Source organism: Erythrolamprus reginae, chromosome 1 (assembly GCF_031021105.1).
Source record: "Erythrolamprus reginae isolate rEryReg1 chromosome 1, rEryReg1.hap1, whole genome shotgun sequence".
NCBI classification, from domain to species: domain Eukaryota; kingdom Metazoa; phylum Chordata; class Lepidosauria; order Squamata; family Dipsadidae; genus Erythrolamprus; species Erythrolamprus reginae.
The window spans coordinates 244,061,076-244,132,027 of record NC_091950.1 but is presented as its reverse complement, the minus strand read 5'-3'; the positions used below and the strand labels follow the sequence as shown (position 1 = coordinate 244,132,027).

The 70,952-nt window shown below is 41.1% G+C and overlaps 4 protein-coding genes across 7 annotated transcripts in view; 2 read left to right on the top strand and 2 right to left on the bottom strand.

The window, feature by feature from the left end:
- Positions 1-16,932: 16,932 nt before the first annotated feature.
- On the bottom strand, positions 16,933-23,217 carry LOC139156727 (ER membrane protein complex subunit 4). Of its 2 annotated transcripts, none has more exons than XM_070732697.1 (6): positions 22,572-23,217; positions 20,708-20,799; positions 20,498-20,612; positions 19,572-19,725; positions 18,063-18,223; positions 16,933-17,244 (listed from the first exon to the last, which is right to left on the bottom strand). In XM_070732697.1, the coding sequence occupies exons 2-6, from the start codon at positions 20,791-20,793 to the stop codon at positions 17,209-17,211; spliced, it is 552 nt and encodes a 183-aa protein (XP_070588798.1). In that variant the 5' UTR covers positions 20,794-20,799; positions 22,572-23,217; the 3' UTR covers positions 16,933-17,208. The 2 variants fall into 2 exon arrangements, with proteins under 2 accessions (XP_070588798.1, XP_070588797.1); XM_070732696.1 differs by having other exon boundaries at positions 22,517-23,015.
- On the top strand, positions 22,808-43,285 carry LOC139156726 (GDNF-inducible zinc finger protein 1-like). The gene is made up of 7 exons (XM_070732695.1): positions 22,808-23,048; positions 25,793-27,040; positions 32,135-33,046; positions 36,208-36,302; positions 38,816-38,983; positions 40,272-40,429; positions 41,165-43,285. The coding sequence occupies exons 2-7, from the start codon at positions 25,794-25,796 to the stop codon at positions 41,399-41,401; spliced, it is 2,817 nt and encodes a 938-aa protein (XP_070588796.1). The 5' UTR covers positions 22,808-23,048; position 25,793; the 3' UTR covers positions 41,402-43,285.
- Positions 43,286-47,078: 3,793 nt separating this feature from the next.
- On the top strand, positions 47,079-62,826 carry GZF1 (GDNF inducible zinc finger protein 1). 2 transcript variants are annotated; one of them, XM_070732693.1, is made up of 6 exons: positions 47,079-47,160; positions 48,288-49,653; positions 54,378-54,472; positions 55,770-55,937; positions 58,640-58,797; positions 59,663-62,826. In XM_070732693.1, the coding sequence occupies exons 1-6, from the start codon at positions 47,094-47,096 to the stop codon at positions 60,017-60,019; spliced, it is 2,211 nt and encodes a 736-aa protein (XP_070588794.1). In that variant the 5' UTR covers positions 47,079-47,093; the 3' UTR covers positions 60,020-62,826. The 2 variants fall into 2 exon arrangements, with proteins under 2 accessions (XP_070588794.1, XP_070588795.1); XM_070732694.1 differs by lacking the exon at positions 47,079-47,160 and adding an exon at positions 47,376-47,452.
- Positions 62,827-70,385: 7,559 nt separating this feature from the next.
- Positions 70,386-70,952, bottom strand: part of LOC139156724 (beta-soluble NSF attachment protein) — a 33,746-nt gene continuing 33,179 nt past the window's right edge. For both annotated transcript variants that reach the window (XM_070732692.1, XM_070732691.1), the window contains one exon: positions 70,386-70,952. This exon is cut by the window's right edge and continues 1,195 nt beyond it. The gene's annotated coding sequence lies outside the window, so the exon portion shown is untranslated.

Genomic DNA, 70,952 nt, shown 5'->3' with positions numbered 1-70,952 from the left:
ACTGAAAGATCAATTCTGTGTATAAATTCACAGAAGAAACATTAGCTGGATGGAAGTGGAAAGAGAAGTAAGGTGATATTTCAAATCATAGTTGAGGGAAGAAAGAGAATTAAAAGACAAAATACTTATGTTAAACCTCTAGAACAGGGGTCCCCAAACTTTTTACACCGGGGGCCAGTTCACTGTCCCTCGGACTGTTGGAGGGCCAGACTATAAAAAAAACCCTATGAACAAACCCCTATGCACACTGCACATACCTTATTTAAAGTAAAAAACAAAATGGGAACGTACTATTTAGGGGGGGGAAGAAGTCTGAAATTCATATATGTTTATGTTTTGTTTTTAATTTTCTTTTGTTAACATCTGATTGCCTATACAAGGTTTTCTTGGCTTATAGAAAAATGTATAAAGAAAGAAGGAAGCACTTTGGCATAATGGTTAATAAGTTAGAAATATAATTGGTGTTGTACTTTTTTGAGGAGGGAATTTAATTAACTGGATGACAAAATTAGAAAAAAAACTTTTGCAACTTTTTTGATGATTCATATTAGTTACTAACAAAATACCGCATTTTATTCATGGAAAATTAGATGTGCTCCTGTCACTCACCCGAGGGCCGGATAAATGGCCTCAGTGGGCCGCATGCGGCCCGTGGGCCATAGTTTGGGGACTGCTGCTCTAGAACAGTGTTTTTCAACCAGGGTTCCACAAGGGGCAGCCAACATTCCCAGCCATGCATTTCCACGCATTTTCAAAACATATCCATGATCTGGTGTCTATCCTTTTCTTTCTGAGATGGACACCCCCTGCACTAGGCTAAAATATAGCTGTTTAGTTTATAGGTAAATATATGTAAACTGAGACAACTGGGTTAAATTAATAAACCATAATTCAGTGAGCAATGAGCAAGCATTTTTTTGTGATTTCTAACTTAATTATGATCCTTTCCATAAATTTCGGCATACACCCTTACAGATCCCACCTTTCCTGCCTCTTCCATCCTTACTCATACCTTTCCTTCTCATACATAGAAACTTATTCACATATAGTTCTGCTTTTCATCTCTACAATTGTGTCTGTTGCAGTTTCTCATCATATTGCCTGCCTCAAATGACAAGAAGGGCCTACAATTATATGGCCTACTTTCAGGAGGGGAAAAAGACATATCTGAGGAGGACTTGAAGGATTTCATTCACGGTCATCAGCTAGAACTTAGAACCAGTTTTTAACAGTACACAACAAGCAGTAGCAACCCAGCTCATTACCTTCCACCTCAGGGGTGGGCAGCAGGCAGGACAGGGTGGAACGCAATTGCACCGGTGGAAATGAAGATATGTGCACAGCTCCAGCTGATCGGCGGCTGTCCCGTCCTGGTTTACTGGTCTCAGCTTGGCTCTCCTTTTTCCCCCTGCTGCTGCTGCTGCTGCATCTGCGCTCCTTGCTTTTTTCCTCTTTCCTCCTTCCTGGCCTCGGATGAGCTTCCATCTCTCCTGCACGGCTCCCCTGCAGCCTCACGCGGCCACCACTCGCCTGAGGTGCAAGTGTGGGTGGAAGTGGCGCTGGCAGCATTTATGCTTCTGGCAACACCCATCCGCTTAGCTACCCAGCCTGAGGTGGGGGGGCGACCCAGGAAGGAGAGCATGGGAAACGCGAAGCAAATTGTCATCCCAGCGAGCGACACTGGTAAAGTTGTAAGTCAAGGACTTAACAGTTCACTTGAACAATGATGATCGTTCAAGCCACTCCCACCTGGTCACATGGCCGGCAAGCCACTCGTACCCAGGCACATGACCATTAAGCCACACCCACAAAATAAGCCACACCCATAGTGTGGCAATAAAAATTTTGGCTGCCCATTACTTTTCCACCTGCAGTAGGAGGTGGAGCAATACTTAATAATACCTTCCTGGGACTGCTTTTCTGATCAATTTTCCTGCCATGGAATTATTAGGATTTGCTAGGGCAAAAGACGAGGTAGGAGACAAGAGGTCCCATCCAGGGGCAGTTTGCTATTACCGCCACTACCAGTGCTCTGTACATGCAACCTCAGTTGTCTTGTGTGCGTGCACCTGCTATGCACATGCACCCCCACTGTGTTTTTGCTTCTGCTCATGCTTAGGAAGCAAAAACGTGCTGAAATCTCACAATGCTGAAATCACCAAAATCTAATGCGCATGAGGGTCTCCTTGTGAGGTTTTACTTCTGTGCATGCACACAAAGCGACATATATGACAAATTGGAGAAAAAAGATGGTGGCGCCCATAGAACTAGCACCAGAATGGTTACATGCAAATTTCACAACCTGGTAGCTGCGACCGGTACATAATTGCCTACCACATCGATAGCAACCCACTACTGGTCTTATCCCATCTATGGTGAGAAAAACTTGGTTCTCTAAGCGGCTTACAGAGTCAGCCTATTGCCCCCAACAATCTGGGTCCTCATTTTACCAACCTTGGAAGGATGGAAGGCTGAGTCAACCTTGAGCCTACTGAGATACGACCTGCCAAACTGCTGGCAGCCGGGGATCAGCAGAAGTAGCTTGCAGTACTGCACTCTAACCACTCTGCCACCGAGGCTCTTACTAAACAATGGTTTTGGCCTTACAGAGCCATCCAGGGAGCCAGGCTGCCAGATTGCTGAAGATGTCGACTTCAAGGTAATGGTGGTTAGTGCTGATTTGGTTAGATTGGGTGGTTAGACTTATCTACAGCAAGACAAGCTTTGTTCCCAACCCGGTGATGGATGAGGCATATATTACTGAAGAAGGTAACAAATGCTACTTTGTGTGAAATCTACCCAGTTCATTTTTGGATTCCTTAGCCAAAGTTGAAATGGTGGCGAACTTTGCCTGTAATTAGCAAATCTGTTCCCAAGATACCAAGATGGGAGTGCCTGTGTTTCTATGGCTGGGCCACAGAAACAAGCTTGGGATCATATTGTAAAGGTATATGGAATGACCTTGGGAGGCAGGAGGAAGAGCTACAGCCAGGGGAACAGTCAGATAAGAGACAGTTCAGCCTGCAAAAGATTTATGGGCATGGCAAATTCCTCTATAGTTTCTTTAGCTGTAAAGGCCAAGGGGGATAAATATACTTTCAGACTTGCAAGATTCTGTTAATGTAACCTTATAATAAAGTAGCATTTGTTCTTCTGGGTGTGTTTCCTGCCTGGACTATCTCTCAAGACTGACATTTGTTACCTTAATACACCTTACCTGCAGGTAGTAAGTGGTGTTCCATTAATACACCTTACCTGCAGGAGCATTCTCCAGTTGTCAGAATTCGTATCTGGGCTAACAATGAAAAAATACCTGTCTTTTGATGCTGTGAGACTTTAGTCTCCATGCCCTGAGAACCAGCTCAAGTAATATCTGGGAGTTCATGGACCACCATACGTAGATGATCCTACTTTAGATCTTGTTTTCATGTCAGAGCAAATTATATGTGTTATGTAATTGTATTTTTATGGAAATTATACAATCCTGGCAGTTGAATGGGTAGGTGGAGACACAACCATCTGGGTTAAGGAGACAGACAGTCCCTCTTAATGAGAGGGGGAGCTACCAGCAGAAATAAACTGTGCTGTGATATGGAAAACCACTGTGACGATCTTGGAAAAGGAATATGATGGTCTAACAACCCTTATTTAAAGGGTTAAATAAGGTCCAGGAGGGAAGTGTTTTTAATAGGAAAGTGAACACAAGAACAAGGGGACACGATCTGAAGTTAGTTGGGGGAAAGATCAAAAGCAACATGAGAAAATATTATTTTACTGAAAGAGTAGTAGATCCTTGGAACAAACTTCCAGCAGACGTGGTAGATAAATCCACAGTAACTGAATTTAAACATGCTTGGGATAAACATATATCCATGCTAAGATAAAATACAGGAAATAGTATAAGGGCAGACTAGATGGATCATGAGGTCTTTTTCTGCCATCAGTCTTCTATGTTTCTAACAAAACGGGATTGGGGAAAGATGAAACATTTGGAAAAAAAAATTAAAACAAGAGCCATCTAATTCTTCTTTAGTAAAAGAGGCAGAAAAAGAAAACATGATCAGATTTTCAGGATTCTCTTCCTACGTTAGCCTATATCAGTGGTGGTGAACTTTTTTTCCCTTGGGTGGCGAAAGAGCATGCGCGCGCGCTATTGTGCAGGTGTGAGTGCCCAAATCCATAATTCAATGCCTGGAGAGAGCGAAAACAGCTTCTCCCGCCCTCCGAAGGTCCCCTGGAGGCTGAAAATGGCCTTTTTCACAACTTCTGGTGGGCCCAGTAGGCTCGTGTTTCACCCTCCCCAGGCTTCTTTGGAGTTGTGGGGAGGGTAAAAACGCCCTTCCCAATCCCCCAGGAGGCTCTCTAGAAGCCAAAACTCCCCTCCCAGAGCCTCTGTGCAAGCCAAAAATCAGCTGGTAGGCATACACATACATGTTGGAGCTGAGCTAGGGCAACAGCTCGCGTGCCAGCAGATATGGCTCTGTGTGCCATCTATGACACCCGTGCCATAGGTTCGCCATCACTGGCCTATATCAACAAAGTAGAGTTTATGCCACAATCAAAGCTATGGAATCTGTTTCGTAACCTGGTCTATTTTAAGATCCTGGCAGATATCCTTTCTGGCTCTTCCCCGGATCCAATAATCTCAAATATCCTTCTTTTAGAGAGAGTTGTTGGGTTGGGAGTGAACCAACAACTCTTCAAGTCCCTCAGCATCAGTAGTGGGTTGCATCCGGTATGGGCCACACTATAGTGTGGTAGTGGAAATGGAGATTTATTTTTATTTATTTTTATTTTGTCCAATACACAATGAGGGTTTTAGTGGGTATACAGTGATCCCCCGAGTTTCGCGATCCCGATCATTGCGAAAGGCTATATCGCGATTTTTCCACCCGATGATGTCACTCCCTTCCTTTCTCATCTTTCTTTCTCTCTCTCTTTCTCTATCTTGCTTCTTCCTCTCTCACACTCTCTTCCTCCCTCTCTCATCTCTTTCTTTCCTTCTCTCTTTCTCTATCTCTCCCCCTCTTGCTCTCGAGCGGCAAGCGAGCAGCCGAGCGGGCGGGCGAACGGGCAAGCGGCAAGCGAGCGGCCGGGCGAGCGGGTGACGGGCAAGCGGCAAGCGATCTTGGGGTTTCCCCTTTGCCTGGGCGGCGGGGAAGACCGGGGAAGGTTCCTTCGGCCGCCCAACAGCTGATCTGCTCCGCAGCGCGGCAGCAGCGAGGAGCCGAAGATGGGGTTTCCCCGTTGCCTGGGCAACGGGGAAACCCCATCTTCGGCTCCTCGCTGCTGCCGCGCTACGGAGCAGATCAGCTGTTGGGCGGCAGAAGGAATCTTCCCCGGTCTTCCCCGCCGCCCACACGCAAACTCCACCATCTGCGCATGTGCGGCCATGGAAAAAGGGGCGCATATGCGCAGATGGTGTTTTTACTTCCGCACCACTACATCCCGAAATATCGATTATTGCGAGGGGTCTTGGAACGGAACCCTCGCGATAATCGGGGGATCACTGTATATCTATATACACATAGTAAAATACATGATGAAGGTTATAGAGGAGATACTCATAGTAAAATATATCTAAGAAAGAATAGAAGAGAAGATATAGGAACATATCAATGGACATATCAATGAAAGAATAGAAGAAGAGATATAGGAATAGAAGAAAGGTATAGGAGATATAGGAGAGCAATAGGACAGGGGACGGAAGGCACTCTAGTGCACTTGTACTCACCCCTTACTGACCTCTTAGGAATCTGGATAGGTCAACTGTAGATAATCTAAGGGTAAAGTGTTGGGGGTTTGGGGATGACACTTTGGAGTCCGGTAATGAGTTCCACGCTTCGACAACTCGGTTACTGAAGTCATATTTTTTACAGTCAAGTTCGGAGCAGTTAATATTAAGTTTAAATCTGTTGTGTGCTCTTGTGTTGTTGTGGTTGAAGCTGAAGTAGTCGCCGACAGGCAGGACGTTGCAGCATATGATCTTGTGGGCAATACTTAGATCTTGTTTAAGGTGTCTTAGTTCTAGGCTTTCTAGGCCTCGACGCTTGCACATCCACGCGAGATTTGGCTTCTGCACAGGTGCCGGAAGTGAAATTTCATGCGAGGACACCCGCACATGATACCAATTTTCAGTGGAGGTTTTTTTGCTTCCTCGCATGCACGGAAGCAAAGAAATCACCGAAAATTGGCGAAATCTCTCACACGAGTGTCCTTGTGCAAGATTTCTACTCTGGCACATGCACAGAAGCTGAATCTCACGCTGACGGTGCACACCCGCCTGCCGGACATGCGAGCATCAATGCCGGTCTCCGGGACAGCACCGTGAGTGCTGAAAACGAGGAAACCCTACACTGCTCAGCATCCTAGAAAAATCAATTCTTATTCAGGCTAGTTTGGGAATTGAGATGCAACTGGTTGCTCTTCTGGTTGAATGCATTTGGACTTAGATGGGGGTAGTGTTGTCACTCGCCTGTCTTCTTGGAACTCTCAGCAGCTTTCCGCCATTGTGTCTTGCTGGGCCACTTGCGGGGATTGGAAACTATTCTGCAGTGGTTTTGTTCTTTTCTCAATGGGCAGTTTTGGTTCGCTCTGTTGAGGAATGACCTAGTGCAGTGTTTCCCAACCTTGGCAACTTGAAGATATTTGGACTTCAACTCCCAGAATTCCCCAGCCAGCAAATGCTGGCTGGGGAATTCTGGGAGTTGAAGTCCAAATATCTTCAAGCTGCCAAGGTTGGGAAACACTGACCTAGTGGACCTTGACTTGTGTGAAGCTACAGGATTGTACTCTTCCTTGTACTTTTCAATGCCTACATGAAACCATTGGGACTGGTCATCCAGCAATTTGAGTGCATCCATATAACACCTTTGCGCTGCGAGCTGCACTGGCTTCCTATTAGACTCCAGGCACAATTCAAGATGTTGGTTATTACCTATAAAGCCCTATATGGCTGAGGGCCAGGCTATTTATGGGACCGCCTCTTGCCGCATACCTCCCAAAGACCAATAAGAGTTCACAGAGTTGGCCTTCTCCGGGTCTCGTCGACTAAGCAATGCAGGTTGGCGGGACCACAGGGGAGGGCCTTCTCTGTGGCGGCCCTGGCTCTCTGGAACCAGCTTCCACCCGATGCTCGCACCGCCCCCACCCTGCTGGCCTTTCATTAGGCCACGAAGACCTGGCTTGGAGGCCATAAATTTTACATTCTAGATGGCCAATTTTATGAATGGCGTGCATGTGTATGACAGTGACTGTTTTCTAATCTTTATGGTGTTTCGTTTTACAATGTTTTGGTTTAGAAATGTTCGACTTCTTTTATCTTTGCATCTATTTTATTGTATTTTTATCATTGTTGTAAGCCATCCTGAGTCCTTCAGGATTGTGCGGCATAGAGGTCGAATAAATAAATAAATCCATGGTTGAAGAAGGGATGCCATCAATGTTTAGCCCGCTGCTTTGAGGCTGCCCAGTGTCTGGATGGAAGTCTCAGAGGTGCTTTTTCAAGTGGCAACTGGACTTTTTGGGTTTTCTTTGAAGACGTTTTGCTTCTCACCACGGGTGGGGCTGCTGCCCGGTGTTGTGGTTAGCTCTGGCCCAGCTCCTGCCCCAAGGACTGTGGATGTGGGGGAGACATCCACATGCTGCAGGCCTGTTTTGCCCCCGGTGGAATCTGCTGATGAAGACTCCTCTGACCAAGAAGACATGAGTGACAGGGAGGATGAGAGTGTGGCAGACAGCTCAGAAGGAGATCAATTATCTAGCTCCTCCTTGGATTCAGAACAAGAGTTAATTATACAGCCACGCATGCGGAGAGGGATGCATAAGCAACAACAACTGAGAGATTATTATCAAAGAAAATGAGGCCACCTGTGGTTGGGTGGGGCTGTGGTAATTAGTGAGGCTGCTATAAAGAGCAGCCTGTGGGTTTGGCCATTGTGGAGGATTATCTGATCGTTGTGTTTCGTGACTGCTTTACTGACTTTGACCTTTTGTGTGCTGATTTTTCCCCGCTTTGAAACTAAACCAGAGCAAAATGTGTTTCACTTTGTGAAAGAAAAAGGACTGTGAATTGCCTCACAGCTGCAAGCTAAGTATCACAGAACTGATAAGGGACTTGTACAAATTACCAGTTTGTTTGGAGACAAGTGCTCTTTGCTATCCCAAAAGAGGGCTTAGTTTAAGTGAATTTTCATTATAAAGAACATTGTTTTGAATTTTCAAACATGTGTGTGTCTGAAATTTGTACCTGTGAATTTTTGGGAGGATTCTACCAGAGAGCCCGACAGAACACCCGGATGGGGGGAAACGCAATGGAGCTCCACCCCAGAGAACCCAATTTGCACTGAAAGATGTTGAAAAAAATTCAGGGCATCCTGCATAAGCCACGCCCACAGTGTGGTAGTAAAAAGTTTGGTAGCCCTTCCCTGCTTCTCACCCAAGAACCTCTTCAGCTCTGATTGGATGGTGGGGAATGGGAGGATTTATCCTCCTTGCAAACAGCTGATGAGAATATCCACAGACATATCTGGATGGGGCGGAACAGGCTGACTCTGACCCCTGTAACAAGTTGTTATTTGTTCATTGGGGATCTTCAGAATTATCTCTGGACAGCAAGCACTACCTGTAAAAGAGTGAGTCTTAAGCAGAAGCTGTGGCTCCTCTACCGTGCCAGTTGCAGCCTTATCTATTGCAAGGAGATCTGGTACCTTATTCCCTCATTACCATCTGGATAGACTATTGCAATGAGTTCCACATAGGGCTGACTTTATCTTTAAATAGATTACAGACACAAATTCAACTGCCTCAGGCTTGGAATTGCAATGAATGAGCAACAGGACAGGATGAATTGCTTGCTGCTAAAAGACTTGCGATGCTGGAGCCAATCAAATTGCTATTTGTTGCAAGGGCACTACATTTCCTAGAGAGCAGTACCTTTCGTCAAGCTGAAGAAATTGACAGGTGACCGTTTCGATGTTGCTCTTTACCAGGATTGTAGTGTTTACATCCATACCCGCAAAGAATGGTTTTGGTGACATCTGGTGCTTCAACTGGGAAATACAGCTATCCTATTTTTTACTGTTGTTCCAATTATTCTTCCGGTTGGAATAACAGAAGAACAGAGTTGAAGGGACCTTGTAGGTCATCTAGTCCAACCCCTTGCCCAAGCAGGAGACAATGTGGAATGTGGAATGATTTTAACAGGAGACGTGACAAATTAAGTACATCCATTAAGTAAGTGGAATAGAGGTAGTCCTCCAGTTAGAAGAGTTGAATTAATGTCTGTTCAAAGTTACAACGGCACTGAAAAAAGAGAGTTATGACCATTTTTGGACACTTGCAGCCTTGTTAGCATCCTTATGATCATGTAATCAAAATTTAGATGCCTGGCAATTGGTTCATACTGATGATCATTGCTGTGTCCCAAGGCCATGTAATCACCTTTTGAGACTTTTTGATAAGCAAAATCAAAAGAGAGAGCCAGGGTGGCGCAGCAGGTAGAGTGCTGTACTGCAGGCCACTGAAGCTGACTGTAGATCTGAAGGTCAGCGGTTCAAATCTCATCACCGGCTTCAGGTTGACTCAGCCTTCCATCCTTCCGAGGTGGGTAAAATGAGGACCCGGATTGTGGGGGCAATAGTCTGGCTCTGTTAAAAAGTGCTATTGCTAACATGTTGTAAGCCGTCCTGAGTCTAAGGAGAAGGGCGGCATAAAAATCGAATAAATAAAATAAATAAATAAATAAAATCAATGGGGAAGCCAGATTCACTTAACAACCAGGTTACTAAATTGTCAACTGCAATGGTTCACTTAACAACTGTAGTGTGAAAGGTCGTAGAATGGGGCAAAGCCCACTTAATAAATGCCTGTCTTAAGAGAAATGTTGGGCCCAATTGATGTCATATGTCAAAGACACCTGTAATATAGCTTTATCCTACTCTGCTCAACAATTAGCTAGGGAATCCTAAGTCTGAAAGGATCTTAAAGTTCAAATCCATATTCATTTGACTATGTGCAAGATGTTCTGTGCATGGCCCTCAGAGCGAACGCGCCGATTCAAAAATCCCTTATTTCATGGTAAAATCAAACTCTTTATCGATAAAAGCACACACAGCAAAAAGCAGATTTCAACGGCAAGGAAAAAAGAGTTATTTCTCTCTCCGGAGCTACTGTAAGCATCAACAAAGTCTGGGAAAGGTGCCAAACAGAGACAGATTTTCAATGGACCAGGTAAGATTGCACTAAATCCAACCATTCAGAAGGATATAAACATACTATCTTTAGAAGAAGAAATCCTTTGTTTGATGGGTTTTCAAAGTAAAGGCGAAATTTAAGAGTAGAATCTGTTTTACAGATATATAATTTAAAAAATAAGTAACACATGAGAATTAAGTCTTCAAACAAACTTGAAGCGCTTTTAGCTGTATTTTTCATTCACAATATTTTCCAAAAGTGGATTTTTTCCCCTGCCAGATTAAGCTTTAGGTATTTGTCATGATAGGAGGTTGCCACATGGGGAAAAAAAATCCTTGCTAAAACTTGATCAGCTGTTGCCAGCAATTCCATAGCCTACTTGAAGCAAGAATTCAAGAACCACAAATGACATTCAAAATCCATAGCTGAAAAATGTGAAGAAAAAACTTAGGAACAAGATAGTCAGCGAAGTTTAGAGGGCCGGTTTAAGATACTTTCTAAAGAAAAGAAGAAAAAAGCTGTAGCAAAAAAGAAAGGGAGAGAAAATAAAGTAGAAAACGAGATATTAAATAAGCAGAGAAAATAAGTCTGTTTCTCAAAATTTGAAATGCAAGATGATGTTGAGTGGATAATTTAATGAATTTTAAAAATAGTAAAGGATAGTAAGGTATTGCCATCAGTGGACTATATTATCTTATATGTATTATTATATATTATCTCTTACTGATGGGATCCAGATAGGCTAAAAAAATATAGGAATATAAAGTTAAAGTGCATTATTTACCATAACTCTGCCTGAACCTATTGTAAGAACTACAGCAGTATTTTTTTTAAAACTTCACAACTTTAGGCTGTGTGGACTTCAACTTTCAGAATTCCCCATCTAGCATGCTGGGTGGGGAATTCTGGGAGTTAGTTCACATATATTAAGTTGTCAAGTTTGAAAAACACTGAACTACAGTGAGGGGGAGAGGCAACCAAGAGAATTAAGCAAAGAATTAAAACATAATTGTGGGGGCAATATGCTGGCTCTGTTAAAAAGTGCTATTGTTAACATGTTGTAAGCCGCCCTGAGTCTAAGGAGAAGGGTGGCATTAAAAAAAAATCTAATTAATTAATTAATTATTGTTATTGTTGTTATTATTATTATTATTATTATTATTATTATTATTATTATTATTATTATTATTATTTAGATTTGTATGCCGCCCCTCTCCTCAGACTCGGGGCAGCTCACAGCAGTAATAAAACAATATACACTAACAAATAATTAATTAATTAAATATACAGAGTATTAGTAAATCAGAGAACAGGTTCCACAAACAGTCTAATTGTGGCGAAATGAATAATTTGCCTCCTTTTTGGTGGCATAGGTGTCTGTTTTATGGCTCTCTATTTTTCTGTATCTAAGTGTAATTACTTATAAAAGATTATCATTGCTCAGATTAACCAAAACCAGAGATAGCAAAGTTTTAAAAACTTTATAAACAAATAAAAACAATTACATTTATATGAATTAGTTCTTCTACGTGCTCTCACATTTCCTGAAGCATCTCCAATGTTGCAATAGGACATCCTTGGTGATCCCTGAGTTTGGTTGTTTTCTTGCAGAAATTTCATTATGCAAACTAGGTAACATCATCACTGCGGGTCAGTGCTTCACTAGGACTGATGATGTTACTTAGTTTGGGTAACGAGATGTCTGCAAGAAATCAACCAAGTGGTTCAGAGAGCACCAAGGAGCGCTCATTTCAACCTTGAGTTACACATATTCCCCTTTATAGCCGCCCCGAGTCTACGGAGAGGGGCGGCATACAAATCAAATCAAATCAATCAAATCAAATCAAACCAATAATAATAAATAATAAATAATAAATAATAAATATAGATGGATGGATGGATGGATGGATAGATAGATAGATAGATAGATAGATAGATAGATAGATAGATAGATAGATAGATGGTGGAAATATATTTATGCATCTACATGGCATAAAAATGAATTCCTGGGGCTGAACTATTCATAGCTAAGATTTTAGTGACACCAATCATATGTATCACACTCAAATAAACTGATCTTTGGAGGGAGCTTTCTATGTGCACTTCCATTTTATAATATTCCTCTATCGAGTATCTGATATGAAGAGGTTGAGAGACCCCCATTCAGTTAGTAACGGCTATATAATTTCAGATGAGGGCTAAGCTGGGCCATGGGTTTCCTAGTCTCCTTCAGCAAGAATGATGATCAGACTGCCTAAACCTGGTTGTGTTTAAGGATCCATGACAATGGAGGTTGGATTGCTATGCACGGTTTCTATTCACAGTTTTGGTTAAACATTTTGTGCATGCCTATGTGTACATAGATGAAATCTGCATCGTTAAAAGTGTGGCTCTCACAATTTTATAAATCAAACTAAATAAATAGCAACTTCACTTTGAAAAGAATAAGAACTCTAATACGGTTACATAAGCATGAATGTTTTATGGGCTATCGCCAGTGAGAAATTACGGCATTCCGTTGCTTGGGCTGCTCGCCTGGGAACGGTCCCTGAATTTTCATTAAAACAGATGAAGCCTTATATTTTAACTAAACATATTCATGGCAAATTATTTAACAGCAGTTGGATTTCTCCCACCCACCCCCAGATGTAATTTATAGCGCAGATTGCATCTCCTCCGCCTGCATCTTGGTGCTCTTTAATTTTTGAGCACTTCTTTTGTCCTTGCTGTGCTTGAAAATGAGCAGATGTCAGGACTGGTTTCCACCTTGTAAATGAACTGAAATGGATTTTACATTTCCGTAAGCCTCCTGTGGCAAAGTAAAAGTTCTTTGTGTAAATCTCAGCATAACCTCATGTTGTCAGACAGGGTACATATATTCTGACAGCATCCATGTATTTTACTGGCTTCATCATGATGATAAAATATACGCACAAACAACAGATATTACTAGGGCGAGGCGAGATTGTTTTTCTTTTAAAAGAATGACAAAAAATACAAAAACTTTCAAGAAGTAATCCTGCTTTGTGCAACATCCAATCCATTTGGCCTGGCCTGCACTATTACCGTGAGGTAAATTACTCTTTAAGGATAATTAGTTGCTCTGATAAAGCTGTTATCCCCATCATCATTTTGAAGGGCTAATAACAATTATATTAATTAAGTAGGGGAACAAACTTTTGCTTTAAAATTTCAAAAGGAAAAAAATGTACCCAGTCTGATTCCTGATTTCTTCTTTGTTGGGGCCTTGTTTCATGTAATATCAGGCAAGAATTTTATTTTGTGAAGATTTTCAGCGGTGATAGTCTACTAATTAGGCAAAGAGAACAGATAAAAAGAAGCAGCATTGGTGTTCTCTGGTCTTAGAAATGTTTCTCTGAGATAATGCCTGAGGTGTATTGATGCTTGCTCAACGTTTGGAAGCATCACAGCAAATGCTGTTAATTCATTTATTAAACTAGAAGCTGTCCAGAAGCTTCCTGGACCTGTCACAGCCAGCATCTTCTGTTTACTTTTCTATGGAATTAATTGTCTTCTCTTAATTTTCAGTATAGTGCTCACGTAATAGATTATCCTTTTGCTTCTTTGTTGCTTTGTAATGTAATCTTTAGGCCAATGTTTTTCAACTATGCTGAGTGGGGAATTCTGAGAGACGAAGTCCCTTAAACTTGCCAAGGTTGAGAAATATTGTATGGCTTTAGGCAGTCAAAGCTAATGAATGTTTTTAGCACATTTCCAACAATTTTAGCACACTTCCTTTGTACAATCAAAGGAAATAATCTTATGAATTCTAAATTGATTGTGCTTGTTCAACAAGTTACATCAGAGCCAATTCAAAGCCAAATTATAAGTTTATTTATTTATTCATTCATTGATTAGATTTGTATGCTGCCCTTCTCCGAGGACTTTACTGTATGTTTTCTGAAGGAATCCCAATCTTTTTGGAGCGGTGGGCATATTTGACATTTTGATAGCATCTTATGGTCACTTTTATGAAATGGTTGCCATAGTGAGCATTCCCCCCCCCCAAAAAAAACCAATACCAGAAGTCAAATTGGTAAGTTTTTCAGCAATGCAGGCTACCTTTTGGGGGGGTACAGATAAGGGGTAGGTTCCTATTTACCTTGCTGCCGTTTGCTTCCTCACATGCCACACGCACAGTGCCAAAAAATCCAAGATGGCGACCACATGCACAGTGCCAGAAACTCAGTTTCTGCACATGCTCAGAAGAAATAAAAAATTAAAAAAATTAAAAAGATGGCAACAGCCATGGACGGGCACCAACTGAACTGGGTTGGTGATGTCATCGCACCAGTGGGTCGCTACCAGTTCAGGCAAACCAGGCCAAACTGGGAGGAACTCACCCTTGGTACAGATAGATGCAAAGCTCAAACTTAAAACTCAGCATAATATTTATTGATAAAAAATATTTCAGGGAATACATAACAATCAAAAATATTTTGGACGTTAGGATAAATGGAGGCTGTGCAGTGTTGAGTTCCTACTGGTGCAGCCCGGAGCTCTGCAACGGTAGGAGCATGGTGATGATGTAATTTTTGACATTTTTAAATTTATTTTATTTATTTATTAATCAAATTTGTATGCCGCCCCTCTCCGTAGAGGGTTTAGATAGCTTCTCTCATCGAAAAAAGCCCTTTCCATCCACCCTCACATTAATACCAACTTTTATTCTTCATCCGAAGCATAGCTGAGAAGCTACACAGCTGTATTTCGGCTTGTAATGTCATCCTGAGCATGTGCAGAAGTGAAATTGTGCAATGGGACCCATGTTCATGCGCAGATATGCACCAGTAGCGAAATTAAACTGAACCCACCCTTAAGGCTGTGTTTTATTTCACAACACACTAGTTTCACATGCATCTTTTAATTTAAAAAAATAAGGTGTTATTGGGGCAGTAGTGTCCACAGGTACCTAAATCTTATTATATTGTATAAGCCCTGATGCTATGGGTAAACAACGGTGTGTGTGCATGAAACCAACTGCACTTTATGCACAATGTTTATTCAACAAAGTTTACAATTCATTCCAAGTAAAATTCACAATTTATTCACGACTGATTCGGTAAACTGTGATCAAGTAATGTTGGGCATGAATTTCACCAATCAATGTTTAAAACTGTTTAGCTTCACCAGCTGGCTAAAATAATAAAACACAACATAGGCTATGTTCACAAAACATACTAAATCCAAATTTATAAGCCATAACAGCTAGGGTCTCATAGCTTGCTAGCCATGTGGCTTTTTCATAATCCATGATTTAATGTATCTTCTCAACATCGCCCAGTCATCACTGCAGTGATATAAAGCCTGTTCTTATTATTTTAGAACCATGGTTGGATGATTCTGGATGAACTAAATCAGTAATAGGGTAAAATAATATACTGAGGAGAGCAGGTCTTTTTATTATAAAGTCTTTTCAATGTTTCTGTATTATTAATTAAAAGAGCCATGGTGCTGCAGTGGTTAGAATACAGTTGACTCAGCCTTCCATCCTTCTAAGGTTGTAAAATGAAGACTCAGACATGATAGCAGAGTTCCAATATCTCAGAGGTTGCCACAAAGAAGAGGGAGTCAGCCTATTCTCCAAAGCACCGGAGGATAGAACAAGAACCAATGGGTGGAAACTAAATGAGAGAAATAACAGAACTAAGGAGAAATTTCCTGACAGTTAAAACAATTAATCAGTGGAACAGCTTGCCTCCAGAAGCTGTGAATGCACCAACACTGGAAGTTTTTAAGAAGATGGATAACCATCTGTCTGAAGTAGTATAGGGTTTCCTGCCTAAGCAGAGGGGTGGACTAGAAGACCTCCAAGGTCCTTTTGTTGTTATTATTGTTTTTGTTGTTGGGGCAATATGTTGACTTGGTAAACTACTAGAGATGGTTGTAAAACATTGTAAAGTGATATACAGAACTAGGTAATTTCTCTAGGTAATGTACATGAATTTAGGAGTAGCTGCTTGTTCTTCATCATAAAGGTAAAAGAAGCCCTGAGGATTGTACTCCACTATCATTGTTGTTTATAGGCCGTGGTGCTTATCTCCATTTCAAGGTCATTGACCCAGTGCTGTCCAAGACATTTTCAGTCATTTGACAACACAGATAATAGTTACCTTCCCACTGAAATGGTACCTATTTATTTACTCCATTTGTGTGCTTTCAACCAGCTAGGTTGGCAGAACCTAGGGTGAAGACGGGAGCTCATGTTGTCACTTGGGTCTCGAACCTGGTCTGCTGTTTTTCAACCAACAAGCCCAATGTCTTTACTGTTGACTCACCACCCTGCCCCATTGTTCTCCATGAAGCTTTCATAATTTTCCTTTGAGGCTCATACATAATTGATAAACAATTAGAATCCTATAAAATATTCCAACTCCATCTTTCCCAGAAGAGATCATAGAGCACATGCCTGTACACATTTCAGTTGGTTTTAGGATAATGAAATCCAAATTTTATCAAGACTTAGAATTACCTATGAATTAATCTTACATACAAATCAAAAGTATGCATGCATTTAGCCTAGAACTCTTAGCTTTGACAATAGACTGCTACAGATTCCTTATTGGGTTCACCTCTTTCTACACAATTTTTAAATGAGATGAAGTGCTCAGTATGTAACCTGGGTCATCATCGTGTAATGCTGTGTAACTTCTAGTACTATGGACATAAGATAGAAAATTGGATTCTCTGTGAACTTCAGTGAAGTGATATACACAGTTAAAAGTTAACATTTTTATTTTTATTTCAATCGAGGGAAAGTTTACCAAAGCAAAAATCTTTTGCTTAAAATCTTCCAAAGCACTCCAGTCCTTCCTGTTCTGGATAACATTCTGTAATGCTTCTGTAGGAAGCTTTTACATTCTGTAAATGCTTCCTACAGTTCTAAAAAGCAGCAACATACCATTAAAATCCAACATGTTTTGGAGTCAACAGAAGGAAGAATAATTCACAATAGCACTTAGAGCAGCAGTTGATTTCTGGAAATGGGTCAGGTCATAAGATTAGACCCCCACCTGTGTACTCCATACGCTAGGCAGAAGACAGAAAACAAACCACAAGTCAACATTTTAAAATTTAAACAGAGACTGAGCAAGAGAACATTAAAAACTATTGGACTAGATCAGGGTTCCTAAAAATCACCTAATAAAAAGAGCCATGCTGAATCAGGCCAATGCCCATCAAGTCCAGCATTCTGTGTCACACAGTGGCCCACCAATTGTACATGGGGATCTTGAGCAGAAAGAGAAGGCAAAACTCTCCCTTTCCCCTGACACCCAACAAATGGTACTCAAGGGAATCCTGCCTGCCTCAACCAACATAGAGGCAGCACATGGCCATCCATTTCAATAACCACTTGGCATCCATGAAATTGTCTAACCCTGCCTTGAAGCTATCAAGGCTGACAGCTGTCACAACCTCTTCTGGAAGTGAATTCCATAAACCAATGACCCTCTGGGTGAAGAAATATTTCCCTTTATTTGTTCTCACTTTCCTACCTATGAGCTTTAGGAAGTGCCCCCTTGTCCTAGTATTTTGTGATAGAGAAAAGAATTTTTCTCTATCCAACTTTCCTACCCCATGCATGATTTTATACACTTCGATCAAGTCACCCCCTAAACGCCGTCTTTCAAGGCTGAAGAGACCAAGGTGTTGCAACCTGGTTTCACAAGGGAGGTGCTCCATTTCCTTTATAATTCTTGTTGCCCTTTTTTGCACCTTTTCTAGTTCCATTATATCCTTTTTGAGTTGAGGTGACCAGAACTGTACACAGGAGAACTGTACACATCTAATAGGAGATGATCCAAGGGAGAGGTGGGAAGATAATTCTTCATGCTCTTTGCACTTACCTCTGGTGGTTCAATAAAAGCCAGCCAGTCAGAAGCATGAGTTGGTAGTAGCCCCATTGACTGGCACTTGTAAACTGCCAAGGCCAATCCTAACAGGTTGCCAATTAAATATACCAGTCCCTGAAGAAACTTCTGACTTGAGCTTTCAAGTAACTTGAAGGCTGCGAGGACAATAGAAAAGAAATTAAGGTACCACTGTGGACGTGAAAGGCTAGAGAGTGCACAGTCTGGCTGACAGTGCTGGAGAGAAAAACCTGATTGGGGCTGTGGCTGCCAATTGAATCACCTTTCCAGAAATTAGGTTAAGAAAGAGATTGGGGAATCTGTTATTAAAATTGGAGATTAAGCTGCTTTGCAAACTTCGTGCTTTGTCCTAAAGGCAACCCTGAAGCCAAGCACAAATCTGGATATGGATCTTAATCAGAGGGATCTGACCCTAGCAATCCTCTTTTTCTTATAAGCCTCTAGAATAGATAGAAATATAGAAGATTGATGGCAGAAAAAGACCTCATGGTCCATCTAGTCTACCCTTATACTATTTCCTGTATTTTATCTTAGGATGGATATATGTTTATCCCAGGCATGTTTACATTCAGTTACTGTGGATTTACTGTCTCATTTTATACACTTCTCTGTCAGCTATACTTCCAGACTCTTTATACCTCCTAAAGGCAGACTTTTTTCTTTGACTATAGCCCTTACATCATTACTAAACCACAGCGGTTTCTTCTTCCTTTTACCTTTAGTTATTTGCCTTACATACAGTCTAGTGCAAGGGTCCCCAAACTTGGCACCTTTAAGACTTGCGGACTTCAACTCCCAGAGTTGAAGTCCGCAAGTCTTAAAGGTGCCAAGTTTGAAGACCTCTGGTCTAGTGACTTTTAAGATGTTTTTTTTTTAATACAGTCCACTGGGCGCTTGCTCCTGCCTTTTTAACCCTGCCCTTTAATTCATTATTTAAATATTCCCCCATTTTATTGAAATTTGTTTTTCTGAAATCCAATACTTTGGTTGTAGTACGGAGAGGGGCGGCATACAAATCTAATAAATAATAAAAGTATAGGATTGCTCACAGTTTTTACATCAAACCACAAACAGAGGTGATCACTGCAACCTAAGTTTTCTCCCAGCTTAACCTCTGAAACCCAGTTCCCATTCGTAAAAACTAAATCTAGAATATTCTCCCCTCTAGTTGGTGTCTTAACCAGATGTTCCAAATCCAACTAGCAAATATTCCTCCTTCACATGTTCCTGACTGCCTTGGTTTACAACATAACATAATGCAGCATTTATGTATTTGTAGCATATGTAAACTGCCCATTCAACAGAGTCCCTGTATTCCCATTTTAAAGAAGAGAAAGCACTTCCATGTATCTTGTTTTGAAAATTATTCAAGACTATTACATCCACCACCACTACCACCACCACCAAAAATTGGAATAACAGCCCCACAAAGTAGAAAATAGACGTGGGATAAAAGGCTTTGGATGGTAATACAAAGAGACTTACTAGCAGAGATGGACATTAGTGCTTGGATGGGTCTCCAGGCCATCATACAGACCATCATGGTGGGGAAGATAGAGATTGTATTCCCTGCCATGTACATGATGAATAGGTTCATGGGGATTTGCTTCAAGGGACCAAGAGCAATATCCCAGCAGCGCTAAAACGTTTAAGGAGGAAAAAATAGATAGAATTCAATAAGCGAAGTCCATATAGTTTCAACATTAAGAAAACTAAGATCATGGCTTCCGGAACTCTCAATTCCTGGCAAATAGATGAGGAAGAAATGGAGGCAGTGACATATTTTATTTTCCTGGGCTCCAAGATCACCGCAGATGGGGACTGCAGTCAAGATATTAACTGGGCAGGAAAGCGATGGCAAATCTAGACAGCATAATAAAAAGCAGAGACATCACCCTGCCAACAAAAGTGCGTATAGTCAAGGCTATAGTTTTCACAGTTGCAATGTATGACTATGAAACTTGGACCATAAGGAAGGCTGAGTGGCCTTTGGATAATGGTGCTGGAGGAGACTCCTGCAAGCCCCTTGGACTGCAGGTGATCAAACCAGGCAGCCCTAGAGGAGATCAACCCTGACTGCTCTTTTGTAGGCCAGATCCTGAAGATGAAACTCAAATGCTTTGGCCACCTAATGAGAAGGAAGGACTCGCCGAAGAAGAGTCTAATGCTGGGAACATTGAGAGCAAAAGAAGGGGACAACAGAGAACAAATGGAGTCTCTGAAGCAGTAGGCATGAGCTTAAATGGACTCCAGAGGATGATAAGAGGACAGGAAGGCCTGGAGGAACGTTGTCCATGGGGTCACAATGGGTCGGACACGACTTTGCAACTAGCAACAACATAGAGTCTAGTTCTACATTTCGAACAGCTACAGCATTTTTAATAATCGGTTCTTCCTCTCCAGGACATTACCTTTTCAACCAGGATGCGATCTGACTCCTGAACACTTGTGTCCGGCACCTGCTTATCTGAATAGCCTATGGGGTACAGAGTGTCTCCTTGGCTGCTGCCACGGTCACTTCGGCCTCTGGCAAAGAAAAGAAACCCCTCATCCAAATGCACATGCCCAACATTTGCAAATTGCATATGTAGGGAGACGCAAGTCTCTTCCTAAGTACTTACCTACTACCACTGCCTGGACCGCTCAATTCAATGGCCCATTTGAAACGTCTTCCACGATTGGTCACCAATCCCCCTCCGGTGCTCATTGCTGCCTGTAAAAAGAGGTAATGCACACTCCAAATAAGATCCTCAATTACATTTTAAGGAAGTGAGCAGCCTGACCCTTTTGGCCACATGTCCCAGAATCATGAAGAAATCACAAGCTTTTGCATCATTGCCTCCATTCAATTCAACAGATATACAGCGTTCCCTCGATTTTTGCGGGGGATGCGTTCGGAGACCGCCCGCGAAAGTCGAATTTCCGCAAAGTAGAGATGCGGAAGTAAATACACTATTTTTTGGCTATGAACAGTATCCCAAGCCTTCCCTTAACACTTTAAACCCCTAAATTACAATTTTCCATTCCCTTAGCAACCATTTAGATTATTACTCACCATGTTTATTTATTAAAGTTTATTTTAAAAAATGTTTTTTAAAGGCAGACAAAAGTTTGGCAATGACATATGACATCATCGGGCGGGAAAAACCGTGGTATAGGGGGGGAAACCGCAAAGTATTTTTTAATTAAGATTTTTGAAAAACCGTGGTATAGACGTTCCGCGAAGTTCGAACCCGCGAAAATCGGGGAAACACTGTAATAACATCTCTAGCCACAAGGCTAATATTGCATTGGAACCTCGGAACCAGGCCTAGGAAGCTCTTGATTTTATAATTACCAGAGCATCCAAGCAGCTGTCTATTCAAACAAACTCTTGTGCATAGCAGTATCACCAATATTTTTTCTAAACCCAAAGCTAATCACCCTCCCTAGAATAACAAATTTGGAAGGGACCTTTGAGGTCTTCTAGTCCAACCCCATGCTCAGACAGGAAACCCTAGGCCAGTGATGGTGAATCTATGGCACGGGTGACACAGGTGGCACGCGGAGCCATATCTACTGGCATGCGAACCATTGCCCTAGCTCAGCAGCTGATTGTCGTCTTCCACGGAGGCTCTGGGAGGGCATTTTTTGCTTCCAGAGGGCTTCCAGGGGAGTGGGGGAGGGTATTTTTCCCCTTCCCAGGCTTCAGGGAAGCCTCTGGAGCCTGGGGAGGGTGAAAAATGGGCCTACCGGGCCCAGCAGAAGTTGGGAAACGGTCTGTTTCTGGCATCCAGAGGGCTTCCAGTGGGGCAGGGGAGGCAATTTTCGCTCCCCACCCCAGCATTGAATTAGGGTGGTGGGCATTCACGCAGGTGTGATAGTGCGTGCACATACATTTCCGGCACCCGAAGGAAAAATGGTTCGCCATCACTGGTATAAGCACTAGTATTCTTGCTAAAAATTTGGATCCTATTCTCTGCTTCAAATTCTGTCATTCTTTTAAAGAATTAATACATAGAAGGAACATGGTGATATGTGAATTACAACACTGAAATACCACAATTTAATATTTGCATCAGATATCAGAACAGAAATACACTAATGGACGCTTTGTAAGAGTACATTATCCTAATTTGTTTTGGACACCACCAGAATGGAATTATGCAACTTCAAAGTACTGAACTATGGTTTTCCCCCTCCCCCCCCCCCCTTTTAGTAGGAAGTCCTGTGGAATCTTACATTTTAATTTGCCATCCCATTAATGGCAAAAACATTTTGACACCAGTCCCACAGAAATCGTAAGCTACAGAAATGCAGAAGCAGGGACTATCAAATCCATCAAGATTTACACCAGAGGTGACCAGAGCAAAAATCAAACTCTTTATTATGCGGCTTTACAGCTACTTCTCTATGCACAATGATGGAACAAAGAAGCTTTCAAAATTTACTTTAGGTGGAGATAGGTCTCAGAGCATCTAGAGTGGGCCAACGCTGCTTGCTTACTCGCTGTTTCTCTCTGTGTGTGTCTCTCCCTCTCACTAGGTTTAGTACGGTCCACGCTGCACTTCCATAAGCTTCGGGAAAACGGGGAAAACAACGCTACAACGACGCAGCGCCGGACGCGAGGTTCCAAAAAAACACACCGTTCTTCCTACCCACTTCCTTTCCCCAGCAGGTGGCGCAAGCGCGCCAAGTCTAGCGTACACCTCTTAAAGATGGCTTCCGAGGCTTTCTAGCCCACCGGAAAGATGGCGGACCGCTCCGGCTCGATGGTATACCATCGAAAACGGCGAGGAGGAAAGACGTCCTCCAAACTCCCGGGCACGCCTTCCTTTATTCCTTGGGTAGACCTTCGGTCCCGGGGCTGCTCTCTATGGTGGCCGCCTAAGCTGCTTTGACCGCCGAGGCTTCCAGTGACGCTTGCGCGAGAATTCGGCTCGGCTCCCCTTTTTCGACGCCTCCGCCCCTACTTTGGAGCAGGTCAGTCGAACCTCCCGGATTCTAGCCCCGTAAAGGCGCTGCGGAGCATCGTTCCGATTGGGGTTTGTACCCAACAGGCTGGGTGGGAAGATGGGCTACAGCTCCTTTGTTTGCCCGCAACCCCGCAAGGGGCTACGCGCTGCCTACGTGTAAATAGGTCTTGTCACTCAAAGTTGCTGCACAACGTTTTTAACCATGTGAAAACTTAGGATGGATAATATGTTTATCTCAGGCATGTTTAAATTCAATTACTGTGGATTTACCAACCACGTCTGCTGGAAGTTTGTTCCAAGCATGTTTGTTCCAAAACTGTCCGAGCCTAATAATAATAATAAATAATAATAATAATAATAATAATAATAATAATAATAATACAACCAAACTTGTGGTTGAGTGGGTGACAAGTAAAAGTCAGGCAGTTTTCCCCAACTTGCTGCTTTCCAATGAATTTCCAGAACTGTACTATATGGATAATCCTAGACTTAAACAGTTCATTTAGTGTTCTGAAAAAAGTGAGTTATAACCACTAGCGGGTTGCTACTGGTACAGGTAAGGATGCCGCACTGGTAGCGAAAGTTGAGCTGTGCACACAGTTTTGCTTATCCTGCGTGCGCCTGAGTGTGTCCCAGCAAAATTTTGCTTCTGCCCATGCACAGGAGGCAAAATCTCACAAAGGGACGCATGTATGTGTGAGATTTCGGCAAAATCTCGCCGGGACACTCAGGCATGCGCAGAAGAAGTGAATCTGTGTGCACATTGCACTGGTAGTGGCGGTAGCTCCTGGTCATGAACATTTTTCACCTTTCTGACTGTTGCAGCATTTCCCCCCCATGGTCACGTGATTTACATTCAGGTGCTTATGTTAAAGGGTTAAATAAGGTCCAGGAGGGAAGTGTTTTTAATAGGAAAGTGAACACAAGAACAAGGGGACACAATCTGAAGTTAGTTAAACATGCCTGGGATAAACATATATCCATCCTAAGATAAAATACAGAAAATAGTATAAGGGCAGACTAGATGGATCATGAGGTCTTTTTCTGCTGTCAGTCTTCTATGTTTCTATGCTTGACAATCGGTTCATATTTATGACGGGTTACAATGTCCCGAGGTTATGTGATTTCCCCTTTTGTGACCTTCTGACAAGCAAAGTCAATGGGGAAGCCAGATTCACTTAACAACCGTGTCACTAACAACTGCATAGATTCACTTAGCAAATGTGGCGAGAATGGAGCAAAACTCCCTGAACAAATTTCTCATTTAGCAACATAAATGCTGGGCTCAATTGTGGCCGCAAGTTGAGGATTTGCTTGTAGTGTAACGCCATTATACTCAGTCAGTGGGAAGCAAGGGACATATCTGGAGGGTATGGTTAGGAGATCACTTGCTTGGATTCTTTAACACAGGGTTGTCAAACCCCTGTTGAATGAGGCCTTGAACATCAACTTCTCCAGTTGCCATTACTTGTTTCCCCAGTTATTCCAGTTGTCATTACTTCTTTCACCAGTTACTCCAGTTGCCATTACTACCTTTCCCCAGCATAATGTCTTTGGAGATTATACACTGCGCAAAAAAATAAACGGAACACTCAAGAACACATCCTAGATCTGAATGAATGAAATATTCACATTGAATACTTTGTTCTGTACAATGTGCACAGCAGCATTGATTGTCAACCAGTGTTGCTTTCTAAGTGGACAGTTTGATTTCACAGAAGTTTGATTTACTTGGAGTTATATTCTGTTGTTTAAGTGTTCCCTTTATTTTTTTGAGCAGTATAGTTGAACATATTAATGCATTCCCCTGCTGCTACAATTGACTGAATGTTTGGTCTAGGAGATTGTAGGAGAGTAATGCTTTTTTTTTTTTAACCATTCTCTGTCAGTTCAAAAAATGAAATAAATATTCTAGATACATCAGCTTTCTCTTCTGGGGAAGCAAGGGCAAATGTGTAATTTTCCTAGAGAGAACTTGCCCTGTTTAGCTAGTCCTGCAAATTGTCTGATCCATTTAATGTATTCGTTCAATTGAAGGTTTTGCTGAGTTGAATTACAACAGGCAGTTTGTATTTTTGAATATTCTTTTATTTAAATAAAAACAATTTCCTTTCAAGTAGAAAGATAAAGAGTTGGGGGAAAAAGTCTGATATAGGGGTGGTGGTGTCTTTTTCTACCAGAAAGTTTCTGAGGGAGCAGTATTCATTCCATTTGGAGTGCGATAGGCTCTGGAATGAACTGCCATTTACTGTAAATCTACTGAACCTAGCGTTAAGAATGTATGAATTAGACTTCTGACAGAGTTAGATCTATTCTTGTTTCATTGGGTTAATAAAAAATGCTTCCTTCCTTCCAGGATGGCTGCTTTCATACATAAAAGTAATATTTCACAAAAGTTTACACTAGTGTAGAAGGATTTGAATTATGTATGCTTCATGTTTCTGCTTTTTATATGCTGGTTGTCAAAAAGTCATCCTGTCAACTTTACACAATTCACAATTGTAGAGCACAGAGGCTAGAATATACTTCAAGTTAAATAAGCATAGATGGTATTGTAGCTTTTGAATTAAATGAGAATTTTTCTCAGTTAAGTCTACCATCATCTATCTGGCCAGGGATCGTAAGAATTTTAAATACTGAAAACTTGTATAAAGTCCTTAGCGAGAATATGAAAGATCTGACATTAAAAGTGATTTGGATGAGAAGGGTAATTTATGCAAGCTGATGAAATGTTGTATTTCCATTTAATAGGATGGAAAAAAGGAAAATTTTAATAAAATCCAGTGTGGCTGCCCCCAACCTCCTGAGAACATTACATTCTCTCTATGAATGTGGACATTTTTGTGATGTTACAGTGTACACAGGCCAACTGGGCATCCAACAAGAATTTTACGTCCACAAAGCTGTTTTAGCAGCTTCTAGCAATTACTTTAAAAGCCTTTTTCTCAATAATGAAATGAATAACGTCAAAAGCTGCACGGTGATCCTCCAGGATATTCACGCTGAAGAATTTGTCTCATTCCTGAAGTTTGTCTACACTGCAGAGTTGGAAATTGAAGTGGACAAACTGCACCAGATGAAGGAGGTCGCTAAGAGATTTGAATGCCAAGATCTGCTTGAAATTTTTGAAGAAATGAAGATGGTAGGTGGAGACTTGGAGCCAAGTGTTAATTTGAAAAAGCTCAAAGGTATTAGATTACCTGAGAATCAAACAGAATTTGGAGGAGAAAAGGCACAGCGTGATTTATCTCATGTTTTGACTGCTGCCCTGATGAAGAAGAATCATTTGAGGAAAAGAATGAACCATTCAAAACCAGCCACCAGCTTTGATGATATTAAAATTAAATGTGTAAACGCTAATGAAGATAGGATTACGAGTTGTGATTCGCAAGATGAGTCAGCAATGACATCCGAGCATATCGGTGAGACTGACTGCCTTTCAATAAATGAGGAGGACTTGAAGGAAGCCCACGTGGCTTTAAGCAGGACATTGCCTGACCAAAACGATGAAAGTTGTTTGACGCTTCCTAAGGCCAAACCCAAGAAATCAACCTGCAATATACCAAAAGCCTTGCCAAGATCATGTGCCGGTGACAAATCTAATCAGGTATTCCATTTTGCCCAGCAGTACCAATCTCATATTGATCTGGAGCATAGCGCAAGCTTGGGAGTTAAGTATAGTTGCAATATATGTAGCCAACTCTTTCCCAATTGTCACAGTCTAAGACAACATAGGCTCACTGTCCACAACCGACAAAGGAGCTTCACTTGTTTGCTGTGTGAGAAAAGGTTTCAAGACCAGAAGGATATTGATACTCATATGCACACAGTGCATGAAAAGAAGAAGCATCCTCAACAATGCCCCTACTGTGAGAAAGTCATCAGCTCCAAGTATGGCCTGAGAATTCACATACGAACCCACACAGGAGAGAAGCCTTATAAATGTCAATGCTGCCCAGCCAGTTTTGCTCAGAGGTCCGCCTTTAATACTCACGTAAGGTAAATCGTTTGGTTTTTTTAAATACATAACAGGCAAGACAACAGTACCAAAGAGAAGTTTATTTTATTTTATTTTATTGGATTTGTATGCCGCCCCTCTCCGTAGACTCCGGGCGGCTAACAACAGTGGTAAACAGCATACGACAATCCAATATAAACAGTTAAAAACCCCTATTGTAAAACCAACATACATACAGACATACCATGCATAAAATTGTAAAGGTCTAGGGGGAAAGGGTATCTCAATTCCCCCATGCCTGGCGGCAGAGGTGGGTTTTAAGAAGCTTACGAAAGGCAAGGAGGGTGGGAGCAATTCTAATCTCTGGGGGGAGTTGGTTCCAGAGGGCCGGGCCGCCACAGAGAAGGGTCTTCCCCTGGGTCCCGCCAAGCGACATTGTTTAGTTGACGGGACCCGGAGAAGACCCACTCTGTGGGACCTAACTGGTCTCTGGGATTCGTGCAGCAGAAGGCGATCCCTGAGATAGTCTGGTCCGGTGCCATGAAGGGCTTGGCTTGTGAGCGTTTAGCTTTTGATGTGGTAATAGAGTTCCTACACTAGGATTGGTCATAGTGGAACTGGTGCGGTTTTGGTTTACTGTGGGGTTTTTTGGATATAAATGTTATTAAAAATTGACAATATAAAAATGAACCCAAAGTAATAAAGTTACTTAGAAAGAATGACTAAGGAAGTAAAGAAAAGTATTAGGAAGCAAAGAAAGAGAAAAGAAAAAATTTAAAAAGAAATAGAAAAGCCTTCCACTTTTTTCTGCAGCATATATACCGTATTTTTGGAGTATAAGTCGCACTGGAGCATAAGACGAATTTTAGTTTTGGGGGAGGAAAACAAGGAAAAAAGCTTCTGCCTCTCAGCAATTTGCCTCCCAGCAAACAGTACAGATGATATACATTATTATTATTATTTATTATTATTATTATTTAGGTTGCAGTGACCATCTATGTTTGTGGTTTGATGTAAAAACTCATTGTGAGCAATCCTATAATGCAACCAAAGTATTGGATTTCAGAAAAACAAATTTTAATGCAATGGGAGAATATTTAGATAATGAATTAAAGGGGAGGGATAAAATGGCAGGAGCGAGCATCCAGTGGACTGTATTAAAAAAGGCCATCTTAAAAGCCACTGGACTGTATGTAAGACAAATAACTAAAGGTAAAAGGAAGAAGAAACCGCTATGGTTTAGCAATGATGTAAGGGCTATAGTCAATGAAAAAAAGGCTGCCTATAGGAGGTATAAAGAGTCTGGAAGTATAGCTGATAGGGAGGTATATAAAATGAGACAGAAGGAGGCGAAACAGATAATATATGCTGCTAAAGCCTCAAAAGAAGAAGAAATTGCCAAATCTGTAAAGAAGGGGGATAAAACCTTCTTCAGATATATTAATGATAAGAAGAAGAAAAACTGCGGCATCACGAAGCTTAGTACCGGGAATAATACATGCATTAATGGGAATAAGGAGATCGCTGACCATTTCAATAGCTACTTCTGTTCAGTTTTCTCAAAAGACACCTTACAAAATAATACTACAGAGGGATATAGCATTGCTTCCAGCTGTACGGATTCAGCTCCAGTGATCTTAGAAGCCGATGTCTTAGAAGAACTTGAACGATTAAAGATAAATAAGGCAATGGGTCCAGATGGCATCCACCCCAGAGTTCTTAAAGAACTCAGATCTGTCATTGCTACCCCCCTGACTGATTTGTTTAACCAATCCTTGTTAACAGGAGAAGTTCCTGAGGATTGGAGAATGGCCAGTGTTGTGCCTATTCACAAGAAGGGCAGTAGAGAAGAAGCTGGTAACTACAGGCCAGTTAGCTTGACATCAGTTGTAGTTAAAATGATGGAGACTCTACTCAAAAAGAGGATAAATCAGCACCTAAAAAACAATAACTTATTAGACCCAAATCAGCATGGCTTTACTGAAGGCAAATCATGTCAGACTAATCTCATTGATTTCTTTGACTATGTCACAAAGGTGTTGGATGAAGGTGGTGCCGTGGATATTGCCTACCTGGACTTCAGCAAAGCCTTTGATACGGTTCCACATAAAGAGCTGATAGATAAATTAGTGAAGATTGGACTTAATCCCTGGATAGTTCAATGGATTTGCAGCTGGCTGAAGCATAGACATCAGAGAGTTATTGTTAATGGCGAGTATTCTGAGCAGAGTCAGGTTACAAGCGGTGTGCCACAAGGATCTGTTCTGGGTCCTATTCTTTTTAATATATTTGTGAGTGACATAGGGGAAGGTTTGGTAGGGAAGGTTTGCCTATTTGCCGATGACTCTAAAGTGTGCAATAGGGTTGATATTCCTGGAGGCGTCTGTAATATGGTAAATGATTTAGCTTTACTAGATAAATGGTCTAAGCAATGGAAACTGCAGTTTAATGTTTCCAAATGTAAAATAATGCATTTGGGGAAAAGGAATCCTCAATCTGAGTATTGTATTGGCAGTTCAGTGTTGGCAAATACTTCAAAAGAAAAGGATTTAGGGGTAGTGATTTCTGACAGTCTCAAAATGGGTGAACAGTGCAGTCAGGCGGTAGGGAAAGCAAGTAGGATGCTTGGCTGCATAGCTAGAGGCATAACAAGCAGGAAGAGGGAGATTATGATCCCACTATATAGAATGATGGTGAGACCACATCTGGAATACTGTGTTCAATTCTGGAGACCTCACCTACAAAAAGATATTGACAAAATTGAACGGGTCCAAAGACGGGCTACAAGAATGGTGGAAGGTCTTAAGCATAAAACGTATCAGGAAAGACTTAATGAACTCAATCTGTATAGTCTGGAGGACAGAAGGAAAAGGGGGGACATGATCGAAACATTTAAATATATTAAAGGGTTAAATAAGGTCCAGGAGGGAAGTGTTTTTAATAGGAAAGTGAACACAAGAACAAGGGGACACAATCTGAAGTTAGTTGGGGGAAAGATCAAAAGCAACATGAGAAAATATTATTTTACTGAAAGAGTAGTAGATCCTTGGAACAAACTTCCAGCAGATGTGGTAGATAAATCCACAGTAACTGAATTTAAACATGCCTGGGATAAACATATATCCATCCTAAGATAAAATACAGAAAATAGTATAAGGGCAGACTAGATGGACCATGAGGTCTTTTTCTGCCGTCAGACTTCTATGTTTCTATGTTTCTATTATTTGGATTTGTATGCCGCCCCCTCTGCTGTGTATTTCTGTGCATGTGTGTCTGACCCACAGAAATAGCAAAGAATTGGAGAAATGTACATTATGGCAGTATATTAATGCCAGAAAGTTTTATTAAATGTAGTCACACTAACTCCTCCCAATTATTTAACTAGATCTATTCCAAACTTCCGGCTTTCCGGAAGTATACATTCTCTGCTATTTATCTTCTCTTAGTTGAGCTATTAAATCAAAGTCTTGTGGGGGGTTTTGTGATCTCAAAAAGATTTAACCCACCACAAGGAGTATTATCTCTGTTGCAGAAACAAAATCTCTTTCCATCTATAATTATTTTCCAAAGTGATTAAGAAGTGGGGGACTGGGGGATGGAGAAAGCATGTAATGTCCATTTGGCTCCACTGTAATTAGGAGCTTAGATGGAGGTCCAGGTCTCTCAGAAGTTCAACTCTTGACTTGAATGTTTTAAAAAAAACCTTCCAGTTTTTGCAGTACAGTGATACCTCTATTTAAGAATGCCTCAACTTAAGAACTTTTCTAGATAAGAATCGGGTGTTCAAGATTTTTTTGCCTCTTCTTAAGAACCATTTTCTAAAGAACCCGAGTGCGGAAAAATTTCCAAGGAAATTTTAGAGCAGCACATAGGCCCGGCCAGTTTCTTGCTGTTTCCCCTTTAATCCTGACCATCTCGGGCTTTTCTGGGCTGTCAGAGGAGCCTTTCGGTGGCGCTTAAGGAGGCTTTGCCAGCGCCCAGAGAAAAGAAATGCTCCCTTTGCTCTGGGCAGCGACTGTCCTCCTCCTCTTCCTCCTCCTCCTCCCACTCAAATTCCGAGCTTTCCTAATGGGTTTGCACACATTATTTGCTTTTACATTGATTCCTATAGGAAAAATTGCTTCTACTTACAAACTTTTCTACTTAAGAACCTGGCCACGGAACGAATTAAGTTCTTAAGTAGAGGTACCACTGTATCTCAGAAGAAATGGAGCACATGTGTTTTAATCACTAAATCTTCATTTAATCCAAGAAGATTGCAGTGACCGGAATCTATTCTCAACTGTCCCAGCTGGCATTTATTCATCTGTGATGGTTCTGGAGAGTATCAACCTGCCATTAATTCCCACCAGAAGTCCAGTTTTGGTTTCCACTGTGGACAGAATCCAGTCAATGTGGCTTCTGTGCCATGTTATGTGACAGAGAGGGGCAACCTATGTGATAGGTGTAGATCCTGGAAACTCCATTTGTAATTTTCAGAGCGGCCTGAGTGAATGGGGCTAAAGATTTTGAGAGCTTGGGACAAAGAAAATTCTTGGGCTAAAATCAGTCTGATGCCAGTGTTCCCGCTAATTTTTTTTTGGGGGGGGGGGGCGGAAAAGTATAGTGTCTGAGCGGCAGTCCCTTCGGGACTGGGCGGCACAGAAATAATAAATAAACAAACAAACAAACAAATAAGAAACCCACCCTGTTTTGCCTCAGAGAATTTCAAAATAAAATACTGTACTGTGTGTCTATAACAGTGAGCTCATAATAGGGCAACTCTATCAACATCAAAATGCCACTTAAATAGTTGAGCTAGTTTCAAACTAGATTTTGATTTTCTTTCTCTGTTCCTTACTCCCGTTCTTTTTCTTTCTCTTTTCCTTCCTCTCTTTTTTCTATCTGTTTCTCTCTCTTCCTCTCTTCCTCTCTCTCTCCTTCCCTCTCACTCTTTCCCTCTCGGCTTCTGGGCAGGTTTGGAAAACTCTGAGTTGATTATGATTTTTAAGTGAGCGATTGCTCACTGCTCAGCTTAGAGGGAACTATGCTGATGGCTCTCATTTGGGAAGATATTATGTGCAAATGGCTTTTAAAAGTTCCTGTAAGTATCAAAGCACCATTTCCTTATCTATAAATTCTTTTTTCTCCAATAGGAAGGTACATGAATCCAAGAAAGGTGAGAAATGCGTTCCAACATACTGGGCAATTGTTCCATCAGCAGAAAAGGTAGATGTGAAAGATAATAGAATCAACAGGAGTAACAAAACACAACTCAAGGTGCCAAATAATGATCTGCCAAAGAAAAGACTTAGCAAAGCTGCTCGGGCACCTGAGGGAGAATCTAGTAGATCTCTTCCAGAGGAAGCTCAATCTGACAACCAATCAAACAAGAAGCTGGAAGGAAGTACTGAAAATAATACTAAAAAGGGAAAAACTGATAGAGAAGAGACTGTGGAAGGGAAAAGAAAGGAAGAAAGAGTTTGTGAGGTAAGTGCATGCAGCGATAAAGACAATGAGGCCTTCTCTTCCGATGATAATCACAACGACGACTCAAATGATTATGATACAGAAGACCCCGAATGGGACCCTGAAAGGGAGACAGATTGCAAAGCTGACAAAAACAAGGCTGTCCCAACCTCTGCTTACATCATCACTTGTACCAAATGCACCGAGAAGTTTCCGTCACGGAAGAAATACGTCCTCCACTGCAAAGAAGTCCATGATTCTTCGCCCGGGAAAGCGTATCAGTGTGACGTTTGTAGCAAATCCTTTGCAAGTCGCAACAGCTGGAAAGAGCACCGAGCCTGCGTTCACACCGAAGACCGGAAGTTTGCCTGCACCCTGTGCGACGCCACTTTTAAAAGGAAGAGGGATGTGAGGACTCACACTATGAGGAAGCACGAAGGCCGAGTGAAGAGGCCCCTCTGCTCCGTCTGTGGGAAAATCCTGAGCTCCAGAACAGCCCTGGTCTTCCACATGAGGACTCACACAGGGGAGAAACCATATCACTGTGGCATTTGTGGCTCAAGGTTTGCCCAGCCGTCACAGCTCAAGATTCATACCAGGTCAGTTTTGACTACCTCTTCCTTCTCCCGAAATGTTGTGTTTAAAAATATTTATTATATAAATAGAATGTTTCCTTTTTTTTAAAAAAAAGGCAGAGCCTTAAAATACCGTATTTTTCACTCTATAAGACGCACCTGCTGATAAGACGCACCTAGATTTTAGAGGAGGAAAATAGAAAAAAAATATTTTGAGCCAAAAAGGGGAGAGGAAGAGAGGAAGGAGTGAAAGAAGGGAGTGAGGGAGGGAAGAAGGGAGGAAGGGAGGAAGGAAAAGGAAAGCAAGAAATGGAGGGAGGAAAGGAAGGAAAGAAAGAAAGAAAGAAAGGGGGAAGGGACAGGAACAGAGGAAGGAAGCAAGGAAACTTATGAAAGGGGAGAGTAAGAGAGGAAGGACTGAAGGGAGGGAGGGAAGAAGGTAGGAAGGAGAAAGAAAAGAAGAAATAGAGGAAGGGAAGGTAAAAGAGAGAAAGAAAAAGAGCAAGAAAGAAAGCAAGAAAGAGAGAAAGAAAGAAAATGAAAGAGAAATAAAAATAGAGAGGGGGAATGAAAGAAATGGAATGAGGGAAGGAAGGAGAGAAAGAAAGCAAGAGAAAGAAAAAAGAATGAAAGAGCAAGAGAGCAAGAGAGAAAAAGAAAGAAGGAAAGAAAGAAAGAAAGAAAGAAAGAAAGAAAGAAAGAAAGGCAACTTCAAAGAAAGGCTCACTGAGCATCTCTCACTCTCTCTCTCTTTCTATCCCTCTTTCTTTCTTTCTCTTCCTTTCTCTCTCTCCTCTTTCTTTATCTCCTCTCTCTCCCTCCCTCTCTCTTTCTCTCCCCCCTCTCTCCCCCTTTCCCTCTCTCTTTCTCTCTCTCTCTTGCTATCTCTCCCCCCTCTCCCTCTCTCTCCCCCCTCTCCCTCTCTCTTTCTCTCTCTCCCTCTCTTGCTATCTCTCCCCCCTCTCCCACTCTCTTTCTCCCTCTCCCTCTCTTTCTCTCTCTCCCCCTCTCTCTTTCTCTCTCTCTCCCCCTCTTTCTCTCTCTTCTTCTCACTTTCTCTCTCTTGTTTCCTTTCTGTCTGGGCAGATGGCTGCCTTCTGCCTTGGGGCGCGATTCGCCCCCTCTCCTCCGCCGCCGCCGCCTTCTGCCTTGGGGCGCGATCCGCCCCCTCTCCTCCTCCGCCGCTTCCTGCCTTGGGCGAGCAATCCCGGAGTCCGGGACTGTGTGGCTTTGCGCCACGAAGAGGAAACGGCTCCGGCAGCAGGGAAAAGTCGGCCGTTTTCTCTTCATGGCGTAAAGCCACCCTGTCCCGGACTGCCGGATTGCTCACCCAAGGCAGAAGGCGGCGGCGGAGGAGGAGAGGGGGCGAATCGCGCCCCAAGGCAGAAGGCGGCGGCGGAGGAGGAGAGGGGGCGAATCGCGCCCCAAGGCAGAAGGCAGCGACGTTGGAGAGGGGGCAGATTGCGCCCCAAGGCAGGAGGAGGCAGCAGAGGAGAGGAGGCAGATCGCGGCCAAACGCAGGAGGTGGCAGAGGAGGCGGTTCGGGCGGGCAATAGGGCAGCGTGGAGAAGCCAGGGGCGCATTTGGCCGGAGGCACCGTGGGGAGGCAGGGGCGGCCGCGGCTCCCTTTACTCCTATTGCCACACCTCCCCGCCCCCGCCCACCTCCCCGCGGGCTGGCAGGGGGATGGGGAGCACGCGCCCATGGAAAAGGGCGCTCGGGTGTATTTGGGGGTGCACGCCTGCTCACGGGCGTAGCTTACGGGGAACGGTGGGCCAGGCAGCAGCTAGCCAGCCAGCCGGCGGGATGGCGCTTCCGAATTCGCAGCCTCCCCCCCCCCCTCCCTGCCTGCATCTTCGCTCCATAAGACGAGGCTGATTTTTCATCCTACTTTGGGAGGAAAAAAACTGCGTCTTATGGAGCGAAAAATACGGTAGGTTACTTGCACATGGCCCTTATTAAACTGAATCTGAACCGGAACAGCAATTCTTTCCCCGTTTTCATAGAATACTATAATGCTCAAAAAAATAAAGGGAACAGTCAAAGAACACATCCTAGATCTGAATGAAAGAAACATTCTCATTGAATGCTTTGTTCTGTACAAAGTTGAATGTGCACAACAGCGGGTGGAATTGATTGTCAATCAGTGGACAGTTTGATTTCACAGAAGTTTGATTTACTTGGAGTTTTATTGTGTTGTTTAAGTGTCCCCTTTATTTTTTTGAGCAGTTTCCTTGAGTTGTTGACTTTTCTTTTCTATTTTTCTATTACTTCTCATGAGCTCTTAAAACAGGAGTGTCAAACTCAATTTCATTGAGGCCGCATTAGGGCTATGGCTGACTGTGGTTGACTTTAGGGGGAGACGCGTGACTGGGTGGGTGTCACCAACTTGGTGGGCATGGCTAGCTAGATGCCACTCACTGGGCGTGGCTGACTGGGGGGGCGTGGCCAGCTTGATGCCACTCCTAAAATTGCTGGCATATTTCCGAAGCCACACTAGCCCCATGTTTCCTCTTTGTATTGAGTAGACTGGGCTGAACCGACGCAGCCCGGCCTGTTAAATTTTCCAGCATGGACCCGCAGGCTGGATCCAATCTGGCCCGTGGGGCATTGTGTTTGACACCCCTGTGACTTAAAACATGACTCTTTATCAATCAAGGAATTCGGTTCCAGCATTACATTTACCTTCATTTTGCCCTAGTCAAGAGAGTTACATGATGAAGAAGTATATTTACTATAGACCTGGATATGTCTGCTGCAAAGTTACTGTCTAATTGTAATTTTTAATACGATAGAAGGCTAAGTTATTAAATACATAGAGGACAGTGAAATAAACTTTGTGGATTTAATTAGAATTATATTTCACTACAATAAAATATAGTTCTGTTTTAATTTAATATAACTTAAAATGGAATGAAATGAACTTTTGGGGTTTTTTTGGGGTTTGCTCCAACCAAAGTTTCCCAATCATCAGTTTAAAAGTCCTTAAATGCCTCTGGGAGGAAAAAAGGGAGGGGGGATTATTTTCTCCAAATTGTTAAGTGGAGGCAGCTTCTTTGTATCAAGTTGCTTTCTTGCATAATTTGGGTTTGTAGTATAAGGTCTTGATGAACTCCTTGCAAAATTTGCAGCGAAATTTGGTTTTAAACAGCTTGGACAGCATTTCCATATTCTTTTGAATGCAGGTCACACACAGGTGAGAAGCCATATATCTGTGAGGAGTGTGGAGCATCTTTTGCTGATAAAGGCAAGCTCAATGGCCATAAGAGGACACATACAGGTAAGGCTTAAATTAATTTTCTGAAAAAGCCCAAATTTACTTACAAAGAAGGGATTCCATATTCTTTTTTAATGAGAAGAAAATCTGTGTAGTACAGAGGTGGGGTTCAGCAGGTTCTGGCCAATTCTGGAGAACCAGTGGTGGAAATTTTGAGTAGTTTGGAGAACTGGTAAATACTACCTCTAACTGGCCCCGCCACCATCCATTCTCTGAGTCCCAGCTGATTGGGAAGAAATTGGAGATTTTGCAGTATCCTTCTCCTGCCAAGCCCACCAAGTCACGCCAAGCTCACCAAGCCACGTCCACATAAGAACATAAGAAGAGCCATGCTGAATCAGGCCAAAGCCCATCGAGTCTGGCATTCTGTGTCACACAGTGGCCCACCAATTGTCCTTGGGGATCTTGAGCTGAAAGAGAAGGCAAGACCCTCCCTTTCCCCTGACCCCCAACAAATGGTACTCAAGGGAATCCTGCCTGGCTCAACCAATATAGAGGCGGCACATGGACATCCATTTCAATAACCACTGATACACTTGGCATCCATGAATCTGTCTAATCCTGCCTTGAAGCTATCAAGGCTGACAGCTGTCACAACCTCTTCTAGAAGTGAATTCCATAAACCAACGACCCTCTGGGTGAAGAAATATTTCCCTTGATTTGTCCTCACTTTCTTACCTATGAGCTTTAAGGAGTGCCCCCTCGTCCGTCCCCCCATAGAATCAATAGTAAAAAAGAATTGAGTCCCACCATTGGTACAGCAGTAATCTATCTTGATTCAAGCAATTCAATCTGTTGTCCGAGAGCCACACAGAGAATAATCTGGGACTGATTGCATATTCCTGGTTTCCTGCGGTTTGTTGCAGTGGGAAAACAGTTCCTCATTGGAAAGTTTTGGGTTTGGGGTTGGGGTTTTTTTTTTGCCAACTAGCTGCTCCTGACAAGGTTCCCTACAGTTCCAAAAATCTTCATATAATGTAGGCAAGGGTTGGAGGTTGCCCACTCGGTCCTGCAATTTCAAGCTGTTAAACACTGCGACTGCATGCTGTTAGTCCAACAGCCTGCTGCATTGCAGAGATCCTTCAGGGGGAAAAAGGAATGCTTAACTCTTAAAAGATGCTGAACGTCATCTTTTCTTTTTGCAGAATTTTAGGAGAAATGGAGGAGTAAGCTTAAGCACCCTCTGTCCATCGCATGCTTTTGTTTTACTGAAAGAATCATTTGCCAACAAAAAAAAAGGTTTTCGGATGACATTTATTCAGTGTAATAGAAGAAAAAGAAAAAAGAAGAGAGTAGTAGTCCTTGCTTACTGACAGCCCTTGTTTAATGACCATTTTTAGTTACATACTGCAAAGGAAAAAAAAGCTTTGCAACCAATTCTTACATTTGTGACCATTGCAAGTGTCCCATTATGTGATCTTACCTTGCAATTGGCTTTTATAAAACAGGCTTTTCTAAAATTTTAAGTCGTGTTTTGTGGTGTTTTGCTTAACAACCATAGCGATTCACTTTAACAACTGAAGAAGTGAGATGATAAAGCTATTGCGGTTCTGCTATGCTTAGTTTAGTGACCATGACCATAGAGCTTAGCAACAGAGTTACCAATTATCACTGCTAAGTGAGAACCACAGGTAGTTGTTGACTTATAACCATAATTGAGCCCAGAATTATAGTTGTAAATCATGCCAGTTATTAAACAGCTCATCATGTGTCTGCATCTTTTTTTTTATTTGCATGGTTGTTAGTCCTTAGTTCGTAAATGAAAATTGCTGGAAATTGCCGTTAGAACTTCAAATCTGTATCATAAGTAGATTTTTCAGGATCTGTCATGGCTTTGAATGGTTGCTAAGTGACCAATTGAATGTCAAGGGCAACTTAGAAACATAGAAGACTGACGGCAGAAAAAGACCTCATGGTCAATCTAGTCTGCCCTTATACTATTTCTTGTATTTTATCTTACAATGGATATATGTTTATCCCAGGCATGTTTAAATTCAGTTACTGTGGATTTACCAACCACATCTGCTGGAAGTTTGTTCTAAGGATCTACTACTCTTTCAGTAAAATAATATTTTCTCGTGTTCCTTTTGATCTTTCCCCCAACTAACTTCAGATTGTGTCCCCTTGTTCTTGTGTTCACTTGTATAATATGCAGGTATATAATGTTACAAATAAGCCCCTGGGCATGTGGGATTCAGCAAGCTGACAATTTTCAGATTCTTCATGGCTTCACAAGATTTCTCACTATTATGAACAGTAAAATCCATTATTTCCGAAAGGTTTTTAATAATCACAGGGACGGAAAAGAGAGATATATTAAGAAAAGCTTCGGAAAACATTATTTTGAAAATCTCCGATGGGTGATCCCCATTTTGAATGATCCTGCATTGGAAGTGAAATACTCATTCAATTATCCTTTTTCTGTCTTCTGTATAATGTTGCTTGCCATAAAAGAAAATATAGCAATGGCTACAGTAGATACATGTGTATGATGTATTCATGTATTTCCTTTACAGGAGAACGCCTCTTCAGATGTGATGTGTGTGGGAAACATTTTTCTACCAATGAATATTTAAAATGCCACAAGCGTTGTCACATGGGAGCTAAGCCGTACAAGTGCGGTGTGTGTGGGAAAACCTTTGGATTGAGAGCTTCATTAGCCCAACATAATAAAGTTCATGCAGGTATGGAAGGAATGGGGTATTGAAGAGATGGATATGCAAAACAGGTTTCTGGGGTTTGATGTTCAGAGTTACCATAAATCCTATATGTGTATCATGGCATCGGGCCAGATTACCTCCGGGACCGCCTTCTGCCACACGAATCCCAGTGACCAGTTAGGTCCCACATAGTGGGCCTTCTCCGGGTCTCGTCAACTAAACAATGTTGTTTGGCGGGACCCAGGGGAAGAGCCTTCTCTGTGGCGGCCCCGGCCCTCTGGAACCAACTCCCCCCCAGAGATTAGAATAGCCCCCACCCTCCTTACCTTTCGTAAGCTCCTCAAAACCCACCTCTGCCGTCAGACATGGGGGAACTGAGATATTCTCTCCCCCTAGGCTTCTACAATTTATGCATGGTATGTTTGTATGTATGATTGGTTTTATAACAAGGGTTTTTAGCTGTTTTAGTATTGGATTTTTACATGCTGTTTTTATCACTGTTGTTAGCCGCCCCGAGTCCACGGAAGGGGGTGGCATACAAATCAAATCAAATAAATAAATGTAAGAAAATAGGATCCCCATAGTTTTTCTCTTTCTTTAAAAAATAATGACTTTCTGTTCATTAATTGCACTTAAAATAATTTAGCTTGCAAGCCAAACACCTATACATCCATGCAGAGGTGGCGCAGTGGTTAGAATTCAATATTTCAGGCTAATTCTACTGACCGCTGGCAGTTTGATTCTCATCGGCTCAAAGTTGACTCAGCCTTCCTTCCTTCCGAGGTGGGTAAAGTGAGGACCCAGATTGTTGAGGGCAATATGCTGATTCCGTAAACTGCTTGGAGAGGGCTGTGAAGTGGTATATATAAGTCTTAAGTGCTATTGCTAAATGCTGTGCCAGTCCAATATACAGTAGTACCTCTAGATACGAGCAGCTCCACATGCGAGTATTCCAAGTTACGAGCCACGACGGGAGTGAAATTTCTGTTCCAGACCCGAGCTCAAATTCGGGATACGAGCCGAGCTTCCACTAGGTGGCGCAAGAATCCTTGCTTCTGGTTATCTCCACGGGGAAAAATAAAGTCTAAAGCCATTTGTTCCAGATACGAGTTGATCGACATACGAGCTCCGTTCTGGAATGAATTAAACTCGTATCTAGAGGTACTACTGTATTTGCAAGCATGATCTAGCGTGTCTTCACGTCTGCAGGTCACAAAGGTCAAAAAACAAGCTAGACATGTTTTCAAAAGTGACATTAGGATTGGAAATAAACTAACATTGGTTTATATCTTCATATTCATTTTCTTTCCAGAGACTCCTCCTTATTTCTGTGAGCAGTGTGGAAAGACCTTTACTCAGCAAGGAGCCCTAAGACGTCACCAGCGTATTCACACTGGGGAAAAACCATACAAATGCAGGGCTTGTGAGAGAACCTTCACAGATATGTCTACTCTGAGGAGACATGTATTGGTGCGTTCAGTGGTTTGTGCTAGAAATTTTGTCTGCAGGAATAGGTCGGTTTATGTCCTGAGCGCATTAAATAGTTCTCTTACTGAGGTTTTTTTTAAAAAAGCCGTGCATGGCATTGCAGTCATCTTTCATTCTTCTGTCACTTTGTGCATTGTAGCACAGCTGCTGGGATAGGGAGCCAAAAGCAAAGGCAGCTCTGCACGGGCAGAGAAAGTCCCAGTGATTTCTGCCCTGTTTCCTTATAATACAACTCTATGATGCAGGAGGACTACACAACTTTGAAAGACGAAGAGCCAGCAACACCCACACAGTTTGTGGTTTCAAAGCAGTTTTGAAGTTACTTTGGGTTAGATCAATATTTTTCAAACTTAGCAACTTTAAGAAGTTTGGATTTCATATTGTATGGTGGCTGGGGAATTCTACGATTTGGTCTATAAATCCTAAAGTTCCACATGTCTTAAAGGTGATTGTTAGACAATTCAAAGTAGGAGAGAAAACTCTGTTGGAAGGATAATATACTTCTCTTATTGTAGCTAAATAAAAAATGTAAAGTCACTGAACTATGAATGCTTTTTTAAAAAAATCAACAAGCTAATAAATAAGAAACTGGTCCAGATTTATTTTTTAAAAAATTAATGACTCTATTTATGGAGGGTTTTGAAAACTATGTTTTTATGTTTGACAAATCAAATGAGACCTTGAATAATGAAGTATTTCTTTTTTCTTCTGTCATAGGTCCATGATCGGAATGCTCATTGGAGAAGTTTCTTAATAGATCTTACTATCAAAAAGGATCATAACTGGTCCAAAATAGAGACTTCGTCTCCTGTTGGTATGGAAGAGAATTCTACAGTTTTGTCTGATTGCCAAGAGAAAGGCTACACATCAGAAAACACAAATGTAGAAAAAGTAGAAGAGATACCAGGCAGTAGTAAAGTGAAAGAATCGGAACCTACCCTTATGCTTTTATAGCTATCAACAATTACAGTTCAATATGTCTATAAACTTCTCGTATTGGTTCAATTTTTTCCCTGTATAAGAAGATTCTCCAAATGCCTGTAGGATCCACAAATGGAATCAGATATGGAATGTTTTCTAAGTGAGCTCTTTGAGGACCAGACAGATATTCAGTAATAAACAAATTCTATCAAATTGCCTGCAATCAAACAACTATGGGCTATACTGATGGCCATGCGCAGGTCAGAGAATGTTCATCCTTGTTTTAAAGGAAAGACAATGGCCAAAGTTGAGAAGGGTAATAGTTAGTGGACATGATTAAATATAAATGTGTAAACATACAAAACATCCACCTCCATCAACAGGGATGTATGGCATTCATGTAAATTATTGTAAATATGTATGGTATTCATGTGAGCTTTGGAAATGTGGATTGGGTGTACATTATATTACTGTTTCTAGATATCACTTCCTGCAACTATTGGACCACATAATCAACTTTGTGTAGTTTATAGAGTGCGAAGATCCCTGAGTTCAATTCCCACTGGAATTGCCCACATCTGAAGAATTTCAATGTATAAAATAAGGCATATGCTCTCTCCTTGTGGTGAATGTAACATTTAGAGTAGCAAATCTCAAACCCTTTGGTCACAAGACCACTTTATGCCAGGGGTCTCCAACTCCTGGTCCGTGTACTAGCACTGGTCCGCAGCATACCAGAAACTGGTCCACGCAAACAAGTGAAGCCTCATCCACAGGATGCAGGCAACACAAGAAACTATGTCCCCCTCTGATCCACAGAACCAGTCCTTGATGCCCACAAGGTTGGAGGGGGTTCTGCTTTACGCCTTTACAAATGATTTGAAAATACAAAGAATAGGATATAAAGTGAGGAGTAGTCATTGATGAAGTGAGGCTTTTGATGTAGAGTAGATATTTGAGAAAAGGCAGGATCTTGACGTTCACAGAATGTCAGGGAATATCGCTGTTCAATTTCCATTCCAGGAGCTGGAGGAAAACTGATCAAATCATGTTTTATTGGCATTTGGGAAATATTGTATAGAGCAGTGATTTTCAACCTTTTTTGAGCCGCGGCACATTTTTTACATTTACAAAACCATGGGGCACATTTGGGGGGGGGGGGGCGCTAAAAAAAGTTTGGACAAAAAAATTCTCTCTCTTCCTCCCTTTCGCTCTATTTCTCTCTCCCTCTTTCTCTCCCTTCCTCTTTTTTGCTCTCTTTCTCTCTCCCTCCCTATCTCCCTCTATGTCTTTCTCTCTCCCACCTTCCCTCCGTCCCTCTCTTTCTTTCTTGCTCTCTCTCTTGCTTTCTTTCTCTCTTGTTCTCTTTCTCTCTTGCTTTCTTTCTCTCTCTCTCTTTCTTTCTTTCTCTCTCTCTTGCTTTCTTTCTCTCTTGTTATCTTTCTCTTGCTTTCTTTCTCTCTCTTGCTTGATTTCTCTCTTGTTTTCTTTCTCTCTTGCTCTTTCTCTCTCTCTTTCTCTTGCTTTCTTTCTCTTGTTTTCTTTCTCTCTCTGAGCTTCGCGGCACACCTGACCATGTCTCGCGGCACACTGGTTGAAAAACACTGGTATAGAGTACCATCAGCAGTAAACTCGTTAGCATATCAGATAGCTGCCCAGATTAGTGATTAGTGATATCTGAGCAGCAATCAACCAGTTTTGGATGGATAAAATAATCTTTATTAGAAATTCTTATTCAGATACCACTACCTAATTAGTATTATGTTGTACACACTCAAGATTTTGGGGATATTATAATGCAATGAATAACAAGCAAAATTCTCTTCAAAAGAAGCATCTTGTAAAATAGGGGATGATCTGTTATCATGCTTAGACTTAAATACATATTAAATAAAAATGTTAAACTGCTCATTTAAATACTTTTTTGTTTCTTAGTGCAATATTACTATGTACATAGTGCAATAATAAAGGCAAATCCATCAACTTCACTACATTTATTTATTAACTTTTACTTGTACATAATAACAATGCAAACCTGTATCCAATAGTAGAAAACTTACATAGTTCCAGGTTAAATTGTTGAATCCAGCTTCTCTAAGCCTGCTTCTCTTCCTGCAGATGATTTATTAACAGTCTACGTAACATCAGTGAATGGGGAAGATTAGTTCATTGACTGTTTACATACAGTAGTTTGCTCTAGCAGCCTTGGTGAAATATTATCTAAAATTCAAGGTAATAAACAGAGGAAGAGAAGCAGAAAAAAGTAATCTGACCTACCGGTATTCTATTACAGAAGTATAAGCTTTTATAAGAAGGTAATTCTTAAACTATATGTGTAAATGATACTGTCTTTTGGGTACATTGTAGAATTACATAGTCAGCGATTGTCTAATATTAATGTTGCCTGAGAGGAAAGGATTAGGAAAAAGTGTGCATAGAAGCAATTGAAGGACATAAAAGTTCCAGTTATAAATTAATAAGACCTATGTTGGAAAATAGAGTGCTGGAATGAAAAGAGAACAAGGTCATGAAAGCTTCTGAAGATAAGACTAAGGCATGTTTTGCTGGATTTGGGAGACAAGAAGCTCATGCAAAGATTTAAGAAGAAGCAGCAGCAGCTGATTAAAGCAAGATAAGTTAGTATTTACGAAGTGCTGAATAAATAAGAGAAGCGAGACAAAGAGAAAAATAGTTTCAGAGCAAGCATTCTGTAGAACTGTAAGAACTCTTAAAGACCACCCAGATTGAAAGAATGAATACATTTTGGGGGGGGGGATTTCCTTATAGTTATACTTATGTAATTGGAGCACCTTTAGATAGTAGAGTTGTCACATACAGAAGAAAAATGGGAAAACTGATAATAATTGAAGGGTGGTTCACCCCCACCCCCCCGACATTTAAAGTGTTTTATATAACTAATACTATTCAGCAATAGTTATATAAGTAGATTTATATAAATTGAGAACTGGAATCCAATCATTTGTTTCTTTCTGATCTCTATTTTTCCAGATATTGCTTTTAGGGCTGCTGTATTACCTATAAATGCATGCAATTGTGAAAAAAAGGCACTAAATTTGGTGCATCTCAGGAAACTATTGCACATACCATTACTTTGCATTGTAAACAAATTGAGGGAGTTGCTTCATATTCATAATATTAGACCATGGGCCTCCAAACTCGGTCACTTTAAGACTTGTGGAATTCAACTCCCAGAATTCTGGGAGTTGAAGTCGAAAATCTTAAAGTGGCCGAGTTTGGAGACCCCTGTGTTAGACTCTTGTTTAAGCTTGCTGATATTCTACCTTTGAGTTAGGTTATTTGCATTCCCATGAAGACAGGTGAAGCCATTAAACAGTTGCTGCCTCTCTTGTTTGAAGAGTTATTGTAATTTTTTTACAAGGTTTATTACTTTTACGCTGCTTACAAAGCACACCAACAAAGTTTACTACTTTGTGACTTAGCAGAGATATACATATGTTAAACTCAGGTTAACAAAATACATGCAATGAACGCCTTATGTTAACCGATTTATCCTCTGATGTTGCAAAGCCAAACCATCCATTCCCATTGTAGTCTAGCCAGGTTATTGAGTGAATCCAACTATATTTTAAGCCATGGTTTACAATTGGAAAAGTCAGTGGTAAAAGAAAACAAAGTTGCCAAAAAGTAGATGGCTAGATATCATCAAAGCCAACACCAACCAGAGCATAAAACACCTGAAAGAAGCCCTACAAGATGGGAAAATGTGGAGCTGGACCATAGAATTGCTAAAAATCAGACACAATGAAAGGCTATCATCAGCATCATCATACTATGTAAAGATAATCTCAACCGGACATGGAGAAGCCAGATGCCGCTGCCCTATTTTTAGAAGATTGTTTGCATGACCATTTTGAAAATGGCTACACAAACAGCAAAATCAAATAATCATCTTTTTCATTAGTAGGCTGCTATGCTTGAAGGCATCCAAGCCAGCACTAGTAGTATTTGACTTACAAAAATTCATTCAGTGAATGTTCAAATTTACAATGGCAATGAAAATGTGTCTTATGACTCTTTTTCATACCTATGAGAGTTTCAGGATCCCCTTGGTCACATGATCAAAATGGAGACATTGGCACCTGACTCATATTTATGACAGTTGCAGTCAGAGGTGGGTTCCTGGTTTGAACCAGTTTGCCCAAACCAGTAGCAACCTGCTGGTGACATCACTGACCCAGTTTGGTTGGTACCAAACTGGGTGCCACCATTTTTTTATTTTTTATTTTTGTGATTTGGGGAGGGCATTTTTTCTCTATTGTTGTCTTCTGCACATGCATATCTGGTCTCGCGTTTGTACGGACCTTTATTGCTTATTCTGAAGCACAGCTGATCAGTTCCACAGCTGTTTTTCATGTTAATTTCCTTGTTAGCAACACGGAAGAGCTTGAATTCAACTGAGCATATGCTGCAGCTAATTTGCATGAGTGGACACCTGCGCAAATGTGCAGTTCCAGTGTGATGCGAACCGATGGGAAAGGTAAGTAAAACTCACCCTTGGTTGCAATGTCCTGGGGTAATGTAGTCACATTTTGCAACCTTCTGATCAGCAAAGTCAATGGGGAAGCCAGATTCACTTAACAACCGTATTACTAAACAAACCACTTAACAACTGTGGCCAGAAAAGTCGTTAAATGGAACAAAACTCACTTAGCAACAGAAATTCGAGGCTCAATTGTGGTTGCAAATCAAGGATTACTATACAGTAGTTGTACAATGCCTGCAAAACAGACAACTGGGAATAGTCAGCTGTGGTAAGATGCAGAACCAAACTGTTTCTGTATGTATACGTACATGTACCTTCCAGTCAGCACACACACATATACATATATGTAGGTCTTGGTATTTTGAGGTCTTTTACTGTGTAAAGTTGAGAGATCACCTGAGCACAAAGCCAAAAGCACCAGCCTGAACATGATGAGTGGGATCTTGTCGAAAGATGGCCAGGATTCTATCAACCTTACACAGGAAAAGACCAGAGTATGCCAAGACCTACGGTACATACCTATATCCATGAAATCTACGAGTGTGTGTGTGTGTGTGTGTGTGTGTGTGTGTATACACACACACACACACACACACACACATATGTATAAGGGGCGTACATAAGTGCACCAGTGTTCCTTTCATCCCCTGTCCAATTGTCTCTCCTTTATCTCATATATCTTTTCTTCCTTTCATATATCTTCTCTATTTTTATATCTTTTCTTCTATTTTTTTCTTTATATATATAACTACATGTCTATTTTCTTCAATATGTATTGTGTATTGGATAAATAAATAAATAAATAAATATGCATACGAAAACAAATACGGTTCACTTGTATCCAAAAGCCGGGCTAACCAAGCGAACAAGACAACCGAGCAATTTCAAAAACTCCGAGAAGGAACGGTGGAAAAGGAGATTCGGTAAACCTGGATCTTTGCTAGGCACGGACAGAGGGTCGACTTTCTAGTCCTGCACATCTCTATGGTGAAAAGCCTGTCCCTGTTTGGGTAGGGTAGGAAAATACAGTAGACGCTTCCGAGGAGCCCGGCGGAAGTCCTAATGAAATCGGGGTGAGAAGGTAAAAAATCTGACTCCTCCCCTTCTTTCCTCGCTCCCCCGCCTTCTCCTGGCAACGAACGCCGTAGGTATGCTGTGACGTCATCGGGAGGAAGAGGCACAGGGGCAGCCGTTTACCGGATGTGGGAGCGTGACGGGGGGGAGGGGCCGTCCTGCCCTGAGGCTGCCCAGCTGCGGGGGTTGCCCGGTGAGTGGGATGGAGGAGAGAGCCGAATCGGGAGGGGCGCGGCCGGTCTGGGGTGCTTCTTTGGCGGGTTGGCTGGAGGTGAGGGGTGGGGTGGGGGGTGAAGAAGTGAGATTGCCTTTAGGAAGGGCGGGGGGCCGAAGCGAGACAAAGTGATAGCCCCTATTGTGTTAATTCTCCTCCTTCCTGGTGTGTGTGCGTGCAGAAAAGATTACGGTGCGGAACCGGAGGACGCAAAGGAAGGCGCCGTCCTCCCTCCCCCGCAAATACTAGGTGGCTGTGAGCTTTTGGCAAGGTATTCGTAGCTAAGACGGGGAGTAATTTATGCGTAACATCAATTGCGTTGGAACAACAACAACAAAAATCGGATGGCCAAACGATCCTCCCGCTTTCCTTCCCCGGAGCTTTTCAAATAACCTCGGTGCCTTCCCAATATATTTGAGGACAATTTCCAGTTGCCCATGGAGCCGTTGGTCGTGTGCTACCTCTAGTACGCAGTCCCAACTCTTTGGGGGCATCAAGTTAGCGCAGGCTAAAAGGTCTTGGAGGGCAGCAGACAGAACGAGTGAAGTTCAGTTGAGAGAAGATATTATTATTATTATTATTATTATTATTATTATTATTATTAATTGGACTTTTATGCCGCCCCTCTCCGAGGACTCGGGGCAGCTTGCAACATATAATGAATAATATACAATATCTTAGATCCAATTAATTAAATTTAAAAGTCTAACCGCCCCCAAAAGAAAAACAAAAAATAGTCATTATAAATGTATAATGTATAAATGTTTTAATTCTGGTTGTGAGCTGCCCAGAGTACCTTGAGAGATGGGCGGCATGTAAATAAAATAAAAAAATACTTGGAGGTGGGTTATTTTCTTTTGAAAAACAATAGTAAAGATGCACATACTTAAAATAATAGGATTTCTAAGCAATTTTTATTTAAAATGATTTTGAACTACTTATAAGATACATCCAAGCTTTCACCCTCTTGTTGAGGGGAGGAAAGATGCATCTTATATCTGAAAAATACGGTGTTTCTTTTTTCAAACTGGTTAGGAGAACATTACTTTGGGGTGTTAATCTCATTTGTGTAGCAAGACTATTAACATGTAATAATGTATTTTTAGAGAGGAAGAAGATGGAAAGTAATGCTGTTCTTCTGGAATCCAAATCCTCACCAATCAACCTTATGAATGAAATGCACCAGCTGCGTCTCCTAGGTCACCTTTGTGATGTCACCGTGAGTGTAGAATATCAAGGTGTCAGAGCAGAGTTTGTTGCTCACAAAGCTGTGCTGGCAGCCACAAGCAAGTTCTTTAAAGAAGTCTTTCTTAATGAAAAAGGCATGGATGGACCAAGGACCAATGTGTTACTGAATGAAGTCCAGGTAGCTGACTTTGCATCTTTTCTGGAGTTTGTTTATACAGCCCGGGTAGAGGTAGAAGAAGACCGGGTACAACGCATGCTGGAAGTGGCTGAGAAACTGAAATGTTTAGATTTGTCAGAGACCTGCTTTCAGTTAAAAAAACAAATGCTTGAATCGGTATTGCTAGAGTTACAAAATTTTTCTGAGCCACAGGATACCGACGAGGATGGCAGGGCCCATCCTGGCACTTTAACTGAGCCCAAAATTGTCACTGAGCCACAAGGGGACAGTGTGGATTATTTTGCAAGTTCTGCCCTGAGAATATCCAGGACTGGACCGGACCTCGAGTCCCCCACCCTGAAATTAAAGGAAAAAATGGACAAGAAAAAAGAAGCCCTGAAGGTCCCTTGTGCCAAAATCAGGCGGGCGAGTGGCAGGTTGGCTGGCAGAAAAGTCTTTGTGGAGATACCCAAGAAGAAGTACACAAGGCGCCTGCGAGAGCAACAAAAGTTTGCTGAAGCTGTTGTGGAGGAGAGCCAACTTTTCAAAGACCAGGGGCCCTGGGGAAAGGGTGGGGAGGAGGAGGAGGAGGAGAAAGATCAAGTGGTGAACAGCGTGAAGCTAGAAGAGAAGGGGTCTGATGGTGCTGAGGACCACCGGGAAGAAAACCTGACTAAACTGGAGGAGGATAAAAAGAACCGCACTGGCAACTTTACTTGCGGTACTTGTGAGCGGGAATTCCTTTACGAGAAGAGCTTTCTGAAGCACATCAAGCAGAGCCATGGCATCGCAGCTGAAATCATTTACAGTTGCGAAACCTGCGGCCAGACTTTTGCCAACCGGTGCAACCTCAAAAGCCACCAGCGCCACGTCCACAGCAGCGAGCGCCACTTCCCGTGCGAGCTCTGTGGTAAGAAGTTCAAGCGCAAGAAGGACGTCAAGCGGCACATTCTGCAGGTTCATGAGGGTGGTGGGGAGCGTCATCACTGCCTCCAGTGTGGAAAGGGTTTGAGCTCCAAAACGGCCCTGAGGCTTCATGAAAGGACACACACAGGCGACAAGCCTTATGGGTGCACAGAGTGTGAGGCTAAGTTTTCTCAGCCTTCGGCACTTAAAACACACATGAGGTATGAACAGACGGGACGGGGCCTTGTAAGCTAAATCTACGGGGGGAAAGCTAATGTCCTCGCTGAGGAGGCAGCTTTTTCCTGGGCAAAAAATAAATAAATGGAATGAATAGGTTGAAACTTCTCTTTTGGCGGGTTCAGTAATAGGGTTTTTCCTTTGAAATGGCAGGTCGCGGCCATAATCTAAAATGCTCCTGAGCCACCGTAACATACGTTGGAATAAATGTAAGCTTTAACTAAAGAACAGAGAACATTTAGAGTCCTATTATTAGTGTGCTTGTGTTGTGAGGAATGACAACAACATTCCCAGTCACAGACTGACAGGTAAAATACAATATCGTGTAAAAGTTAAGAAGGAGAATTGTAGCAGGTTGTCTCACATGTTGGAAAACCAGTTCATACAAAATTAAACCTGGTCTAGGTAATATATGAAAATCAGGAGGGTTAGGGGAGTATTTAGTCTCAAACAGCCTCCTTATTCTGGTGCTCTCTAGATGGGCTGGAACTGCCAGAGCTACAATTCCTTCACCCTCCCGTTTTGACATGAGTTTGGAGATAATCAGTGCTGTTGGCAGTCATTTTACCATATTAAACATTCAGAGAGCAGACTTTAGTTGGCTGTACCTCAAGCAGATACTTTGTCTCCGTGGAAGTTTGAGGATCCCGATTGAACATTTCTAATTACTTTTGGCTAGATATCTTTTCTTCTGAAAAGAAACCAGAGTATGTTTCTAATGTTGCTTAGAATAAGTAATTGGTAAAGACAAGCAATTGGATTGGTCTTTAAGAAAGAGATATTTCTGCCTGTGCTTGGCTGTATAATCCTTTTTCAGTCATGGCCGGCCAAATAAAATAATACATGTAAGGGATAGGCAAAACTTTCATCATGTTTGCAGGCTAAACTAAGCTTTTGTATAATGTGAGATAAATGAACGTAGCCTTTTTGGCTAGTCGTCGTCTCTTGCTATCTCTGCATTGATTGAGGAGAATTTCAGAATCTATAATAATAGTAATAACAGAGAAGGAAAGGACCTTGGAAGTCTTCTGGTCCAACCCCCAGTTTAGGCAGGAAACCTTACACTAATTCATACAAATGGTTATCCAACATCTTTAAAATTTCCAGCATTGGAGCATTCACAACCTCTGGAGGCAAGCTGTTCCACAGATTAGTTTAGTTTCTGATTTAGAATCTGTTTAGTTTCCAGTGATCCCAATTTGTTGTTTTGCCTAGACTGAGAATTATGGGTGAAGTCTGATTTCAAAACAATTCAGGTTCAAACCATTGGTTACAAATTAGATGAGGATAGATCATAATTTCTTTCATACTCTACATTTGAATGAAATAGGCAACCAGTTAATGATTGTGCAAGTAGAAAAAGAGTTGGGTTGGAGTGTTGGCATGCTTAGGAGAAAGCTGCATGTACTTAGTTAAGCAAGGATTTAGAACCATAGCTGAATGGCTTTCTCCATGGCTTCCTGGCTGAGATACTGAGACTAAACACCTCAGCAAAAATGTATCCCACTGACTTTGAAATCTAGGAATACAGGTAATTCTCGACTTAACAATTCATTTAGTGACTATTTGAAGCTATAATGGCACTGGGGGAAAAATGACTTAAACAATCATTTTTCACACATATGATTATTGTAGTACCCCCATGGTCATACGATCAACATTTGTGAACTTAGCAACTGGCATTTATTTGCAAAGTTTGCGTTTCTTGGGATCATGCGCTCACCTTCTGCAAGCTGACAAGCAAAATCAATAGGGAAGCCAGATTTATTTAAGAGCTGCATTATTAAGTCAACAACTACAGTGATCCACTTAACGACTCTAGCAAGAAAAGTTGGAAAAGGGGACTAAAACTCATTTTACAACTCTCTTGCTTAGCAACAGAAATTTTGGGCTCAAATGTGGTCATAAGTCAAGGACTACTTGTACATAGAAGGTGAGAGTGAGGCAGATTTACTTTGCAACCTAAAGAGCAACTCTGAATTCAGTCCCTGTAATGTTGAGCTACAACTTCCATGATCCCCCAGGCCAGGGTAGGCAAAGTTGGCTCTTCTATGACAGATGGACTTCAACTCCCAGAATTCCTGAGCTAGCATGATTGGCTCAGGAATTCTGGGAGTTGAAGTCCACAAGTCATAGAAGAGCCAACTTTGCCTACCCCAGCCCCAGGCGATATAACTGACATCCACGTTGATTTAAAAATGACAGGAACCAAAGTTCCAATACATCTGGAAGGGCATAGAACTGGAGAAAGCTACCTCAGGGATTGTTGTTGTTATACTTCCTGTGTGCAGCAGCAGACAACTGCTGCTGATCCTTGCCTGTGAATCATCTGAGATAAGATTCTGCTTATTGGAAATAAGAGAAGTTGTTTGGATAAATACAAGGGTTGAATGAAAACTAAGCGGCTCTATAAATTTGAGTTTAAATGAGTATTTTAATAAATGAAACAGGGAAATCATCCTTGAAATGACCTGTACGTCTCCACATAATGCTATTATTTATTACACACTGTTGCTGATGATGGACAAGCTTCTTAAAGCCGTCATACACACAAAAATTGTGCCTTTGGCCTAGTCCAATAGTCTTTCCCACTTCTTCATTTGAGTTACAGTGATGCCTATGAAGGTATTCTTTTGATTGTGGAAAAAGGTAGAAGTTGCATGATTCCAAGTCTGAACTATATTACAGATGGGCTAATGACAGCGAGATCAAACTTTGCCATTGTCTCTTGGGTGGCCCATGGGTGAGGCCAAGGGGTTGACGACTACAGAGTTCAGTCCATATCTCTTTGTGCTTCCAAGCTCTGTTTTAATTTTTGTTTATCTCCAGGCATTTTGAGCTGATTACTGGAGCTAGGGTCTAGGAAATCCCCATAAATAATACCACACAAGTAGACTGAAAAGCACTATGACTATGTTTGCCTGATAAAGCCTGTGTTTTGAATTTTTTTTCAAGGTGGAAGTATTTTTAATGATATTCTATGAACCTATGTTTTATTTCTGAATCTCATTGACAACCCCATGTTTCACTGATGCTCATAACACAGTGAAGAAATTTTTACCTCATTTTCATTCTTATAATATGATGACGAATGCTGGCAAATTTCAACCCTTGAAAGCTTTTGTCTTTATTATCAACATGAGAGGAACACATCTTGCATGTAACGTGGGTCACATTACTGATATATTAAAGCAGGGGTCCCCAAACTTGGCAAGTTTAAGACTTGTGGACTTCAACTCCCAGAATTCTCTAGCCAGCTATACTGGCTGGAGAATTCTGGGAGTTGAAGTCCACAAGTCTTAAAATTGCCAAGTTTGAAGACTTCTGTATTGAAGTATATCAGTAATGAGACTGACCCATGCATTCCTCTTACAATGCTATGGTTGTGTCCCTTTGAGTCATCAATTCACTTTGATCTGTTTATCATCATTTCTCATGTGAGGCTCACTAGTTGCTGTCATAGGTTACTTATAGTGCTTTGTTCTTGATTATACAAATCAGCCTTTCTCATCTGTGTCTTTTTTGGCTCAGTAGGCGTGATGCACAGTAAGCGTTTCAAGACAATAATCATCCTAAACAATCTACATTTGTTGTGAATTTCAGTTGGAGGGATTCCTTTGGCAATCAAAACTTAAAGTACAATCTCAGCAGGCTTCTATTTTACAAAATTGAAAAAAAAACATGCTGAAGAAAATATCTAATCTAGTACACTGGTATTATTGCCATCTGTTAACTTATGTAACATCAAAAGCCTTGCTTTTCATTCAACCCTTGTAAAATAGGAGAGAAAATTGAGAATTTAATTATGTTTGAATATGTCACCTCTATTCCTAAAGTAGATTATCTGGTGAAATCTGATTACAAAGTTATAGGGACATTTTGGTCCTTCGTGCTTCTTGATTCAGGAATAATAGTTATTTTAGGGGCAAAGTATGAAATACTACCTGGACTCAGAGAGCAAATGACTTAAAATCCACATATATTAATATTTTTTTATTTAAGGAGATCAAAATGCATTTGCTATATATAGCTTCTTTAAGTAATTTTCCCCAGTTTTTGAAACCTGAAATATTTGCAGTGTTTGCAATAGTAGTGGTACTAAATGCAAAAATACATTAATCTGAAAGTTAAGGGATTTTCAGTTGTGATTCATTTCCCAAGTTAAATTTTAATCATGTTTGTTCCTTTTTTTATTGTAGGTTAATTTAGATCACTGTTGCTTTTGATTTTAAGAAAACAACTTTTAATTTAATTTAATTCTCTTGTCCATTTTGAAATTTATTTCTGGTTTCTCTCTTTTGGGGGGAAGTATACCTACACTTACGCCTATAGTTTTATTCTCTGAATTTTATTTTTTTTAAAGTCTTTAATATGAAAGGTCATCTTGCACTGCCACTCAACTGGAAAAGTATATACATAGAAGACATCTATGTACACCCCACCTGTTGGATTGAGTCCATGGAGAGGGGTGGCATACAAATCTAAATTATTATTATTATTATTATTATTATTATTATTATTATTATTCACAAGTGATACGCTAGGTATTACAGTTTCCAGTCAATTTTAGCAAACACCATTCTGGACTGGAAATCTTAAGTCATCCTAGTAAATGCCATTGATTGCTATCCGCTGACTTATGTCTCAGTGATGCTGAGGAACAAATATAATACATGTCTTAACTTGTGTTATTCTTTTCTTATTTCAGAATCCACACAGGTGAAAAACCATTTGTTTGTAATGATTGTGGAGCAAAATTTACACAAAATCACATGCTTATATACCATAAAAGATGCCATACAGGTAGTAGGATAGTACTGCACTTTTAAATTCCAGGTTTTGTTGTTTTTTAAATTCAGTGACCTATATGTGCAATATATAATCTGTTTTGATGTATGTTATTAATATACATAAGAGTTGATGGAGGTTACGGTTAATATTCTTGAAGTTCAATGACTGTCAAATTTTATTATTTGTAAATTTAAAATTATTATCTGGTCCTCATTAATTTAGAAAAAATGTTGTATACCTTTACACTGGATAGTCCAGTCTGTTTTCTAGAACTATATGGCTCATAGCTATTATTGGAATCAATAGAAATTCAGTTTTCCACTTTCAAAAAACCGATAAGAGTATAAGTTATTATTATATTTTGTTAAATGTTATGATTTGTTATTTAAAGATTCCCTGTTAGCAGTATCACCAAACCATGAAATAATTATACTAGCCAAATATATTTTGTTCACATAAAGATTTGCCCCATGGTTAACTGAATCCTAGTTCACTCAAGTAACACAGTTGGATAGATTTTTTTTTAAAATCTGAAACCATTAAAACCATATGGATAGATCCTTAAATTTTGCTAGCCTAAACCATAATTGGATAGTTTGTAGTTCATTGTATGATGTGAAAACAGCCTTATTTTCTACGTTAGTAACATTAATGAGATTCTGCTAAACCAGCAAAACCAGTATACATTTCTTATTTTTTAACATTAAAACAATGCACAGAAAGATAGATGCTCGATAGATGCTGATAGATAGATGAAAATGCCACAATATAATATTGTGTTAAGAAGGGATATGTATTGGCAACCTTGCTGGTCTTAATTACTGCATAATCAAGCATATGTACAAACTATCTCCATTAGTGAACTGGCAAGTTTAATCCAATAATGCAATATTGGCTGTGGTTTTATCTCAATCTCGTGTTAATCTTAAATCCTAGAGTAATTTTGAGTATGAGATAATAATAGGCTTTTTGTGGCTGTTATAAAAATCTAATGATGTCACTCTGAGGTTAAGAATTGTTTTGCAGACTATTTTTATTTCATACTTTTAAAAATGTTGCCTATAAAAAGTTTTCACCCACCCACCATTAATTATGGAATAACCTTTCAGAGAAATCTTTTTGGCCATGTTAACTTTGTGGAGATGTCAGTGTAAAATATTCCGGGAGAACTTGGTTTTCTGTAATTGTAATAGACAAAGCAGAGATGGGTGGCCTTGTGTGCAAACTCATGTTCATGGGTGTGGGTTGAACTTGGCATCAGTAAAAAACAGTCTCTGCTTTTTTTTCTTCCAATTCTTTTATGCTCTAGGAGAGAGACCATTCATGTGTGAGACATGTGGGAAGAGCTTTGCCTCCAAGGAGTATTTGAAACATCATAATCGAATCCATACTGGATCTAAGCCCTTTAAATGTGAAGTTTGCTTCAGGACATTTGCCCAGAGGAATTCACTCTATCAGCATATCAAAGTTCATACAGGTAAGAAGCTACAGAAACAATTTAGGAAAATGTTTGACATTAAAACTTTTGCATTTTTTTTTGGGGGGGGGGTAAATTTAAAAGTGTTTCTCTGAAGTTTCCCTTAGTTTTATCAGCCGATGGTAGCATCTTTTACAATTTCCAGGTTTTCATTATTGCTGTCTGCCAGGTCACCAGATTGTCTGTGTTTCAGCCTGAATTCACTAATATACTGAATTATACCATATTGCCTTGGGTTTTTGCCCAACCAATCACCGTGATTTATAAATCATCATTTGTGGCTTTATGAATCAGACTGCTGTAATCTCTTCCTTAAAACAAACTGTAGCTGAGATCGAATTGCTTGTTATAAATAATTATCTCAAATTATTTATATCTTCAGTAATTTCAGATTCCAGATCTCGTATTTTTGTCTGTTTTCTTGGGTATTGTTGTTTGGAACTTATGTAAAGAACACATAATGTTTTAGGTTATTTATGCAGAAATATTGAAAATTTAAATGGTTTTGCAGATTTTTAAGCAGCACTGTAAATATTTATTCCCAATGTCTTTGAATCTAAGTTTATACTTTGAACTCTTCAGAAAATAATAGGTCTCCCCTTGTCTTGTTTTCCTCTGCTTGATTGCTTTTGACTGGATTTCCTGTCCCTAAAAGTAACATTTGTCCACTTTCGTTTACTTCTTCAGGTTTCTAATATGTGTATCTATAAACCTGCTTATGATCTTCACTGATTCCTGCTACTTTTTATAGCTTTAACAATTTGGGGTTGTTAGTGTTGTGTTTGCATCACTGTTCCCCGTAGGCTGTGCACGTGAGCACTCGCGCGCCCCAAAATACCCCCACGCACCCTTTTCCACGGGTGCGCGGTCCCCATCCCCCTGCCAGGCCGCGGGGGGGGGGGGGAGGCGCCGGCAGTAGAAGGCGCTGCCCCCCGCCCGCCTGATCCGCCCCTTCTCCTCCTCTTCCACCGAAAGAAAAGCGCAGAAGCTGCCTGCTTGAGCCTCGCGTTGCTCCACCCCGCTTCGTCCTGCCTGTCATCCTCCGTTGTGTTTTCGGGGGGGGGAGCGGCGGGAAAGCCCTGTGCCGGCCAGGAAAGCCGGCTTTGCTTTCCGTGAAAGCAGGGCGCCTTTTAAACACGCTGCTTTCCTGCACCTCTTTCCTGGGGGGGGAGTGGCCTCCTCCCCCCCCCTGCCCAGGAAAGAGTTGCAAGAAAGCAGCGTGTTTAAAAGGCGCGCTGCTTTCACGGAAAGCAAAGCCGGCTTTCCTGGCTGGCACAGGGCTTTCCTGTCGCTCTCCCCCGAAAACACAACGGAGGTCCAGGATGACAGGCGAAGCGGGGTAGAGCAATGTGAGGCTCAAGCTGGTGGCGGAAGACCTCCATTGTGTTTTCGGCTGGGGGGGCAGGAGGACCTTCTTGGCTTTCCCGGGCAGCTGGCTTGAGCCTTGTGCCGGTCAGCAAAGCCGGAGATGTGGAGAGAAAGGAAAGAGAGGGAGGGAAAGAGAAGAGGAAAGAAGGAGGGAGGGAAGGAAGGGAGAGAAAAGTGAACGAGAGGGAGAGAGAAAGGGAGGAAGAGAGGAAGGAAGGAAGAGATAAATATAAAGGGAGAGAGGGAGAAAGAGAGGGAGGGGAAGAGGGGAAGGAAGGAAGAGATAAATATAAAGGGAGAGAGGGAGAAAGAGGGAGGGGAAGAGGGGAAGGAAGGAAAAGAGAGAGAGAAAGAGAAAAAAGTGGAAGAGAGAAGGAAAGAAAGGAAGGGAGAGAGAGAGAGAAAGAGAGAGAGAAGATAGGAAGGGAGAGTGAGAGAGAGCAAGAAAGAGAGAGAGGAGAGAGGAAGGAAGAGAGTGAGAAAGAGAGAGAGGAAGAAAGCAAGAGAGAGAGGAGTGGAAGGAAGAGAGAGGGAGAGAGAAATGATAGAAAAAAGGGGGGGGAAGAGAAATGAGAAAATGATTGAGGCAGAGAATGACAGGAAAGAGTGAGAAACAGAGAGAGAAGTGACTCTTGATTTAAAGCATATGGTAAAAGCCCTTAAATAATAACAGAGAAAAAAAAACCCAGCCCTCACCTGTTTTTATTAATAGTTATGTTTTTGGATTTGCTGGTTGTTTTAGTTTTAATAGTAATAGAGTTTGGTTTTGTTTTATTATTAATTTCTTTTAATAAAAAAAGTAGGGATTTATTTTATTTATTCATTCATTCATTCATTCATTCATTCATTCATTTATTTATTTATTTATTTGTACTTCTATGCCGCCCAGTCCCAAGGGGACTGCCGCTCAGACACTATACTTTTCCTCCCACCCCGAAAAAAAATTAGAGGGAACATTGGTTTGCATACCTGCAAATTCTCCAACTCCTCTTTAGCTTTCATGTATTATTCCCAGAAATTCTGTTCTTCAGAACTTTAGGCATTTTCCTCTTTAAAGTATATAAGAATCTATTTCATTGCATTCTAACTGCATTACCAGCTAATATTCTTTACATCTTTTGAAAAAAAAAATCATCCCCAGATTAATCTTCAAGAGGTTAGGCCTATTCTTTTTCTATAATCTCCAATTGGTGACAGTTTGTTTTTGGTTTTCATTGGAGGTATAACCATGCTGAGTAGCACAGCAACAGTGTAGCCAAGGCTTTCAGCCAGGTTATTATTTGCATTTCATTGGCAAAACTTCACCTGATTTCTGTAGGTGTTTTATCTTACAGGTGAGCGTCCATACTGCTGTGATCAGTGTGGCAAACAGTTTACTCAACTCAATGCACTGCAACGTCATCATCGGATCCACACAGGAGAGAAGCCATTCATGTGCAATGCCTGTGGGAGGACATTTACCGACAAGTCTACTCTTCGGCGTCACACCTCAGTAAGAGAAAGCAAGCACTTTTTGTGAAAATCACTTTATGTGTACTTCCAGTTACATGTTACTGTTTCATTAAAGGATAGGAAAGGTTACCTTGTATGGGTCCCACGATATGATATATATGGTTGCCTTGGATAATGAGATTAGAGTAAGAACTTTTCATGGATGAGCAGTTTATACAGATGGGGGGGAAAAGGAACTTTTCACAAATTAGCAGAGGGTATTTCCATTCCTTGGGATGAAATACCTTCCTTATTGCTGGATTGTTGGGTTCCTGATTGGTGGCATCTGCCAAAGCAGGCTTTTCAGAATTTACAGTGACAATTTTGATTCTTGTTTTGAAAATCCACAAAAAAAATCCCAACACAATTACAAAGTGTGATACAGAATTTCAAACATAGACCCTGATCTTTGACATCAAAAAGCCCACAAGAGTTTTCCTTGAAGGAGAAAAAAATTTACACTTAAATAAATGCACAGGCAAGTTTTAACACTTGAGATTATTTTTAGTTTCTTGTAATATTGCGTACCTTCTATTTACTTGGGGAAAATGTGTCCTCCTTCTTCGGTTCACACTATTTTAATTGCCACTGTTCTTCTCTGAATTCTAAATTTTCTTTAATGCAGAGTTTGTTACTTGAATATAAACCAATTCTTCCAAATATCTTGCTGTATTTGAGAATGACCCCCCCCCCCCGCTAAGGTTAGCTATTACTTAACTAAGAATCTCCTCCATACTGTATCAAAGTTAATGCTTTGTGCACGGGGTTTGTTTATTACAACCCTTCAGACTACAAAAAGTGCTGTAGAATCCAGTGGGTACTAAGGAGTGATTTAGTATGGGTAATCTTTTTTTTTTCTTTAATAGATTCATGATAAGAACACACCCTGGAAGTCTTTCCTTGTAGTTGTTGAAGGTGCTTCAAAGAATGATGAGGATCCTAAGACTGAGCTTCCTGATGAAGAATACGATGGACCTCATCCCAAATTATCCGAAAAGCTGCTGTCATTCTCTGAAAATGGGCACTATCAAAGTTTGACGGCCGTTCAGGAAAGCATTACTGCTTCGCATGAAAATGGATCTTCCTCTGTAACAGACTGTAAATTGAGGCCTGCAGCGAGTTCCCAAGAAGCCCCCATAGAAGCTCTGCAGGATCTGACAGTGTTGCACACCCAGACAGACTCACTTCAACCGCCTCTTCACAACTTGGTGAACATGGAATAGGTCCATCGGTTGGGTGGAGAAGTTCCACAAGGGAAAAGTTACATTATATTGTGTAAAACACTTGTAGTACAGTGACCTGTAAAAAGGTGCTGTTAAGAGTCGTGCGTTCTACCCAAATTAGTTGAATTCAAATGGATGAAGTCAGTACTTAACCCGTTTTGTCAGAAAGAAAAGTGCACTTTCATGTTTTATCTGCATAATGTAAAGTAGGTTCCAGATCCCAATCACTATAAAAGGAAATGGAGGTTCTGTTTGATTCCAGATTTTTCTTTTTCTTTTGTTCTCAGCATTATATCCTTTTTCCTTTTTTTTTAAAAAAAATCTTATTTAATATTGTTTTCATATTGTATGCAGAAGAATGTGAAAAACTGTACCGCAATCTCTTTCTGGCTCCAAGCAGTGTAATTTCTTTTTCAAAGAAATCTGAGATAGTAGGAAATATCTAACACGGTTTTTGTAAACTGCAGAACTGCTCTTCTGATGAAATTCAGGAAATTCACCATTTGAATCCAACTATGTCCCTTGGCTGTTGCAATGAAGTCTTGGGTTTCTCTTCCTGCATGTAGCCTTTTTGCACTTGTCAGAAGTCTGCATCCAATGCTTTGGATATGCTCCAGAATTGGTATGTACAATTATAGAGGGAGAGAAAGGAGAAACCACCTTGTTTGCCCCTACAATTTGGATGTTGACTTAGCTTTCTAAAAGGAATGGACATTTCATTAAAATAATGTGATTGTGGGGGGCAAAAACGTGGAAATGGATTTAAAAGAAATATTGCAGCTTTGTTCTAGAGCTAAATTCCCTACGAGGGAAGCCTGCTCGCTCTCTTTCTTCAGCCCCTACTAATCTGTCCATATGATAGTAATGTCTACTATAGAGGTAATGAACTGAGTTTTTCAGAGATAATACTGAATTACAGATCACAGTGCCAACCAGCATTTGTATTAATGAGACTGAGAATTGTTATCGGGCAACATCTAGAGATTTATAGATCTCCAACCTGTTTTATAAATTCATCATCTTAATTGCATCCACCTAGGTGTCTTCTCCCTATTGCACATTCTTTGTCCAGCATCTCTCTTTAGAAGGTACTGCACATGGTTCTTAGTTCCCGTTCCCTGCCCCGCCCAGAAGTTATTTTCCAGTTGTTGCTGTAGTCTACTTACTGGTATTTGCATATGGAGAAGTGTGTTCTGTATCTTGAAGAATTTCATGGGCAGGATTCTCATAGAACAGACAGATTGCTCCAAGATATTAAAAATGATTTCCCCCCACAAAGATGGTACATCATCTTGTAGATAATTTACCTTGCTTTCCCCATAGTATTTTGAATTAAGAAAATTAAAATCATCAGATTTCTGGCAGTGGTGCCTGAAATATTCTGGATATAATTTTCTTGTTATGTTTGCATGAAACACTTCCACTTCCATTGCAAAACAAAAATGAAGATAGGAAGAACTATTTGCAGATTTGTAGATTTTTACAAAGAGATTCACCCAATTATGTTTCAGTGCTCATAGCTCGAGAGGCCTGCAGTGTAACCAAGATAAAATAGTTGCTGTAAATGTGAAAGTAAATTTCCTATATCACACAGGTTGTGGAGATGAAAACTTTAACTCAAAAAGCATCAGTAATGTGCCTTTTTACTTTTAAAATCAGGAAATAAGTGCCAAAGCCTATGTGAATCTGAAACTCCACCTATGTCCTGAACTTGCTAGTATTCTGGGTTTTAAGTTTTATATTCAGAAACCATCCTTAGTATTATTATTTTTTAAAATTACTTTTAACAATTACCAAAATGTTGAATGTTTCTTTCCAAATCACGTATATTGCGGTGTTTGTGGTGTTTTTCTACATTGGGAAACTAAGGTGCAAGTTAAAAGTGTTGCAATTTCTCTTATTCTGTGTGCACTCCCAAATTTTCTTTCAAAGGAATTTCGAAGATTCTTTGTAGGAATCTTAAAGATTTGGCATCTTTAAGAGCTACAAGATGTAGAAAACAATAAAGTGGGGATAAATCCTATTTCAAAAGTGGAAATTTGTTCACATGACATCGAGTATCAGTCTTTTGAGGCATTTTTAAAATATTCGGTCCCTTTTTGAAATTGGTGCAACTAGTGATGTGTGTGTTGGGCCCTGCACTCTTTATGACACAGGAATGTAATAAATTTGAGAGGCATAACAGTTTTTGTCTTAAGGGACTGGATTTTCATATAAGTCAACTTGGCATGCAAGATATTATTTTTCTCAAGGCATTTGTGGATTCAGAGAATATGCCAGCTGCTTTTACTCCATTAATTTCAAAATTGATTTATTCCTGCATTGGAGATTGGTGTTTTGGATTCGTTTAGTTATGTATCCTCAAAATTTCCTCTCTTTTCTAACATCAAATTCAAAATCACTTTGTAGAGGGGAGGAATAATTTAGGCCAATTTTGCTATATTCGCTTTTCAAATTCTTGCCCTAATATTTTGTTTAAAAGCAAAAGCAATAAAAAGCTCCTATGTATAATTTTTTAAAGGTAATCTCTGTAGTAAGTGCTTTATGTCATTTCTTCTGTTTTTATTTAATTTGGTAAAATGAATGTTTTTAGAAATACTATCCAGGGGTTATATTTACATATTTATTTTGTATACCATGTGCTCCTTTTGACTTGCATTTTAATGACCAGTTGCAATACATTTGTAGGGTATATTTCAACCTTAAGTAATGATAGATAGGGATCATTATTTTATACTGTATAGATATGTAAAAGTAGATGGACTTAAATAAATTGATTGGCCTTATTAAAAAATTAAAGAATTCCATCTTTTTTGCAAGTTACTTATTTAAAGAAAGAAGTTACATTTCTTGGAAAATATCGCGATCCAGAAGGTTGACTAATGTGTAAACATAATTTATATGCACGGTAAGAAGTCTTGTTTGTGTTCAAAAGTAATGGAACTGTTCTTTACTAAAGGATGTGTTTTCACAGCATGGTAAGCCATAATGTGGTTTCTTTGGGGTGAATTCGGCCATAACAGAAGGATCTGTAAGCCATTTAGGTCTTAAAATAAAACCAGCCACTGTGTTGCAAGATACAGCTATGCTGGAGAATTTTTAGTTCGTTATAATTAGAAAGGAACATAAGGAACCTAATCCTACCTGCTAATTACTAATTTCTGTGCTGAAAGTGTTGAAATGGCATCTGTTCACATTGGTGTGCTATTTCACGCTAAATTAAGATCAGTTTCAGCAAAGGTAATTGAACATACCACACTTGGTTGGATTTAGAATACTTTGAGGCAGTTCATGCTTAGTTTGCTTACTCATGGTTACTGATTAAACATTCATACAGCTCACTAAGCTAAAAAGGTGTTACAACTATTAAAACCATTACATAACTGCTTTTTCATTAACTCGAAATCTACAAATCTTGTGAAGAGAAAAAATGCAATTACAACTCTTGAGTATTTTATGTTGAAATAATTCACAAGTAATTGCTGTTTGGGGTCACAAATAGTTCTAACTATTGAGGTTTCTCCCCTTTACCAAAAATAATACACTAGTCTTGGAATTCAAGGCAAAATGTGATAGTTGGGGTCACTTGGCATCTGCAGGAAATAACTTAAACCAAACACATTTTTTCCCTTAAGTTCATGTATCATCTTCAAAATGGAGTCATATGACTCTGGAGAAAATCCTGGACACAACTCAGAATTGTTTGCTAGTTATACTAGTAACGATATTGTACCAGCATGACAAATCTATTAAGAGAAAAAAATACAGGACTAGTAAAAACACACTTTGTCTTCATGGTGGGTAATAAACAAGTTTAATGACACTGCCAACAATAAACAATGCAAACAGATGAAATCATCAGTATCTTGAATTACAGCTCCTTCAATTAAAGATGATACCAAGAACTCGGGTGGTTGTAACCTTATAGCTGCTTCAGAGTGTGTAGTAGTTTCCAGCTTTTAAGACCAAAAATCCAAGAGAAGTGACTAAATGCCACTTCTATACCATGTTACAAATGACCGATAATGAATTTGCTGTGGTGTGCATCCAGGAAAATTTCAGAGATTTCTAAACTATATTACCAATGCATTAATTACTACATATGTTGTGACTGTCGTCTGTCAGTGACTGAATATAAGCATGTCTACAGTATCTCTTCCACATTTGAGTATTTCACAATATGGTGGATTTTTACTTGAAATATTTCCAAAGCTTACCAGGTGATGCTTTTTGTTGAAACCTAAAGCGATGGTTCTAAATACTGCTAACATTGGCTCATGTCTTAATCCTGGCACACCAAACATACGCATGCATCAAACAACTGTCTTTAGCTTAAAGGAATGGCATCTGTTGTTTGGGAGGAGTGAACCCAACCAACTCGGCCACATATAAACCAAGTGAGGGGCACCACAAAGTGAGTTGCACTGGCATTAGCATTCTGGTGAAGAAGAAAAAAGTTCACAATGCAGAGTGTGGGGAAATTCTGTTCGGTACACTGGAGAATAATCCAAACTTGAATTTGGGCCCATATTGAGCTTAGGAAACTGAAACCATTTACAGTACTAAAAAAAAAAAAAAGCCTGAAGAACAAAGGGGCTACCTTTGAAGAGTGTTTGGAAACTTCAAATCGTGCAGAATGTAGCTGTGAGAGCAATCATGGGCTTTCCCAGATATGCCCATGTCACACCAACACTCCGTAGTCTGCATTATTTGCCAATCAGTTTCCGGTCACAATTCAAAGTGTTGGTTATGACCTATAAAGCCCTTCATGGCATCAGACCAGAATACCTCCGGGGCCGCCTTCTGCCGCACAAATCCCAGTGACCGATTAGGTCCCACAGAGTCGGCTTCTCTGGGTCCCGTCGATGAAACAATGTCGTCTGGTGGGACCCAGGGGAAGAGCCTTCTCTGTGGCGGCCCCAACCCTCTGAAATCAACTCCCCCCAGAGATCAGGACTGCCCTCACCCTCCTTGCCTTCCGCAAACTCCTTAAAACCCACCTTTGCCGTCAGGCATGGGGAAATTGATTCCCCTGGGCTGTTCCTTTTTATGTATGGTTTGTCTGGGATGTACAACTGTTTTTTATATTAAGGGTTTTAACTTAAAAAAAAAATAATAATAATAATAATAATTGATTTGTACTATGTTTTGCTGTTGTGAGCCGCTCCGAGTCTCCGGAGAGGGGCGGCATACAAATCTAATAAATCTAATCTAATCTAACTCAAAGAGGCTGCTTTGCTTTCAGTTAAACATTTTCAGTTGATGAAATGACATTAAATGTAATTTTGTGTTAAGACTGGGACAGTCCAGTATGCCCAATGATGTAGTTCCAACAAGGTAGGAATAAACAGGAGATGCATTTTGCATCTCTCTAAACTCATCCCTGAATGGTTCTTCCTCTGCCCACCCTCCCCGCCTAGCCCAACTCTGATTCTGCAGTGTTTTTAGAACAGAGGTGTCGAACTCGAATTCATTGAGGGCTGCGCCAGAGTTGTGTCTGACCTCGGGGGGAGGGGGCAGGGATGGAAGGGCGGGGTGGACGTGGCTAGTGCAACATCACTCCTGTCAGAACCTGTGGTGGCCCAAGTGCTCTATCAGTGAAAATGGGCTCCTGAGCTCCATTTTTATTGGCAGAGGGTTGCATCAGAATATGGTGGTAGTCGAAAACAGAACTTGGGAGCCCATTTTCGCTGTCAGAAACACCACAGGCCAGTCCTTTGCCGTTTCCAGGGTGACCCCACCCCGCAGGCCAAATCCAAGTGCCCCCAGGCCTTGAGTTTTGACATCCTTGGAAACCACCAACCATAGACAGTGATAAGAACAGAAGGAATAAGAGCCTAATAGTGCATTTGCTATCCAAGGCCAACATTGTTCTTCTGACCTTGGGAAGCAAACTTCAGCCCCTTCTATAGCTCTGGGATCCTTCATGCCTGAGAAGACTGCCTCATGAACTATTTTCATTAAATATTTTCAGCTATAACTGTCTGGTTTGGTTCCGCAACCCAACAAGACTGACACAGACTTCAGAGGATAATCAGAACTGCAGAAAAAACAATTGCTGCCAACCTGCCTTCCACTGAGGACCTGTGTACTGCATGAGTCAAAAAGAGGGCGGGGAAAATATCCTCACATCCTTAACACAAACTGTTTCAACTCGTACCCTCAAAACGTCGCTACACACCAAGAAAACTAGACACAAGAACAGTTTTTTCACTCTACTAAACAATTCCCTCAACACCATCAAACTTTCTCCTATGTCTGCACTTCTGTTTCTACTAGTTTTTTATTATCATTCCTATCATCTTTTTCCTCCTACTTAGGAATGTATGACTGTAATTTGTTGCTTGTATCCTAAGATTTTTATTAATATAGTTTCCTTATTGCTTATTTGACTCCTATGACAATCATTAAGTGTTATACCACATGATTCTTGACAAATGTATCTTTTTTTTAATGCACACTGAGAGCATATGCATCAAGATAAATTCCTTGTGTATCCAATCACATTTGGCCAATAAAGAATTCTATTCTATTCTATTCTAACCAAAGCACGTGAATGAATTTGAATATAGTGAACACATGGTGCAGAAAAGTGGTAGTAACAAGAAGCATTACAAATAATTTTCAGGGATACCAACAAAGTTGAGATTAATTCTTCAATCACCACTCAATACCTCCATGATTCATTTGGAAACAGGAAATAATTTCCTTATCCTTTGTTCTGGGTTTCTTCCTAAGCTAGTTTATAACTATGTTCTCCCCTTCTAAGCACTAAGCAGCTCTGACACTGCTTAGATCTTTCATATCGGGCAAAATTGGCTGGGCATAGCCACCTTCTATTTATAGGTTATCCTGCAGCTACAAAAAAAAAAAGCCAACTTAGTCCTAAACTTCATTAACAGAGATATAGAATCAAAGAAGATGTGATAAAGTTTTAATACCACTTTATAATGCCTTGACAAGATCATTCTTGGAATATTCCATCCAGTTTTGGTTGTCATACTATTAAAAAGATATTGACATCTAGGAAAACAAGAGAGAAGAACAATGAAGATGATTAGGGGACTGGAGGCTGAAATATATGAAGAACGGTTGCAGGAATTGGATATGTCTAGTTTAATGAAAATGATAGTGTTCTAATATCTAAGGGGATGCCATACAGAATAGAGGGTCAACCTATTCTCTAAGGCAGAGGTCCCCAACCTTTTTTGCACCAGGGACCGGCTTTCAGCTAGACCAGTTTTCCATGGCCCGGGGGGGGGGGGGAGCTAGCTGTCAGCGGCGCCGTAAAAGGGGCGATCAAGAGAGGAATGGGTGAATGAATGGACGGAGGGTGGGAAGGAAGGAAGGAAAGAGGGAAGGTACAGGAACAGAAGAAGGGTGCAAAGAAGCAAAGAAAGGTGTGAAAGGGGAGAGTAAGAGAGGAAGGAGTGAAAGAAGGGAATGAGGGAGGAAAGAAGGGAGGAAGGAAAAGGAAAGCAAGAAATGGAGGGAGGAAAGGAAGGGAGGAAAGGAAGGAAGGAAGGAAGAAGGAAAGAGGGAAGGGACAGGAACAGAGGAAGGAAGCAAGGAAACTTATGAAAGGGGAGAGTAAGAGAGGAAGGACTGGAGGGAGGGAGGGAAGAAGGTAGGAAGGAGAAAGAAAAGAAATAGAGGAAGGAAAGGTAAAAGAGAGAAAGAAAAAGAGCAAGAAAGAAAGAAAGAAAGAGAAAGAAAGAAAGAAAGAAAGAAAGGCAACTTCAAAGAAAGGCTCACTGAGCATCTCTCACTCTCTCTCTCTTTCTATCCCTCTTTCTTTCTTTCTTTCTCTTCCTTTCTCTCTCTCCTCTTCCTTTATCTCCTCTTTCTCTCCCCCCTCTCTCCCCCTTTCCCTCTCTCTTTCTCTCTCCCTCTCTTGCTATCTCTCCCCCCTTTCCCTCTCTTTCTCCCTCTCTTTCTCTCTCTCCCCCCTCTCTCTTTCTCTCTCTCTCCCCCTCTTTCTCTCTCTTCTTCTCACTTTCTCTCTCTTGTTTTCTTTCTGTCTCTTTTGCTTTCTCTCTCTCTCACTCTTTCTCTCTTGTTTTGTTTCTCACGCTCTTTCTCTCTCTTGTTCTCTCTCTCTTGCTATCTCTTTCTCTCCCCCCCTTTCTCTCACTCTCTCTTTCTCACTTTCTCTCTATCTTGCTGTCTGTTGCTTTCACTCACTCTCGTTCTCTCTCCGTTCTTCTCAGCGGTGACGCGCGCACGCCCTGCCCGCCTCACATTTGCCGAGAGGACTTTCGCCCCGGGCTCTCAGCAAGGGGGTTTGCATGAGAGGCGGGGCCGGCGGAAGGTGATATTCAATGTCAGGGGCGCACGGGCGGTTTTGCGCGCGCTCCCTATCTCCCTGCTAGCCCACTCGGAATACGTATTCAAAATAAGAAAAGCCTTTGCCGGCGAAGGCTTTTCTTATTTTGAATACAGTATTCCGAGTGGGCTAGCAGGGAGATAGGGAGCGCGCGCAAAACCGCCCGTGCGCCCCCGACATTGAATATCACCTTCCGCCGGCCCCGCCTCTCATGCAGCCCCCTTGCTGAGAGCCCGGGGCGAAAGTCCTCTCGGCAAATGTGAGGCGGGCAGGGCGTGTGTTCCGGGTGCGGGAGGAGCTGCGGTGAAAGGCAGGAGGTGGCAGAGGAGCAGAGGGGGCAAATCGGGCGGGCGGTGGGCAGCGCGGAAAGGCCGAGGGGGCCCTGGCGCCGCGGACCGGCTTAAAACCCCCAACGGCCCGGTCCCGGTCCGCGGACCGGCGGTTGGAGACCCCTGCTCTAAGGCACCTGAGGGTAGAAGAAGAAGCAATGGATGGAAGCTAATTAAGGAGAAGCAACCTAGAACTAAGGAGAAATTTCCCGACAGAACAATCTGTGGAACAACTTGCCTCCAGAAGTTATGGATGCTCCAACACTGGAGGTTTCTAAGAAGAGATTGGAGAAACATTTGTCTGAAGTGGTGTAGGGTTTCCTGCTTCAGCAGGGGGTTGAACTAGAGACCTCCCAGGTCCCTTCCAACTCTGTTATTATATTATAGCTTAATTAAATAATACATATTTTTGTATGTCAATATTTTAAAAAGCTGTAGGTCAATCTTCCTTCTGCTACTACAATGCTACGGAGCAAATTTTACCTCATGATCTTCCACGGGACGCCTCTTTAGATTCAAACTCACTTGAGTGGGTTGCAGCGGACTAAGCCCTAAGATAAACCTGTATGGCACTCATATCATAAATATAGGTCTTATCTTCCACATCTATTATCCACTGGCTGCCTCTGGTCCTTCTATCATTTTCACTGCCAATGCCACCCAAGAAATACTAATGAAATATTCTCCTAACCAAAAGTATAAGGTGAATGGAAGTTAAAGGTACAAATATTGTTAAAATTGAGGGTAGAACAGCTTGTTACTGTTTTTTTAAACAATGTTGAGGAGCAGCAACAACATGAAAAAGCCAATGATAACAGGGATATGCTTATTCTGTCCTTATAAATCACTGACTACAGTGTCGAGCAAGATCATCTTACTCTTAGGGTTTTTAATTGTTTTTATATTGTTGTTCATTGTTGTGCTCCGACCAGAGTCCGGAAGGAATTGGCCGGTCTATAAATCTAATAAATAAATAATACATCTAATAAATAAATTTCTTCAGGTGACCGTCACTGCAGAACTGAGCATGCTTTTCTTTCTTTTTCTTCTTTCTTTCCTTCCTTTCCTTCTCTCTCTCTCTCAAACACACACACACAATACACACACAAACGAGACAAGCTAGGTCAAAGATCTGATAAAGCACAAAAGCAGAAGGTAGATAGAATAACCTGTATGTCTTTAAACTTTTAGAGTGAGATGCCATTGTGGAAGCAAAAAGCAAAACCCAAGACCAGCGGAGAGAAAAACAATCTCTTAGACTGTTGTGCTGTGCCGATTTTCCCTTTGAGGGAATCTACATGTAAAGATGAGAAGACATGTATGGTCTTCTCATCTGCTGCAATTGTCAGCGTTATCATACCAAGCATCCATCATTTCATTCTGTGTGGACCAGACATGAGAAAAACAATTTGGTCAAGCAATTTGTTTCCTATACTTCCTCATTTATTTCAGAAGCAGATTATTCTGTTTTTTCACATACCTACTGAATACGTATCTACCCATGCACACTGTGTAGATAAAAAAGGCATTTTTTTACCAGCAGCTATTGAGACAACCACATATAGATTCATATTGACAGAAAGTGAACAGTATAAATAGTAGCTGATCCAACAATTCCCTGTGTCATTTATCACAAATAAAATATACACACAGATTAAAGGTTCATCCCATCTTAGAGAGGGGAGAGGAACGAGGGGGTTTTTGGGGGGGAGGGGAGGGTCTTTTCATTTTTCTTTTCAATTCAACTGGAATTACATTATTTCAGTTTCCAGATCACATGGAAATGATCCAGATCACATGCACCCCGATCAAACTTTTTGAAGCTCCAAAAGCAAGTGGGCTACAACTGATTAATTCACATAAATTCCAATTTACTCTCTTGTTTATTACAGATGGTGGATCATATCGTACTGGTTTCAAGAACTCTTGCCATCCTCACTAGTCTCAAGTAATGATAACTATAAATATGAAATATAATCTTTTCTGATACATTCTTGTCATCAAAGTAAACACAAGGTTGTAATTTGAACATTGCTGAGGATACCCTCTTAGAAGTCAAGTTGTTTTCATAGTGCAACCCAAAGCATCTTTGCTCAAAATGGGACTCCAGTACCATTGTGAAAGTTCCACTACTTCATATAGTGGAACGAATTGGACAGCAAGTTGGAGCCCAGTCACTTTGTGACTCCTTGTTGGTGCAGCTGCCTCGCCACACAGAGGTCTTCTGCTCCAGTTGATTACCTGTTCAAACATTGCCTCTGAAAGAGCCTTCAGATCA

Coding starts and splice junctions, on each gene's coding strand:
- LOC139156727 (XM_070732697.1), bottom strand. CDS start 20,793: ATGAGCACCGGAGGGGGATTGGTGACCAATCGTGGAAGACGTTTCAAA. Junction 20,613..20,707: donor GGTCCAGGCAGTGGTAGTAG/GTAAGTACTTAG, acceptor TTTCTTTGCCAG/AGGCCGAAGTGACCGTGGCA. Junction 19,726..20,497: donor ATCGCATCCTGGTTGAAAAG/GTAATGTCCTGG, acceptor TAAACGTTTTAG/CGCTGCTGGGATATTGCTCT.
- LOC139156726 (XM_070732695.1), top strand. CDS start 25,794: ATGGAAAAAAGGAAAATTTTAATAAAATCCAGTGTGGCTGCCCCCAAC. Junction 27,041..32,134: donor GCCTTTAATACTCACGTAAG/GTAAATCGTTTG, acceptor TTTCTCCAATAG/GAAGGTACATGAATCCAAGA. Junction 38,984..40,271: donor ACATAATAAAGTTCATGCAG/GTATGGAAGGAA, acceptor TTTTCTTTCCAG/AGACTCCTCCTTATTTCTGT.
- GZF1 (XM_070732693.1), top strand. CDS start 47,094: ATGTGGGAGCGTGACGGGGGGGAGGGGCCGTCCTGCCCTGAGGCTGCC. Junction 47,161..48,287: donor CCAGCTGCGGGGGTTGCCCG/GTGAGTGGGATG, acceptor ATGTATTTTTAG/AGAGGAAGAAGATGGAAAGT. Junction 54,473..55,769: donor CCATAAAAGATGCCATACAG/GTAGTAGGATAG, acceptor TTTATGCTCTAG/GAGAGAGACCATTCATGTGT.